At 53.3% G+C, this 67,906-nt stretch overlaps 3 protein-coding genes across 3 annotated transcripts; all 3 read left to right on the top strand.

Moving 5' to 3' along the window:
• The first annotated feature begins 9,805 nt into the window (after window positions 1–9,805).
• On the top strand, window positions 9,806–25,925 carry VEZF1 (vascular endothelial zinc finger 1). Its single transcript, XM_056506668.1, has 7 exons — window positions 9,806–10,088; window positions 15,402–16,099; window positions 16,823–16,886; window positions 17,878–18,061; window positions 19,529–19,753; window positions 23,045–23,089; window positions 23,444–25,925. The coding sequence occupies exons 1-7, from the start codon at window positions 10,056–10,058 to the stop codon at window positions 23,869–23,871; spliced, it is 1,677 nt and encodes a 558-aa protein (XP_056362643.1). The 5' UTR covers window positions 9,806–10,055; the 3' UTR covers window positions 23,872–25,925.
• A 4,146-nt stretch (window positions 25,926–30,071) lies between these two features.
• Window positions 30,072–50,862, top strand: CUEDC1 (CUE domain containing 1). Its single transcript, XM_056506830.1, has 11 exons — window positions 30,072–30,481; window positions 41,953–42,370; window positions 42,851–42,978; window positions 43,759–43,876; window positions 45,129–45,294; window positions 45,819–45,902; window positions 46,644–46,733; window positions 47,167–47,260; window positions 47,389–47,447; window positions 47,751–47,818; window positions 48,024–50,862. The coding sequence occupies exons 1-10, from the start codon at window positions 30,087–30,089 to the stop codon at window positions 47,813–47,815; spliced, it is 1,617 nt and encodes a 538-aa protein (XP_056362805.1). The 5' UTR covers window positions 30,072–30,086; the 3' UTR covers window positions 47,816–47,818; window positions 48,024–50,862.
• Window positions 50,863–52,225: 1,363 nt separating this feature from the next.
• MRPS23 (mitochondrial ribosomal protein S23) lies at window positions 52,226–55,062 on the top strand. Its single transcript, XM_056506797.1, has 5 exons — window positions 52,226–52,614; window positions 52,703–52,864; window positions 53,880–53,957; window positions 54,066–54,189; window positions 54,691–55,062. Exons 1-5 carry the CDS (start codon window positions 52,241–52,243, stop codon window positions 54,847–54,849), a joined length of 897 nt encoding a protein of 298 aa, XP_056362772.1. The 5' UTR covers window positions 52,226–52,240; the 3' UTR covers window positions 54,850–55,062.
• The last annotated feature ends 12,844 nt before the right edge of the window (window positions 55,063–67,906 follow it).

The following is a 67,906-nucleotide window of genomic DNA, read 5'->3' as shown; positions in this document are numbered from 1 at the left end:
TGTTGCCTGAGAAGTTTGTTAGGATGTGGGAAACAAGGTAGGGCTCCATAGCACAGGGGTGTGAGCTGGGGCAGCAAAGGCGAAGTTTGGCCCAAAAACCCCAAATTAGGAATTGATCTGCTACATCACCACCAGTGAAGGAAGCTGAAAGTGATTTTTTTAAAGGGTACAGGTGTGTTCAGGGTGTTTCACAAAGCAAAACCTAAGAGTTTGGTGTGCCAGGAGTGGAGTTTGGAGTTCCTCTCCAAAGGGCCCATGGGGAGGAGTGAAGGACCCCAGCACAGCCAGGGGGTCACTGTCTGCACTCTGAAATACAGGTGATAGTTCTGAGCCAGGCAGGGACTGCACCTGAGCTGGTGCCTCTAAGCAGATTCACCAGGAGCTCATGGACATGTGGAGCACCAATTTTGGGGGCAATTCAGCTGAGTCGTGGACTTGGAATTCCCTGTACATGTGTGTGCTGGAGCTGCAGGAAGGCTGTAACTTGGGATTACCTGTACAGGTGTGTGCTGGAGCTGCAGGAAAGCTGGAATTTAGGATTTACCTGTACCAGGTGTGTGCTGGAGCTGCAGGAAAGCTGTAATTTATCAAGCCTGCTCTTGGCACCAGGGAGCCAGTGGGTGCAGGATGTGCTGTAAATCTCACTGTGTGTGGATCAGTTACTGAAGTGGGAACTAGGTGAGGATTGTTTGCTCCTGAGATTATCTCAGTGGTTTGGATCACCCCGTGGATGCTCCAGGAGGGCACTGGCTCCCAGGAAGAGGAGGTGAGAACACAGTGTTCTCTGCTTTGGGGTTTGTGGAGTGTCACCTTCCTGGAAAGCTCCTGACGTGGACTCAGCACAGCTCTGCCAGAAGTGATCCTCCCCGCGGAGTGGAGAGCTGCCTTTCCATTTCCCCTGGGGAATGGGAGGGAGCAGAGCACTCCTGGGCTCTCTCTCGTTTTGGTTTTCCCCCTGCAAGGGGAGAGCTCAGAGCCAGGAGGAGCTGCTGGTCTGTTCCTGCCCCAGCAGCACCTGCTCACTTTGTTCTGTGTCCCAGCTGTGGTGTTTCTGAAGCACTTTGAGATCCGGTAATAAACTGTTCCCAGTGTGGAGCTCCCTTTTTTTCCCCTAAAATAGTTTCCATCACTGTACTGTGAACAACCAGCTGGAGCAGGGAAACCACAGGGTGAAGCAAGGCTTTCCCCCAGTGCCCTGTGTTTTAATTTCAGATTCTGATCCAGCGTGTTCTTCTGTCCTCAGGGGGAACATCATGTTCTCTGATTGACATAAAATAGAGGAATTAAATTAATATCTCAGAAATGTGCTATGAACCAGGTTTGACAGCATTAGGAGAAGTTAACTGGAGGAGGCTGTGCCTCCTGACACACTCTCAGTTTTTAATTATACCACGTTATGAGTTCATTAACATTGTGACAGGGATGGTGAGTTTTGGGAGCAACACTCGTGCCTGGCACAACCCGGGGAACCCGGTGCCATCCCTTTTGCCCTTCAGTTTCTCCGTGGGTGAAAGTGAATCTGAGTACTTGTTTGATATCCCCCGTGGGGAATTCCTGGGAGCCATCCACTCTCCCGGCTGGGGCTGGTGGGCAAAGCTGGCATTGATTTGAATATCCTCGTGCATTAGTGGGACCGGGCTGGCTGAGCCACCAGCACTCTTCCAGGAAGGTGTTTGCTAGGATTTCAACAGATGCCAACCGAGGCACCAGGTGTCTTCTTTCATGAACGTGTTCTTCCTGAAACTAAATGCTTTGAGAATCCATTCTCTCTGAAGAAGGTGGAAAGGGGTAGGGAAATGGAATTGCCTTTGTTAAAGCGGAGGGGACCCCCAAACGTGACCCCCCTCTCCCAAATCCTTTTTCCACCCAGAAACAGGCGGGTTTCTGCAGCGTTCCCTCCCCGCTGCTTCCACCCTTCAGCACTGCATGAGCCGCGCCATTCCCGCAGGGAATCCGCGTGTTCCGATGCTCCTGCGCTTCCGATAGTGCCGCTTTGTTGGTACAACTGAGGGCGATTGTGCGCCCGGGGCTGGGTGGCCCCTCCGTGCCGCCCTCGCCGCGCAGCTGCCCGGCAGCCCGGCCCGATACTGCCTTCTTTGTGCCAGCGCTCCGGGGAGCGCCTGCAGAGGCAGGAATCTCTCCTCCTTAATTGCACATCGTCCTGATAGCCCCGTGCTTAATAAACCCGACACTAGCTCCGAAATAGAAACGGTTAGAAAACTTGTGGTTTCTCCTAGAAACCACAGTTTGGGTTTTTTTTTTTCCTGTTGTTTGCTTGGGGGTTTTTTGTTGGTTTCTTTTTTTTTTTTTTTTAACAGAAACTTCTGCTTTAGAACAGGGGCTTCTTTCATTGATCTGTGTGCGCTGGTTGTGCAGTGAGGTTTCTTGCTCCTGATAACAGCAGAGTTTTTAGCTGTGCAGCAAAATCAGAGTAATTTCTAGACTGGCTTAAAGCAGCCCCAGCTTTGGTGAGAATCCCCCATGCCGAGTGCAGAATGATCCTCGCTGCACCTGCACGGGAAGAGCAGTTTATCTGGAATTGCAGTTGGAGCGGTTTCAAATAGAAAACTGAATTATTAGGGAAAACGAAGATTCCAGGCAGTTCCCTGTGTAATAAACCTTCCCTAAAACCCGTCTCCCGCACGGCTGAAGGTGAGTCAGGGATGCACCCACCCGCACTGCGCGGTCCTTGCGGTGCTTTGTACTCGGCGGAGCTGCGGGATGGGATGGGCACAGAGCCTGGCAGAGTCATGGGACAGAACGGGCACGGAGCCCGGCAGAGCCACGGGATGGGCACGGAGCCCGGCAGAGCTGCAGGACAGGACGGGCATGGAGCAGGGCAGAGCTGCGGGATGGGCACGGAGCCCGGCAGAGCTGCGGGATGGGATGGGCAGGGAACAGACAGAGCTGCGGGATGGGATGGGCACGGAGCAGAGCAGAAATGCGATATGGGATGGGCACAGAGCCTGGCAGAGCTGCGGGATGGGATGGGCACAGAGTGGCACGGAGCAGGGCAGAGCTGCAGGACAGGACGGGCATGGAGCAGAGCTGTGGGATGGGATAAGCATGGAGCAGGGCAGAGCTGCAGGATGGGATGGGCACGGAGCCTGGCAGAGCTGCAGGATGAGATGGGATGGGCACGGAGCAGAGTAGAAACGCGATATGGGATGGGCACAGAGCCTGGCAGAGCTGCAGGATGGTCCCGGAGCCCGGCAGAGTCGCAGGACAGGCACGGAGCCCAGCAGTGCCGTGGGATGGTCACCGGAGCTGGCAGAGCCGTGGGACGGGCACGGAGCCCGGCAGAGCCGCAGGATGAGCTGCAGCCTCTCCTGGCGCTGCCTCGCCTCGCCCCTGGGGCTGGGGGGACCTGGCTCACCTCTGCGTCCCCTCCCGCCGGCGGGCTGGGTGGAAGGGCCGTTTGCAGAGCCATTAACATAATTTTATGCACTAATTTGTGTAATCATTAAGGAGTCGAGCAGGGCATTGTTCACATGAGTAATTACCTCTATATTGTAATAGCTCTAATTCATCCCTTTAGTGAGTTTCGTGTTTCAGTGACTCAGCCACGATTCACGCTCCGGGTCCTGTATTTTTTTGAGAAATGCCCGTTTCCCGCATGACTTGGTTGCCCTCCGCGCAGCTGATGACGCGACAGATCCTGACGAGCTCAGACCACGCGGATGCCGACCTGGGGAGATCTGCCAGCGTGGATCCGGGGCTCTGGGGCTGGCTGCATCCCACGGGGCGTTGGACTGGCTGGGATGCTGCGGAGAGCAGCTGCCAGCGGAAATTTAAACACGAAAAACTTGGCAGTTTGCTGAACTCTGGGTATTTTCCTTCTGACAAAGGGCAGGGCTGTATTTTTGTAGTGATTTTTGATACAAGATGAAACACGGGGCGGGGGGAAATTCCGCTGTGCAGACTCTGGATCCGTTGATTCTCCATCCTCACACGTGCGTGTCTTTACAGGACACCTGGTGCAGGCAGGAGGGAAGGCATGGGCAGCATCATTTTCTGCCTGATTTGCAGGATGACACAGGATATTTTCCCGACGGCACCGAAATTAATTTGAGGCAGAGCCACCTGCTACCACCAAAGGTTTTGTTTCCCCCTTAGAAACATGGAGCAAAGTTGGTTCCTTAGCCTGTGAGAGCAGGGATGCTCTGCCCGAGGCTCCCTCCAGCACTGGATGCTCACCCCGTGGGATCAGCTGAGGGATGCAGATGAATGCACAAACATTGATTATTTTGGAGACAATCCATAACTGCCAAATGAGATTAAGCACCACCCAGGACCCAGAAAAAAAATAAAAGTAAATAGCAAAGAATAAAGAAAATGGGGCACGGCATTGGCAAATGGTCCTGGGGGACCATCCAGCCGAGTGTTAATCCCTGCCATCCCCATCCCTGAAGGATTTCGGAGCTCTCTGCTGCTATTAATCGCAGCAGCCCTGCAGGGAAGGTAATGCAGCATTATCCGTGTTTTCCAGCTGTGGCTGGGGAGGAGGGAAGCAGCCGGCTGGGCCGGGCTCTGCCGTGTGCCAGTGAAAGATCGGGGATTAGCCTTAGGATTTCCTCGCTGGCTCGGCTGCTCTAATTCAGTGGTGGTGTTTTTCCCTAAATGCACTGACCTGATGTGCCTGCTCTGTACATCCCGTGCCCGGGAGAAGCCGGGGCAGATGGTGGGAAGGGGAGCAAGGCAGGAGCGGATGTTTCCCTGCAGTCCTTGGCCCCGCAGGAATTATTACTAAAAATGGTCACTGGTGATTAACCAGAGCAGCGCGCTGCTAAGTAGTTGGTGAGAGCTCTGGCTCGGGAAGTTTTTAAATCGAACTGGGAAACAGTTTTCCTGGAGAGCAGCAGAGTTGAGCAGGTTCAAAGGCAGAGTGCTGAGGGCAGCGTGGGGCAGGGGGTGAGCAGGGCTGGGTGAGCACCTGCCAGGAGGGCTCTGAAATGTCCCAGACAGAAAAAGCTGCGACCTCCTCCTGTCTGTGCACACCACACCGGAGCTGGGGCTGCCTCATCCATCCCTGGAAGTGTTCAAGGATGGGCTTGGAGCAACCTGGTCTAGTGGAAGATGTCCCTGCCCAGGGCAGGGGGGTGGAACTGGATGATCTTCAACATCCTTTCCAGCCCAAACCATTCCACAGTTCTCGGGTTTGATATTGAGCATGGGCCATCCCCACCATGTGTCACCAGGGCACAGGGCTGGGCACAGAGACGAGCACAGCAGGGACCTGCAGGCCACACCAGCAGCATCCCCGGGGCCAGTGTGGCAACCGAGGGGCGACTCTTCCTCTGCATGGGGCACGGAGCACAGCGGCCGTTTTATGGGGAAAAAAAAAAAAAAAAAAAAAAAAAAGTTGTGACGGAGATGACTAAAATAACAACAAAAAGCCGCTGGGTGCTGGAGGCGTGGGGCAGCTGCGGCGCTCAAGGTGCCAAGCAGAGATTAGCCCAGGCACGGCCGGGGACAAGGAGGTGGGAAGAGATAAGGGCACTTCCCGGCGTGCGGCCGCAGGGCTAAACATAGCCCAGGGCTCAAGATAGCCCGGGGCTCGCTGGCCCTGGGAGCTCCGAGCGTGTCCTGCCCGTGTCCTGCCCGTGTGCTGGGCCCGGGGGACGGTCCCAGCCCTGGGGGGAGGCAGCAGCCCCGTCCCTGCCGGGGAAAGCAGGCTCATGCTGCAGGGAGAGGAGACAGTGATGGATCCACCGGGATTAGGGAGGATGAGGAAATCTCCTGAGGAAGTCTCAGGAAGGGTTTCCCGTGGCAGGTGCGTGGCTGGGCAGGGACAGGGGGTGCAGCAGGGAAGAAAGAGTGACTGCAGGGAAGGGAGTGAGCATTGCAGGGCAGTTTGCATGGGAGTGCTTTCCACCAGGGAATGCTTAAAGCATGGAGTAACCGTGAGGCTTTTCCTGCCTGGCATCGCCCGGCCCCGGGGGAGCCCAGAGATGGTGACAGTGTGGTGGGAGCTGGTCCCAGCTCCGTGTCCGGGGGTCTCCCTGCTGTCACAGCAGCCTGTGGCCCTGGCACCACAGCCCCACTGCTCTGGGCATCCCCCTGGCTTCTCCAGCTTCCCTCCCGCGCTGCAGCAATGCACCTCAGTGTTTGGGGCTAAACCCGGGAACCCCTCCCTGCTGAGTGCCAGTGACCACGCTCCTTCCCTGGGGCTGCTTCCCCCCGGAACGCTGTCCTGCCTCTCAGTGCTCCAGCCGAGCTGCCTGGCAATTTCCGGCATCCTATTCCCCTCTTTTGAACAGTGAAGCGATCTTTCAGATGTGCTGATTTCGAGGCAGCTCTGGGCTGGCTGGGCGGTGGCCCTGGCACGGCACGGGCAGGACAGGGCATCGCTGCCACCCCCCAGGGCAGAATGGAGCTGTGACTGTGGGCAGCCATCTGGCAAGAGCTTTTCCTTTTCCTTTTCCTTTTCCTTTTCCTTTTCCTTTTCCTTTTCCTTTTCCTTTTCCTTTTCCTTTTCCTTTCCCATTCCTTTTCCCTTTCTGTTCCCATTTCTATTCCTCTCTGCCCAGTAAATGGGTTGTCTGTCCCTGCAGCACCTTCCACCCTGGTTTTGCTGTGGGTCAGGGGTGCCCATCCGTGGGATGCTCTTGGGAGGATGCTGGATCATCCCACGGTTCCTCCCATCAGGCACACTCTCCTTCCACACCTGCTTCCCGCAGATGTAATTCACTGTCTCTGTTTAGTGTCCCTGGTCACTTTGAGAGGGAATCGAGGCTGCAGAGAGAGAAACCAGAGAAGACAGAACTTGGGAAGCAGCTGAAGGGAAATTGCCTGCGGGGAGCACATTCTCAGCACCATCAGCACAGCTCATTTACACACTCGAGGGCTCTCCGGCCCCACAGAGCTGCGAAATTCAAAGCCCGCTGTGGCACTCAGAGCATGAACAGAAAGGGGCTCCTCCACAGCTGAAATCTTTGCCCAGTTTGTGTTGTAAGTGATGCAAGCACACTCCGGGCCAGCAGAGACTGTCAGAGGAGCTGGGGATGCTGGACTGGGCACCGAGGGGCAGCTCTGTCCCTGGGAGGCTTCCCACAGCCAGCCTCTGGCAGGAGACACCCGGCAGCATTCCCTTCCTTCCTAACCGTGTGGGAAGTGCCAAGGGAGAAGGAGGGAAGATTTGAGTTTGAAAAGGCAGAAAAGCGCAGCCTCGGGATGGTGGTAAATGGGCCACAGGGTTCCCAGTGCCCTAGAAATTCCCTGTGCTTCACAGCGGGGTGGCTGCTGATGCTATCGCTGTCCCAGCTCCATGACTAAGGGAGCTGGAAGGTATAAATTAAATAACACAGCACTTCAAGCCGCCTGTTATGTGGGTTTGTCCTAAGCAGCGCTGTTTTAATTAAGATGGAGAGTTTACAAATCTAACCTTTGTTTATTCTGCTTTGGGGCATATATAATGTAAATATGTGTTTTCAAACACTGTGGCTTTTTAGACTTCCAGTTATAATTCTGGGTAAAGGAAAGTTCGTCAGGTTTGGCACAGACTTGCCCTTTCTAAATAGAGCTCCTGCGAGTCCTTCCCCCCGGGGGCTCTCAGTGCCTCAGCTCGCTGCTCCCAGCCCAGCCCTGGGATGTGCCGGGGTAAAAAAGGGGCTGGGAGGGCCCGGCAGGGCACTGCCAAGAGGGAAGTGGGTTCCAACTCCGTTTCCCTCTTGTCTGACCTAGCCGTGAGTCTCGCAGGTTTTGTTCCTCTCAAGTCCTTTAGCAGTGAAAACAAGAACGGAGTTTAGGCGGCTACGTGCTCGTCGGGATTTCTCCGATGAGTCAGTGATACGCTTGGGTAGTTTTCTTAGCCTTTAATTGAAGTGAGTGTGAGCCCTTAACAAAGAGCTCTCCCAAGTCTTCCTTAATAAGCGTTAACAAAAATAACCGAGCTACCGGGAGGGAAATAACCAGGAGCGGCAGTGGTGTCTCCTCTCCTGGAACGGGGGGTTCCTCCGGGGTCAGGACAGCGGGCAGGACAGGGACACGGGGTGCAGAGGGGGTGATCCCGCTGGGAAAAAAACATCTGGGATGAGCAGAGAGCATCTCCAAGCCGGACTGGTGGAGCTCTGCACTGGCAAACCCCTTTGGCTCCTTTTTTTTTGGTCTGTTTCTCTCAGTGAGGATCTTCTGCAGAGCAAGGGCAATATTTCACAGAGCATCAGCACTGAGCTCTACGTGGTGCAGACAGGAGGGTCAAAACCAAGGAGGCTCCAAACTGCCTGAGGCACACGGACCCTTGGAGCTGCAGGTGCTCCCGAGCAGGCTGGGCCACTCCAGGCAGCCAAGCCCCTGGGCACACAGTCACAAACTTCCCTCTGGGGTCACAAGGCTGAGAAACTTTTTTGTTTCAAATGCAAACACGTTTTGACATAACCACTTGACTCTGGCACTGGAGTTTCAAGGAAAAAAGCCTGAGAGGCGTGAAAGAACCGGAGGCATCTCTCAGAACAGACCAAGGACTGTTTTGCAACGCTCTGGGAAGGTGAAGAAACGCCTGGGGAGGGCTGGGGACCAGCGCTGCAGGAGCCAGGTGATCTGCCCAACGCTGCACAAAGGTGTCCCCTGGTCCCTGCTCTGTCCCCACTGTCCCTCCTCCCTGCTGCACCAGGGCTTCGCAGAGCTGCGGCTTCAGGACCAGCCTCTGCATTATCTGTAACAGGAGACAAGAAAAACCACCCGGGTGTCCCACACGGGAGGAAGTCACAGGGGCCAAATTTAGCCCTGCACGCTGCAGCCAGGGCGCCTCGGCCGCTTCTCCCCGCGCCACCGAGGCCTCGATGCTCAGCAGGGATCCAGCCTGAGCAAAGAGGATTGACCAGAGCCGGGGGAAAATAAATAATAAAGTGCTGTAAGCCTGTTCTCATCTCCCCAGCGCCAGTGAAGGCAGTGGGAGGTCAGGATTAATACCCCCCTCCCGTGACAGTGTTAAACCTGCCACACTCAGGTGTCCAAGAAAGGCTGGGTGTCCCCCAATGCCACCCGAGGCAGGGCACAGATGTCACCAGCATCCTTCCCTGTCCTGGGAGCAGCAGGGAGGTGCAAGGGGCCGTCCCTGGGCCCGGTCCTGCCGCCTGTCAGGGACGTGCTTGATGTATGTAAACACGTAATTAACGGTACGAACGCATTTAATTGCTCGTGGCTACGATTTGCATGCATGTGCTGCGCCGGAGATGCCTCAGGTACGGGCGAACGCTCTCCTGTGGAGCTGCGCGGGGTCACGGCCCGGCCCGAGCCCCCCGCGGGCCGCGGGACAGCGCCGGGCCCGGCCCTCCTGGAGCCCGGCCAGGCCGGCCCGGCCGGCGGCAGCAGCCCCGGGGGGCTGAGGCGAGCCCGGGTGGGCTGAGGGCGAGCCCGGGTGTGCCAAGGCGGCGGCGGCGCCGGGCGACCCCCGGGGCAGCCCCGAGTTCACCCTCCGCCCCCGGCGCTGCCGCCCGCCCGCACCCGCGGGCGAAGCCGCCCCCCGCCGCCCCCGCGGCTCCCTCCCTCCCTCCCTCCCTCCCGGCGCGGCGGGCGGGGGCGGCGGGCGGGGGCGGCGGGCGGGGAGGGGAGAAGGGGCGGGCGGGCGGCTCGGCGGCCCCGGGGCCGAGCCGGGGCGGGCGGCAGCGGCGGCCCCGGACACCTCGGCCGCTCCTCCATCTTCTCTCTCGCCACAGCTCGGCTTCCCCAGCCCGGGACCGGCCCATTGCCAGCCCCGCGGGGGGGGCGGCCGGCCCGCCGCGCCGCCCCGGCCCCGCCGCCCGCGCCGCCGCCCCGCCGCGCCGCCCCGGGCCCGCCGCCCGCCCCGCGGCGAGGGGAGCGGCGGGGGCGGCGCCGCGGCCGCCCGGGCCATCGCCGCCCCGCCGGGGCGCCGCGCCGCCGCCTCCCCCCTCTGGGCCGCAGTGGTGCAGCCCGAGGTTAGCGGAAGCGGCCGCTCGGCGCTGCCATGTTGAGCCGCCGCCGCCGCCGCCGCTTTGTTGTCGGCTCCATGTAGCTGCGGCCCGGGGGAGGGAGCGACGGGGGGACCGCCCGCCGCAGCCGCCGCCGCCGCCGCCCGGGGCCGCGCCGCCCCCGCCATGGAGGCCAACTGGACCGCGTTCCTCTTTCAGGTGAGGCCCCGCGGCGGCGGCGGCGCTGCCCGCGCCCCCCCTCTCTCCCTCCCTCCCTCACGGCCGCGGCCCCGCCGGTCCCCGCCGGGCCGGGCTGTCACTCAGCGCGCCCGCCCGGCCCCCGCCCGCCCCCGGCCCGGCCCGGCCCGGCCCGGCCCGGCCCGCCGGCCAGCGCCTCACGGGCTCCGCGGCTCCGCTTCTCCCTCCTTCCCTCCTGCACTTTCTCCCTCCGCCGCCGCCCCGCAGCGCGCTCCTTCCCGCTTTCATTACAAACCACCGATATTCATATTGGTATTTTATTTTTATTTTTTTCCCCCGCAAAACATGAGATCGCGCTTTGTTTTATTTTTTTTTTTGATGTTTGCTTGTTTTTCTCTCCCCCCCCCCCCCCCCCGCCCAAATACAAAAACAACAACAACAGAAAAAAAAAAAACAACCCCACGAACAACAAAAAAAAAACCAAAAACAACCCCTAGCTTCCACCGGGCTCCAACAAAACCCCGATGGAACAAACGCCGTGTCTGGGAGAATAAATTAATCCCTCTTTAAACAGCCTGACTCAGGGCCGGCTGACGAGGGAGCTTGTTTTCTTTTAAAATAGGACGCGAGCGGGCCGGATTTCTGTAAAAACTGGCGAAATCCTAACGGGAATGGGGAGGAATAGGGACGGTGGAGCGTGCAACCCCTCCCTTTGCCAACTGAGTCACAATTTTCCCCCTTTCTGTCGGTGAAAGACCGACTTAAAAACACCGCTGTTTATGTAATTCCAAAGAAAATCCAATGTACCAGGAAAAAAAAAAGTAAAAAGAAAAAAAATCCTCGCCTGGCTTTTGTGAGCCTCGCGAGCCCTTTCGCACCAGATTGTTTTCTCCTCTTTTTTTTTTTTTCGGTTTTTTTTTTTTTTTTTTTTGAGCTGGAAAACATAAAATGTGTGATTGCAGCAGCAGCAGCGGGGAAAAAAAAAAAAAAAAAAAAAAAAAAAAAGCGCCCAGCACATCACCTTTCTCAAGGTAAAATAATCCTCTTTGCACGTTCCCGGTGGCGGCCGCTCGCTTCCTCACTGTCCTCGGAATTAAACCCAAAACCCAACCCGTGACACGAGTTTGAAAACCTGAGTTGAATGAATAAATCCGCCAAGAGCGAGCACCATTCCTTTAGGGAGGAAAAATCCGTCCCTTGCAAGTACCAAGGGATGAGTCACTCGCTCGGGTTCTCTGCCTCCGAAAACACGCCGGGAATGTTCCGGGGAGCCGGTACCGGGAGCTGGGCGCTGGGTTTTCCGCCTTTCCGTGATGGATGCGGGTGATGCCATCGAGTTTGGCTGAGGTCTGGTGAATTATTTCTCACTCTAGCGGGCAGTTGTGATTCGCACGTAGGAAACTTCACGCTAAGAAGTTAATCTCCTTAGTTTAGGGCCATCACCCTCCGAGCCGGGGCTGCTTTAGTGCCTTGCTGCCTCCCAGCTGAGCGTTTTCCAGGGGAAAAATTTTTCTGGGATGGCAGGACTGTATTGCAGCAGGCTGAGAAATGCCAAGTAATGCTTTCAAGTACGTGTCCAGCCCCTCGCTGCTCGTCCGTGTTTTTTTGAAGGTGCTGAGTTTTGAGGTAGTGATGTCACACGCTGATTTAGGAGTCAGCTTTGCTGCTTTTAATTAAGGAGTCAGCAGTTCACTTTCCGAACGTGCGACTCGGAAGCATCTCCATAAAACTGTGACGTGGAAATTTTCCTCTGATTTTTTTTCCCCTCTCTCTAAATAATAAAGCTTTCAGAGCTCATAATAAATGCTGGGTATTGTTCCTTGAGTGGTTTTGTTAAAATCGAGGATTTGGGGTGCGAGCATGCCAATGCACCCAGCAGAAAGCAGCACTGAGGTAGTCCTGATGGGACTTCCATTTTTCTTCTTCCCATTCTCACAGCAGCATATCAGCCCTGATCCAGCTGATTAGTTAAAACTAGTTTAAAAACGTGGATTTAAAAGCCTCTCCCCACTGTCAGTTAAATAACAAATGGAAGTGACTGAATATTCACACTTGTTCTTCCTGGGGGGAGTGTTAAACCAAGTGTGTGTTCCAGCTGGGACAGGATTCCTAAGGGACAGCTTAATACGTGGAATATAAAGTTGTAATTTTTAGCCAAATGTTTTTAGAGGAGGTTTCCACGTCTTAATTTTAGTCCTGTAGCAGTGGGCTGTGCGACTGTAAATCGCTCCTTCCAAATAAAGTTGTTTGATTGTTTTTAGGTGGCATTTTGATGAATTGTATCCCTTTCTAAAGAAACAATCGTGCTACTGAATAAGCAGTTCTTGTTTGGATCTTCTCAGGCCCCAAAATGCATAGTTTGAAAACCACTTTTAGGATGTGCTCAGGAAGCGAAAGTTGTATCTGTTAATGTGAGGAGGATTCATCCATCAGATGGAGTGTTCAAGATATGACTCATGCTAATTTGTTGCTCTCACATTAAGGCTGGAGCACAAAAATATTTAAGCCTCTGGCATTGGAAGTTCACAATGCCACATCCTACACTCTGGGTCACGAATTGCAGGGTTTTTTTCTTTGCTGCCCCCCCAGGAGAGAAGGAATTAGTGACAGAACAAGGGGATTTTGCAGAGAGCCTGTCCCAGGCCATCAAAATATCTCCAAAATGTTGACTTGATGTTAATGCTGGGTCAAGTAAAACCGTGATCGGAGCCTGCATAACTGAGCCTGCCAGAGGCGTGCAGCAGGTGCTGGCTTCCCTTCTCCAACAGGCAGTTAAAAAAAAATGCTGCCTGATCCTTTTTTAAAAGGCTTTAAGGGCCCCTGGAAACTGAGGAGCACAGCTCGTGGCAGAGGGGCTGCGAGGATCACGGGGCTGCGAGTAACGCCGGCTCCCTGGGAACCAACATGAGCAGACTTATATAAGCAGCAGCTCCAGAGCCTGTAGCTTGATGAATATACATTGTTTTATGTCCACTGACTCCATCGGATCTGTAGGAATAAGTGCATCATTACCTTGAAGTGCTGACGATTCTTTGAGGCTTAAAAATATCCATAAACTGCCTAAGTTTGAACCTTGTCCAAAGGATTTGGGCTCTCCATTATCCGATCTGCTAGCTCTGCCTTTGAAACTGTATCTCTGGAGCTATCATTAGGTGCTCTGCAGTGTCTTCTGGTGCAGTTTAACAACATTGTTCAAGGCTGATTTGAAGTTGTAAAACATTTCAGATTTTTTTAAAGTTAAAATTGTGTTGAAGTGCACAACTTGCTCAGTATTGTTCTGTCAGTGCGGATCGTGCAAACTCTTACTTTCCTGCAATGTAGGAGTGTCAAAACCTTTTTAAAAAACGTGGAAAATAAATGGTTGAAAATCCAGAATTGTCACTGAAGTCAGGGAAAAGTTTAATGGAGCTGCTGGAGCTTGTGCCGTGCCCTGATTTAGCAGTGTCGCCTCCAGGAGAGTTCTGGATCCAGCTCTGCAGTCGCTCCCTGAAATAAAGCAGCCCCTGGGGCTGTTGTTTGAGGTGGCTGCTGTGGCCAGGCAGGTGTGCTAATACCCAGCCTACCTGTTGCATCCTGAGCTTTGGATCTAAAAAGCAGATAAACGTGGACAGCCTGGCCTGCCTCCTAATGATTCCCACAGGTTTTGTCTCCTGTTAACGGCCGGAGTCCAGGCTTTCTCCTGTGAACTGTTTTCCTGTCAGATAGGCTTGGAGTGTTTGGGAGCTTGTATTCCTTCCCACATGGGTTAGTGTTCGTATCCACCCATGGCTTCCATCCAAAGATCACCAGCACCACGCTCCCAAAAAGTGAGATTGGAGTGATGCAGGAGCTGCCCTACAGCAAGGGAGAGATGCTCTGGGGGGGCTGTAGCTCCTGCTGCCATCCAGAGAGAAAAAGCACCCAGGATACAACTAGGAAAAAGGCCCAAAGTGAGCTTCTAGAAGTACTGGCTTGTCCAAAGGACGTGTTGAAATGGATTCCCATGGGAAGAGCATTATCCTGAGTGTGCTTCCTAGTACTGTCCACCCCAGCAGATGTAAAAGTAGACAGGTCAGGGTCGTGCACTGGCACAGTGTTTTATTCAGCTCTCACGGCTTTGAGTCATGTTATTTTGTGAGGAAAATCATTGGACAGGAGTCCTGGAAGGATGCAGTACTGATCTAATGGGAATGCAAGTTTCCCCAAACTCAGCTTAAAGCCTGGCACACTGTGTTAATAACGAGCCTGATTTAAAACTGGTCTGATGAGACCAAGGCACATCTTGAATACAGATGCACTTAAACTGGCTTAAGGTGCTGGAGTGATTTATTTTAATGCTCCATTAGGCTGAATTGGTCTGTGTGGTTTCTAAACCACATTAAAATTATATCTGTCAGGGTTTTGTCCCAGTCTGACTGGATGAGTTTTAATAACGGTGTTTCTGCCTCGGAATAACCACGCGTGGTGCAGCACAGCCTGTGGCAGGCAGGCTGCAGCTCACCCAGCAGCGCTGGCTTCCCTTCCCTGGAGCTTCTGCCACGCTTTCTGTGTTCAGAGTTAGTTGGTACTGGCTGCTTTCAAACAGCTTTCAGGGTGTATTCCCAACACCCCCAAACCATGTTCTCCAGCATCTCTAGATGTCTCCCAGTGTGTATTGATCAGTTTCTCTTCCCAGCACAAAGTAGCTGCTGACGAAGAGAAAAAGGCCATGCCTCTATTCTTGTTAGTTCCAGACACAGAGAGCACAGTGGTCAGTGGATAAATGCATCAGGAACCTGCTAAATATAGAGATGTGGCTTTAGACAGCTCCCGATTCCAGTTGCTTTGGTTTCAGTGCTGGCACAGGGGTATGAACACACTGTTTAAATAAGACGCCTTATCGCATCCTGGCTCTCTGTGGCTGCAGTTCAATTCTCAGTGTGCACTGAGCTTGGCTTAAAGGTGGGGCCTGATTTTGCAACTCCTGTCAGTACCTTCATCCTCTGCAGAGATAGTCCTGAGGTGCCATCTGATACCATCATTAGCAGAATGAGTTATCTGTTATGTAAAGATGAAATGCTCTTACTAAAACATCTGACAAGCACCTAGTTGTCTTCCATAAAAAGTTGCCCTCCAGAAACTTAGTAACTCCTTGGTTGTTGTGCTGTGTTCTACAGTTACCACAGGATCTGCGCAGCCAGGGCATTTACAGCACCAGCCGTTTATCTTGTCCAAAACCAGCATTATGTAACCTTCCCCTGTTGTTCCCTCCATGGCTTTTGGTCTAGAATGTGCTTCCCTGTCGTTTGTAAATGTTCTCACCGTGCCAGAGCGAGCACCCATCCAGAGAATTTAAGTGTGACTGTTTGGTTTTAGGCACACGAAGCCTCCCATCACCAACAGCAGGCAGCACAGAACAGTTTGTTGCCTCTCCTGAGCTCTGCTGTTGAGCCGCCCGATCAGAAGCCGATTCTGCCCTTACCAATAACGCAGAAACCTCAGCCTGCACCAGAAACATTAAAGGATGCTATTGTTGGGATTAAAAAGGAAAAACCTAAAACCTCCTTTGTGTGCACTTACTGCAGCAAAGCTTTCAGGGACAGCTACCATTTGAGGCGTCACGAGTCCTGCCACACAGGGATAAAGTTAGTGTCACGGCCAAAGAAAACTCCCACCACAATGGTGCCCCTTATCTCGACCATCGCTGGTGACAACAGCCGGAGTTCACTGGTTTCGACTATCGCAGGCATCCTGTCCACAGTCACTACGTCTTCCTCTGCCACCAACCCCAGCAGCAGCGCCGGCGCCACGGCCATGGCGGTGACGCAGACGGTGAAGAAGCCCAGCAAGCCCGTGAAGAAGAACCACGCTTGTGAGATGTGTGGAAAGGCCTTCAGGGACGTCTACCACCTCAACCGGCACAAGCTGTCCCACTCGGACGAGAAACCCTTCGAATGTCCCATTTGCAATCAGCGCTTCAAGAGAAAGGATCGCATGACCTACCACGTGAGGTCTCACGAAGGTGGCATCACGAAACCCTACACCTGCGGTGTTTGTGGAAAAGGCTTCTCAAGGTACCATGTAGCAAATCCCAGGCATGCTCCGCTAGTGGCTTTCTGTGAGCAAGAAGGGTTAAGCTGTGGTAGTGAGGAGCTGGGAGAAGCAAACTTCTGAGGAGATTGCTGAGGGGATAAAGAGCCTTGTCTGCCTTTAGGGTGGGGGAGTCTCCATCTGAGCGAGGTTAGCAGTGGTCAGAAGTGGTCACTGTTTTAGGACAGTGGTTTGAAATGGTTTCTTGACCTCATGCAGGTCCCACAAGGTGTGTGTCTGTGTCACTGAGGGTGGGCAGTGAGCCCCTTTACCAGCCTTTGCCATGGTCTGTGACCACGTGGGGCAGGGCAGGGAAACTCTCACCTCTTCTTATGGCAGGGTGGAGGGCACTGACAGCAGAGGGGAACTTGCATTGCTGCTGGCTTTGTTTGTAGCTGTGCTTGCAATAGACAAAACTTCAACCTTTAGAGCTGTTGTGCTCTCGTCTTTACACAAGGTGTGACCAAACGTGCCATTTTCAGGCATGTGAGGAGAAGAGAGTTAAGTTTTAAACCACAGGTTGGTTTTAAGCTGTGAAGTGTTGCAGGTGAACCCCTGGTAGGTGAAGGGAAGGGATTTGTCCTGGCTGGCAGAGGGATGGGGGCTGCAGGGAGTGACCAGCGTGGTGTCAGCACCGCTAGCCAAGGTGTCCCGACTCTGTGTTTGTAACAGTGTGCACTTTTCTCCTGTTCCTCTCTTTCTTGCAGGCCTGATCATTTAAGCTGTCACGTAAAACATGTTCACTCAACAGAGAGACCCTTCAAATGCCAAGTAAGGGCTAAAATGGTTTATTAAGAACAATACCTTATTGTGTCAGTAGTACGCAGGTGAATCTTTCCAGAACTGTATTCACTCCTTTTGATTTTAAAAAGCAAGTTTAGGAATAAAGCCACATCTGCCACCGCACCACAGTGCTGGAGTTCTGGTGGAACTTTAAAAAGATGCCGTGGCTGTTTTTTTTAGGAAGATTAGAGGCTTTTTGCTTTCTTGGAGAACAGCGTAGTTGCTGTGTTTTACCATATGCTTAACTTAGCAGTAGGATTGTAGCAGCATCCTCAGCTCAGTGCTCATTTCTGGGGTAATGTGTGCAGTGTGTTTCTCAGCATGTTCAAAATCAAATATCTTTCTCAGCATATCTATTTAAAATGGGTGGGAATGGTTGATTCTGGATCTCTCTATTTTGTTGGAAGGGGAAAGCAAGTTGTCATAAGTTGATGACTGAGTCTAGAAGAAATAATTTGATTGCCCTTGAACAACTAACTGTTTTGCTTGGAATATCCATGCTTATTCCAACCTGTGTTTTAGTGACTTATCTTCTTAAGTAAAAGCCTTGGGCAAAAAACAATAGTGTTAGGAAAAGGTTTTGTTTCCTTGTGGTGGATGGGAACAGAAGTAATTGAGCAGTGTAAGGTACCAAGTTCATATTTGTACAGTAAAATTACATTAGAAACCAACTTTGCCTGTTGCAGGTGTTTTTATAAGCTTCTCTTGCATTGGTGGGTAAGGCAACCCACTGTTTTAAGAAAGTTCAAGCAGTATAGAGTATGATTTTTGTCCTGCTTGTCTCAGAAGCAAATTCCATTCTCAGTCTCTGCTGTGTAGTTTGATTTTTGTTTCTCCATAAATACAGGTAAAAACTCAAAGTTGTCAGTACCCTTAGGATACTGTTAGGACCTGCAAGGTATCAGGGGCTCCCAGTGTGCCTGTAGTGAGGCTGTACTGCTCTGTCTGCACCTCAAGTGTAACTTTGTCCTTCATCTAGACGTGCACTGCTGCCTTTGCCACCAAAGACAGACTGCGGACACACATGGTGCGCCATGAAGGAAAGGTATCGTGTAATATCTGTGGTAAACTTCTGAGTGCAGCATATATCACCAGCCACTTAAAGACACACGGGCAGAGCCAAAGTATCAACTGTAATACCTGTAAACAAGGCATCAATAAAAGTAGGTGAACGTTTTACAAACATTTCTAATAACAATGTGTTTGCGAAGGGAATTGCCTTTGATGACGTTTAAATTCAGCTGCCTGTTTTGTCAGTCTGGGTGGTCACACCTCTTAAAAGTAGATATTTAGTAACAGAATCTGCTTCAGTTTAAGAATTGGAGTGTGTGGAGTTGGTTTGCTGCGAGACTGCTCTTATCCCTGTTCTTATCCCTGTTCTTATCCCTTGGGAATGCCCTTCAGTTCATGACAGTGTCCCATCTCTTGAAGCAAAGAGTTCCCAGGTTTTCTCACCTTTAAGTTCTGCTTCCTGAACTGTGCAGGCCTAAAAGTCCAACAGATATTTTGGAGATTTCAGACTATTTAAGAGATGCTAACTTCTGCCAGGTTTCAGGTCTGAAGCCTCATCTAAAGCTCGTCAAAATCAGGAGAAAGATTCCTCTGCTTTCTCTGAGCTTTGACTTTGGAGCTCAGTGTTTCCTCCCTCAGGCAGTAGCTGACAAGAAAAGGATTTAAATCCAGCCCTGATATGTTTGGGGCATTAATGGCATCTGACTGGTGTTGTGCAGGAGGTCAGACGAGATGTTTGTAATAGCTCCTTCTAGACTTAAACCCTGTGGAAGTGCTGCAGTCTGGACCTGGAATGCCTAGCAAGCAAATGAAGACTTGACTTTCAAATTTTCCCGATTAAAATACCTGTAACTTAAGTTAGCCCACATGGTTAGTAATATTAAACGGGTTTTCAGAGGAATAAAGAGGCAGAAGTAAGGAATGTCTTTGGAAACTTTGTCCTTAAAGCCTTTTAAACTGTATTAATTTACAACATCTTTGCAGTTCCTGTTGCTCCTGGATAATTTGAAGGTACTGGGAATCTCTGAAATGCCTGATTGTTGAGCTTAGTAGGAAATTTGGATGTCAAGTATTTTTCAAGGTATAGGGTTACAACTCTGGCTTCCCAAGCCAGTTTGGTGGTGCTAAGCCAGTTCACATGAGGCATTTAGAACAGTTGTTAGAAGTGGAAATGATGAGCTGTACTGTGGCCAGAGAGTAGTGACAGGCTGTTCTCTGATGTAAACTGAAATTTTTAAGTCATACTTGAAATAAAAAGTAAAGAGGCTTTTTTATTTTTCATTTTTAAGAGATAAAGTTTAGAAAAAATTGAATCAGTTTGAGTTCTAGAGATTCATTGACGTCTTTAATTTAATTCTTCCTAAATACAAACTAAATAATGACAAGTCCATTTTTGGCAGTTAAAATAGATGTTCTTGACTTATATTTTGGGTTTTAACTTTTGCAAAAGTAGTTTTATGAAGCACAGAATTAATGATATTGTTTTAAACACCTGTGTGATTTTGTTCTTGGAATCCTGTGAGATTCCACATGCTCTTTGTAGAAGTTGCCTTTGCGATCTCAGCAGAAAGCAGAGTAACTTTTCAAGGTGAATTTGTGTTCTTACTTGATTGGCATAGCATGCATGAGTGAAGAGACCAGCAACCAGAAACAGCAACAGCAGCAGCAACAACAGCAGCAACAACAGCAGCAGCAGCAGCAGCAGCAGCAACAACAACAGCAACAACAGCAGCAGCAGCAGCAGCAGCAACAGCAGCAGCAGCAACAACACGTAACAAGTTGGCCTGGGAAGCAGGTAGAGACCCTGAGGTTGTGGGAAGAGGCCGTCAAAGCCAGGAAGAAAGGTAAAACAAACCAATACTGACGTGCTTGGGTTTGTGGGGTAGTGGAGCTCACAGTCATACAGGGAGTTGAAGGTGTCAGGAAGGATGTCTGACATGGCAGTTTCATTCTTAGAAGTCATAGCTGAGAGAACAGGACAAACAGGCCCCAGGTTAGGCTGTGTTAAATGGTTTTATGCTCATGGCTTGCTGCCTTGGGTCTCTGTGCTTGCCTGTGTCCTTAGAGCCATCAGTGTGACTGCTCCAAGGTAGGAGTGTGGGCTTTGACTTGCATGTGGCTTTTAGCTGTGTTTGTGCTTATTTACCTGTACCTGCACACACACACACCCTGCACTTACATCTGCACCAGGGTGGTGCACATGTGTGCTGTGTCCTGCTCATCTTGTCTCTCCCAATTTATTCCATCTGCTCTATCATCATGTAACTGTATTTGCATGAAGCTTTCTAGACCTCAGAGAACTTTCTCTCTCTCTCTCTCTCTCTCTCTGTTGCTTTTTTTTGTCATTACAAAATGAGGTAATCAGTGATCCTGTTTCTCATCAGTGCTGGCTCACAGCTTACCTATGCTGCTGTAATTGAAGTGGAATTGCTGGTGTTGGTCATTGTGTCAGTTTGTAGAGAACAGATTGCTTCAGTTTAGTGGTTTTAAGATACAGTAGTTTAAATTCTCCCATTACTGCTGCTTATTTGTTTCACAACAGTTTGATTATTAATGCCCATCATGTGACTTCATGGATTACATGTTTTAGAAGTTCTTAATCACTACTGCTTACTGTTTCTCACTGGCTGTTTTTAGGAATGCTTTTGACTCACCTTATTTTTTCCTTTTCTCTCAACCTTCTTTTCAGTTCTTCAATCTGTTTTTGTTTTCTAGGTTCTTTTTTGTGTTTTAGGCTGCTTGCTTCCTTTCCCCTTGTTATGTCAGTAATTGAATTCTGTGATCAGACAGTACAGAAACAGCTTATTCATGTTAAAATGTGATAACAGAAACAGTACATATCATTAGGCCACTAAATAGATAAAGCAAATGATGTCGGATTTAGAAAATCACTGAAATTTATTTTCTGCTTGTTCTTTCCTATGTCTTGTTTCCTTTTCCTTTCTTACTGAGAACATTGAATATGCTTTAACATAAAAGTGGTTTGGGGCAGGGTAGGGGGTGAGGGGGGGTGGGTGGGTAGCAGGGGGGTTGTACTGGTGCTTTTAGCTTAACTGGGGAAGGGGCTTGGGTGGGATGTGTCTGTGGGTGTGACTGTGCTTGAAGGTGAAGTTAGACCAGTCAGTGCCATGCCTGAGCTGCTCTTTCCATGCTGCTTCTCCTCTGCTAGTTCCATTTGTGGTGGCTTTACAACACTAGATGGGATTTTTTTTTTTTTTTTGGTCTAGTACAATTTATTTTCACAATTTTTTTTTTTTTTTTTTTTTTACTCTTTCCCTTCCTCTCCACCCCTCCTAGCTATGGACTTTGAAGAACCAACAGTAACCCTTGAATGGGGCTAATGTTGCTTTCAAAGTTACATTTGTATTGCCCTGGAGGCAAAGTGGACTCTTTGCTTCTGGCTTACCTCTGACACGTGGGTGTAACTGAGCTTGGGGTCCTGCCCTACTCGTGTGGAAGCAGACACGGCTCAGTAATGTTGCTGCAGAGTGTATTTCCCCAGGTTTCTCTAGGTTCCCTGTTCCCTGCTCCCTGTTCCCTGCTCCCTGTTCCCTGCTCCCTGTTCCCTGTTCCCTGCTCCCTGCTCCCTGCTCCCTGTTCCCTGCTCCCTGTTCCCTGTTCCCTGTTCCCTGTTCCCTGCTCCCTGCTCCCTGTTCCCTGTTCCCTGCTCCCTGTTCCCTGCTCCCTGTTCCCTGCTCCCTGTTCCCTGTTCCCTGTTCCCTGTTCCCTGCTCCCTGTTCCCTGCTCCCTGTTCCCTGCTCCCTGCTCCCTGTTCCCTGCTCCCTGTTCCCTGTTCCCTGCTCTCTGTTCCCTGCTCCCTGTTCCCTGCTCCCTGCTCCCTGCTCCCTGTTCCCTGTTCCCTGCTCCCTGCTCCCTGCTCCCTGTTCCCTGTTCCCTGTTCCCTGTTCCCTGTTCCCTGCTCCCTGCTCCCTGTTCCCTGCTCCCTGTTCCCTGCTCCCTGTTCCCTGCTCCCTGCTCCCTGTCCCGTTCCCTGTTCCCTGTCCCGTTCCCTGTTCCCTGTTCCCTGTTCCCTGTTCCCTGCTCCCTGTTCCCTGCTCCCTGTTCCCTGTTCCCTGTTCCCTGTTCCCTGCTCCCTGTTCCCTGCTCCCTGCTCCCTGTTCCCTGCTCCCTGTTCCCTGCTCCCTGTTCCCTGTTCCCTGTTCCCTGCTCCCTGTTCCCTGTTCCCTGTTCCCTGCTCCCTGTTCCCTGTTCCCTGTTCCCTGTTCCCTGTTCCCTGTTCCCTGTTCCCTGTTCCCTGCTCCCTGTTCCCTGCTCCCTGTTCCCTGCTCCCTGTTCCCTGTTCCCTGTTCCCTGCTCCCTGTTCCCTGTTCCCTGTTCCCTGTTCCCTGTTCCCTGTTCCCTGCTCCCTGTTCCCTGTTCCCTGCTCCCTGTTCCCTGTTCCCTGCTCCCTGTTCCCTGTTCCCTGTTCCCTGCTCCCTGTTCCCTGTTCCCTGTTCCCTGTTCCCTGTTCCCTGTTCCCTGTTCCCTGCTCCCTGCTCCCTGTTCCCTGCTCCCTGCTCCCTGCTCCCTGCTCCCTGTTCCCTGCTCCCTGTTCCCTGCTCCCTGTTCCCTGCTCCCTGCTCCCTGTTCCCTGTTCCCTGCTCCCTGTTCCCTGTTCCCTGTTCCCTGTTCCCTGCTCCCTGTTCCCTGCTCCCTGTTCCCTGCTCCCTGTTCCCTGCTCCCTGTTCCCTGTTCCCTGTTCCCTGTTCCCTGCTCCCTGTTCCCTGTTCCCTGTTCCCTGTTCCGTTCCCTGCTCCCTGTTCCCTGTTCCCTGTCCCGTTCCCGAGCTCCCGGTGTGGGCAGCCGGCAGGTGGTGCTGATGGATGTGCAGTGATTCCCGTCCCCCCCTGCTCCCCAGCCCAGCCTCCTGGCTCTCCCTTGCTCTGCACTTCAGTCCTGCTTGCTGCAAACCCCCCCAAAACCCCCCAAACCAACCTGGTGTGGAGCTGTAGCTCGTGTGAAAGCTGAGGAGCTGATGGGGGTTGAGGGGTGTGCTGCTGGGGTGGCCTTGAAGTAGAGGTACTGTGAGCAGTGGAGCAGTTTAGCAGCAATAATTAAGACTGAAATAAGCAGGTAAATATTGAAACGAGCTTTGCTTATCAGTCCCTAATAATGACTTTTTAAAACCTTCACAGAATGTCAGTTCACCTTTGAGAAGGCTATAGAGTACGTACCATTCGGTATGTACACACTCTCCTCTATTTCTACTGTTCCTCTTGGGAGGATATTTTGATTGTACAATACTGTTTTTATGAACATGGAAACCCTCTTGCTAAGACAACCTCACTTGACTTCTCAGGAAAAAAAAAAAATATTCAATTGAAATGACCTGCATGAGAGTTTGTATTTCCTGTAGGCTATAGAATGTTAACAGTTTTAACTTACTAATAATACCTAAAGAAAACGATTCCAGAATTTGTACCTGTTCTTGTTTGGTTTTTTGGGTTTTTTGTTTTGTTATGTTCTGTTTAAATCTTGTCCATGGTTTTTTTATGTGTTAAAAACTTTTTGTCTTTTTTATGTCTCATTTTTAGAAGCTGCTAACTTGTGCCAAACCTCCACTGCTGCTACTACGCCTGTGACTCTTACTACTCCATTCAATATAACGTCCTCTGTGGCTTCTGGGACTATCACAAACCCAGTCACAGTGGCAGCTGCAATGAGCATGAGAAGTCCAGTAAATGTATCAAGTGCAGTTAATATATCCAGTCCGATGAACTTAGGGCATCCTGTAACTATAACCAGTCCTCTGTCCATGACCTCTCCATTAACGCTCACCACCCCGGTGAACCTGCCCACCCCGGTAACCGCTCCAGTGAACATAGCGCACCCCGTCACCATCACGTCCCCCATGAACCTGCCCACCCCCATGACGCTGGCTGGCCCCCTCAACATAGCCATGAGACCAGTGGAGAGCATGCCTTTCCTGCCCCAGGCCTTGCCCACCTCTCCTCCCTGGTAAACAAGCTCTAAACAGTATTAAAAAGGATTAAAATGGAATCCTTACCAGCAGTTCTTTTTTGGGTTTTGTTTGGTTGGGTTTTTTGTTTTTGTTTTTGTTTTTTTTTGGTTTTGTTTTGTTTTGTTCTGTTGGGTTTTTTGTTTTGTTTTGTTTTAGTTTTATAATAAATTCAGACTAAGACACTGGGGCAACGTCATCAAAGACCACAGTAGCATCTTCCCCTTGATTTGGCTCACATGGTTCAGGCTTGAGTTTCACTGGAGCACTTCATTTAAAGTAAGTTTTACCTTGTAGCTGACTGATGTTGAATTAGAGCAGATACTTATTTGCCAGAGTTTAAAAAAAAAAAAAAGAAAAAAAAACAAAAAAAAAGGTAATTGAAAAAAACAGTTTTATGTTTTGTCCCCTCAAATTATAACTTAGAAAATTATTTTAATCTAAACACTAGCAAAGACCCCTCTGTATCTGTGACAGGGTGGATGGCTCATTTTAACCTGCCAGGCAAGTCCACTGTTTCTGAGCTAGTGTAGAACCTTTGTCTGTGTTGATGTTTTTGGTTTTTGTTTTTTTTCTTTTTTTAATGAGTAAATGCATTACAATGTTGTCATTTAAAAAAAAAAAAAATGCATTTTTGGAGAAAATATGCATTTTACCTTTGGGAATATGGTAATTTCAGGCAGCATTCCCTATGGGAAAGGTGATACCAGCTCTGATATGCAAAGCATATGATAACTTATCATTCTAACTTCAACATATAATAGGGATTGTGACCTGATATTTGGAGATGTAAATATTACCCAACATATTACCCTAAGGGAATAGAGCATTGTAGTCAACATTTTTTTAAAAAAAACTGTTATTGTTTGGTGAGAAACAGCCATGGCTGACAGAAGAGGAGTCGAAATGTATGTAAACATGGTCTCTGAACAGTCAGACCCCCATGGGACTCTTATCTAGGAGCAAAAGGAGTGCTTGGAAACTTAAGGAAAATTGCTTTAAGCTGGAAGATTCTGGAGGCCCTGGGTGTGATTTTTATGCCCTCTGCCTCCCAGTCAGAGCCTGCTGGTGTTTCAGCAGGGGACAGACGTGTTAGTTGTTCACTAGAAGTTTTGTCTTATATTAAATTGTATACAGTTTTTATTCTAACCACTAACTAGGTAGGATGCCCCTCCAGGACAAGCAGAGAGCGTCTTTTAATTTCTCCCCTATTTCTTAATCAAGTGTTGTGCAAATCTGTTCAACTTTGTAAATATTTGCAAACATCATCATTTTTACGTTATTCTTCTATTGTGTTAACACATTTCTATCAATTTGTGGGAGTTCTGGGGTGCTGAGCTGTCCAGCCCAGAACTGCTCATAAATGGTCACACATGTTTAAGCTACATGTGCTTTTTTTTCTTAACCTGTTTATCTGTACATAAAGTAGAAAGCAAAGTCTAGGGAAACAGATATACTTTTTAGACTATCATGTCACATATTCACATTTTTAAAACTTTGTTTAAAAAAAAACAAACCACCCTAAACCCAACCTCTACATTAAATTAAAAAAAAAAAAAAAAAAAAGAGGAAAAAATAAAAAAAAAATTACAGTTGAGATGTTTTTATCTTTAATGAAGTTGAGAGCTCTGGAGATTAGCGTGTGCATTTTCACAGAGTGCTAGCAGGACTGACCAGTCACACTGGACTGCTTCCGTTCCTCCCCGGCCGTGTCCGTGCGAGCAGTGATTGCCAGGCTGCTGGCTCAGGTGACAGGTATCTGTATCCTTACGTGAAACTGTTCTAGGGGCTTGGACTACATAGTAAAAACAAAAACAAACAAAAAAAAATAATAGAGCTTAGTGTAAAATAATTTTATAAATGATCTTTTGTACTTTAGGACATCAAATTGTACAACTTTTGTATATATAAAAGCTTAGGAACTTTCTGTTTAGCAGAAAGGAAACACATTCCTACACTTTTAATGTATATGTTTGTTATAATGTCCATGTAAACATATGCCCTATGTTTGTGCCTTTTAATTAGTTTGTCTCAATAAACAAAAATGTAGAGAAGAATATGTAGCTATGACTTTGTTGCCACTGTTCTTACTCCAGGTGTGTAGAGGTTTTTGTTTTGGCCCTGTGCACGGCCAGCCCGTCAGCGCATGTCCCCAAGCAACCCTGGCCCCGCTGCCACCTCCACACTGTCCTGCATGTTGGGACCTGTAGCTCCCCAGCCATCTCTGTCATCCCTGGCCACCACACCACCTTGCACCAGTTTCCCAAAGTAGGTATAGCCTTCTGGGTCTGGGTAACCACAGTGATGACCCTTAGATGAAATTTGGGTATCCCCGAGCTTAAAGAAAAAAAAAAAAAAGAGAACAAAAGCATTAAAGGCCAATATGAAAATGTGTACTAGAAGTGGTTATCTATGAATTACTTACAATAAACAGGTGTGAGACTTAATTGTATGTTGTCAATTACTGCAGTATTGACAGTGGGTCCCTTGGACAGCCAGCTCTTATTTTTATCCCAGCAGTGTAGCAGTAGAATAAACACATTAAACACCGGCAAGGAAATTTTTCACCGTGACAGAGGCTTCCCAAACCACTAACCACGGTGCTCTTAGCGTGGCATAGGAAAAGGGCTGTTTCCTTTTTATTTTATGTTGGTTCTGCTCAACTGTACCTGGTTTATGTCCACAAAGCTGCATTAGCTAATTGTCGACCTGTTTCATTTGTACTTGGGTAAACATTTGCTTTGTACCGTGTATTAATGGGTCCGAGGTGTGCTCCTCCGCTGTCTCAGTGCGGGCATTGACTTCGCTCTGTAATGCCATCCTTGCAAATACATTAAGCTGTTTTTCTGACAAACAAAAGCTACCTGGTGCAGTAGTTTATATGACATGCATGTCCCTGCTAACCCACGTCGGTGCCCGTGTGCCGGCGCGGCCGGGGATCCGCTGGCACCTCGCGCCGCTGAGTTCAGGCTCTGAGAAAATGGTGGCCGAGAAGAACAGATGCTCCTGTTACACCGAGTTAGTTTCTATGCAGCTGATGCGCTTAGCCTAGTTTATTTCATGGAAACTTTTAAGCTGGATCGAATCCAACATCCAGGGAAGCCTATTGCTGCTGCTGGTTCGAGTGGGGTTTATGTCGAGCCCATTCAGGTCTCCGATTGCAAGGAGTTCAATAGGGGGTTTATTTTTTTCCTTCTGAAGTTTCCGTAAGCATTCAGCGTGAGGCGAATGGCTTAGCACCGGCTGAGAGTTTGAGAGTTGAATTTTGCCTCGGAAGGATGCTGTGGAAAGTCAGAGCAGTCAGATGGAGGGCACGGAAAGGTGTCCTCCGGGCAAGGAGAGCCGCGGGGAAGCGGCCACGGGGACGTAAGTACTGCAGCACGGCCAGCCACGCTGCCAGAAGTGTGCACAGGCCACAAAGGGGCTGCTCTGCTCTTGGAGCACCCCAACACTTCAGAGAGTGTTTGGGGTGAAGACAAATTTGGGATTTAACCTTTTTTTAGGAAGAGTTACAGTAAATTGAGTTTTGTAAATTGGGAAAGTTCTATTCAGTCGTGATGGATCAGAGAGAAACACATTTTAGTCTTGGCATACAAGTTTAATTCTTTTAGCTTTTGATACAAATAAAACATTTTTTTCCCCCTCTTACAACAATTTTTTTCCTTAGAGAGGCCGAAGAAAGAAGTATTTAATGTGTTTGCATTTGTCCACGAGAGGTTTAAAGAAAACCACCCAGACCCCAGTAAGCTGTTGAGCTGCAGCAATCCCAGGTTACATAAAGGGGCCGGGGCTGCCGAGGATTAGCCGGGGCATTCCGGGTGCTGATAAGCCTCCAAGTTCTGCTCGCTCTTCCCTCACTTTTATTTTAGAAACACCACTCTGAGCCTATCCTGAACCCTGCCTGGGCTTCATTTTCAAGGCTGTGGGGGTTAGATTCCCACCAAAGAGAGAAAATTGGAATTTAAAGGACACTCAGGTTTTTAAAGCATCAAGCACTGTGGTAGTTTTTATCTCAGGGTCCCTGTACAGGAGCTGAGTTGTTGAGAAATGAATGACAGTTTCTCACTGCTGGGCCCTTCCAAAAAAGTCCTGCCCTGCTTCATTGGTAGCTTAGTTTGTCCATCTCAAAAATAGATTTAATAGTATTTTCAAAAAGCAGCTATTAAAAGCACTTCAAGTTTTTAAATGCCATTGGAGTTTCAGTACTTAAGTGGACCTTTTAACCAGTGCTTTTTAGGAGAAAAAGTATAGAAATAAATCTCTTTGTCTCCTAACTGTCAGAGAATAAAACAAATTAAACCTGATCCCCTTCTACATATTTGTGTAACTCAGCACGTTTATACTTCTTGCTTATCTTTGGATTGTTCCCTCACAGCTCCCAGCGCAGCAGCCGAGGGATGACAGAGGAACTACGTGCTAATTTTTATGTCAAAAATAGCTTTCACCTTTAAAGGCACACGGCTCAGTGGCTGTTTTCTAATTACAAAAGGAATGCCAAAGCTTCTGCAGCGAATCCATTTTACAGCTGTGTTCAGATTGGACTGTCAGCCCCTGGTTAAAATTGAGTGCTGAGGTCCTGACCTAGAAACAAACCTTTTTTGGTATTGCTTTGGAAAGAGTATTTCAGTGCTGGAGGAGCTGAGCCAGGCTGTGCAGGCAGCTCCCTCCACACGCCTGGCGACAGCCACAGCCTCACGTCCTTTCATTGGACTCTGCATCGCCCTGAAGCCCAAAGCAGGACCACTGGGCAAGCCAGGCTTATGATTCTTAAAAATAATAGGTTTTGTGTTGTTGTTCTTCAGGTTTCTGGGATAGTCTAGTGGAATGTGTCCCTGCTCTTGGTGGGGGCTTGGAGTGAGATGAGCTTTGAGTTTCCCTTCCAGCCCAAACCATTCCAGGTTTTTATGATTTTTAGAAGTCCCAGCTTTTCCTTTAGGGAAGCATCAGTGCTTTCTGAAAACCACACATTTGGCATCTGCAGTCACTGGTTGTGTCAGAGCACAGAGCTGGGCTTTCCTTGCAGAGCATTTACAATCACTGCCTCCCAAAACCAACCCGTTTAAAAAATAGGGCATTTTCAGGATGTGTGAAACCTTTTGTTTATCAGAGAAGTCAGAAATACTCCATTCACCTTTTCACCCAGTTACTCTCACCAGCTGTCAAGATGAAACCATTTCTGTTCTGTGTTTTCTGTGCAAGGTTTGTTTTTCAGGGAACTACCGATTTTGTTGGAATTGGCTGAATTAAATTCACTATTTTAATTCTTCATAGTTGTGTATTTCTATGCCCATTTCTTTTTACTTCCTAGCATCATTAGCAGCTCAGACCCATATCAAAGGGATATAAAATTGCCTATTTTCCCTGAAACAAGCCTGGATTAGGAGGAGATTGCAGCCACTGAAGCTCACTGCCTCGGAAGAGTCTCGTCTGCGCTAACTTGGGGAAGAGAATGATGAGGCACATGTTCAGTAGGCGCTGAAAACTGAAGGTTTGCCTCCAGTATTTCCACTCCTACTCTGTGTTCCCTGTCAGAGCCTTCCACATCTTTACCCAGGACTGCTCAGCTCCCAGACGCAGATGAAACGATGGAGTGGGACAAGTGTCAGCACGAAGAGCTGTCCTGGGAGGGCTCTGGACCATCCCACACACATGCTAGAGCTGCAGCACCCACAGCTGTGCACCGAGCAGTGTCTGCCTGTGGCAGGGTGCTGCGGGAGGCCGTGGTGCCCAGAGGTGTGGAGTGCTTCCCACAGCATGTCTGGAAGGTTTGGAGAGCCACGAGGGAAGTGGAGGCTCTGAGCTGCTGCTGTTCGTGGTCCCGCTCTGGTCTCTGTGGAACGGGAAGTGTTTGCCCTGTGTAAACGGGCTCCTGTAATTTGTAAGAGGAGATCGCTTCCCGTCCGGAGCTGTCAGCCAGAGCACGCAATACGGGGACGGCTGTTTTCTGTCTGCTCCCAGCGATGCTTGGTTATAAACCCATCTGGGATGTTCAGCTGTGGGGCAGCAGTGCTGTCTCACCTTCCGAACCACCAAACTGGAGGTCCAGGCATCCAAAGATGTTGAAGAGGCTGAGCCAGCCTGGAAATCTGGGATGGATCCATCCATCCATCCATCCATCCATCCATCCATCCATCCATCCATCCATCCATCCATCCATCCACCCTCGGGATGCTGCTCCCTCCACACACAGGCCACTCAGGCCCGGAGGTGCCGACCCCATGGCTGGAGGCGCTGGGGAAGCCTGGGGACATCGGGGGGCCCCGAGATGCCCAGGACCCCCTCGGGGCTGTCTCCCCGCGGGGAGCGGCGGTGCCGCCCCGCGATGCCGCGGCCGGGCCGGATCGGGCTCCGCGCTCCCCACAGGGGTGACTCCGGTCCCGAGGGCCCCTCACGCCCCCCGCCCCCGCAGCCTCTCGGCGCGGCCCCGCTCCCCGCTCCCCCCGGCCCGGCCCGGCCCGGCCCCGGCCCCGGCCCCGCCGCGCCGCCCCCCGCTGCCGGGCACGGCCGCCCCCGCCCGCCCGCCACGTACGTCTCCCGTCCCGGCTCCTTTCCATGGTTCCCGGCGTGACTGGAGCCGCCCGCCGCCGCCCCCGCAGCGCGGCGCCGACCGCCGGTAAGGGGGGGCGGGCCGGGGCTCTTTGTGCGCCGGGCCGGGCCGGGCCGGGCCGGGCTGGGGCGGGCGGTGCCGCTCGGCCTGCGCGGGTCGGGCCCGGAGCCGCGCGGGCCCCGCCGGGGCTGAGGGGGAGCGGGGGCGCCGCCGGCTCGGCCTCTACCGGGGCCCGGGCGGAGCGGCGCCGGGGCCGGGGCCGGGAACGGGAACGGGGCCGCGCGTGTTGCGGCCGCTCGGCCGCCCCTCCGGAGCCCGGCCGGACCGAGCGCTGAGGGCCGCGGCCCCGGCACGGCCCCGCCGCTGCTCCGGCTCTGCCGCGGGCCTGCGCGGGGCCCCGCGCCCGCCGGGCTCGGCAGGTCCGGCGTGAGGAGCCCGCGGGGCGGCGGGGCCGGCCGAGCCCCCGGCCCGGTGCGGGACCGGGAGTGCCGTGCCCGCGGGACCGAGGGTTCCATCCCCGCCCGGGACCGAGGGTGCCATCCCCGCGGGACCGGGAGTACCATCCCCGCGGGATCAAGAGTGCCATGCCCGCCCGGGACCGAGGGTGCCATCTCTGCGGGGACCAAAGGTCCCATCCCCGCGGGATCGAGGGTACCATCCCCTCTCGGGAATCAAGGGTGCCATCCCCGCGTGGGCTGGGCCACGCTCGGCCCTGGGGCAGGACCCGCATCCCGCAGCATCGCCGGTCCCCGAGTATGACCCCTCCGTGCACCGGGGTTTTGGATTTTTTTTGGCTTCCTGCTGCTGGACATCGTCCCTGTCCCCTGTGCCGCGTTCATGGAGCAGCACACCTCACCCCTGCCGGGTGGGTGATGGCTTGGTGCAGGAATTGCCGGGGCTCTGTGCCACAGCGGTTGTGGTCACCTCCTGGGTGACCAGGGTCATTTGTGAGCCCCTGACCGGGTGCCCAGCTCAGCCACATGTGTCATCCTCCCTCAGGATGGAGGGCACCATCCTGCCAGGCTGATCCTCACCTGGGGCTCCTGTCCAGCGCTGGAATTGCTGCCAGGGGGTTGTGTGCAGGCAGCGATGGAGGAATCAAGTGCGAGTCACCGCTCAAAGCAGCGCTCTCCTGCACCGTCTGTCTCTCAGGCGGGTTGGAAAGCCTCTTTTTTATTATTTTCTTAAAAAGCAGTGGAGTCGCACCTCCTCCTCACACCTCCTCCTTCTGCTGCCGCTGACAACAAACACGGGGGCTGGAGCTGTAAGGATTTCCACGGGAGAACCACCATCCTGGGCTGACCCCTGAGGCTGCTGCTGGGGCTTTGCTGCCCCGCGGCTGGGGAAGCTGTGGCTTTCCTCACATCCTCCTCGTCCTCCTCCATCTCTAAGAACACAGACTGAAGCGGCATCTGCTTCGCTGAGAAGCTTTTTGTGGTTTTCACAGAGGTTTTCCTGTGGAAGTGCTCTGCGGGAGGGCAGCACTGGGGCAATGGGACCCCAGGGGAGCCCTGTGGGGGTGGAGATTGGCTGGTGGGGGTTGTGGGGAGCTTTTGGTGGTCCTCATGGCAGAGGAAACGCTGCCTCACCTCCTGGTAGCTGTGCACCTGTGGCATTTCCCACCACGTTGTTAAATAACCCTGTGGTGAGGATGTGCCTGATGCTGGCAGAGCTTTGTGCACCAATCCCTGGCTGTCCACAGCCCATTCCTGGTGTCAGAGCATCTGACAGCCAAAATTATTTCTGTCAAAGGTGCCCATCCTCTTCCCAGCCACAGAGCTCCTGGGAAAGTTTGGATTTTTCCAGCATTTTATTACAGAAGAGCTTTCAAGTAAGAAAAAAATGAACAAAGCATGTTGACACCTGACTTGGTGGCGTGGGTGAGTGGACTGTGGCATCAGTGCTGTGGTTCCCTGAGCCCTGGGGAGCAGCAGCAGCAGGACAGTGGTGCTGGTGCTTATCTGCCTGCAGCAGCACCCTGTGCAGGGGCACAAGTAATGGGGTGTGCTGGATATCCCCGGGAGGGACATGTAGGAAGGGGGCTGTGCCCTAACCCTGTGGTGGACTCGCCTCTGGGGTGCTTGTGGTCAGAGCTGGGAGGCTTTGGGGCAGCACAAGGTGATGGTGATGATAATTGATAGCTATAAAACCAGAAAAAACCTTGAAATAATAGCACAGAGCCTTTCACGGGTGTGCAAGGCAGAGATGGGTTCCTCTCTTGTTGTGGTGGCAACATCTCCGTCACCATGGCCAGGGTGGTGGAGGGACATTGGCTGGAGCCTTACCTGCTCAGTGGCACTGGGCTTGCAGCAGCAGTGTGGGGACCAGGTTTTTCCAGGTCCCTGACCTGGCTGTTCTGCCGCTTCCCTGGGAGCTGGACGGGCACAGCAGCGAGCGAGATGGGGATGGAAGAATGGAGAGGGAAGCTGGAAGGAGAAAGCAGCTCACCCAGCTGGGTGGAAAGCTGTCTGAAAACAACAGGAAATGAGAGCAGGGGGAACATCTGGGTCCAGCTCTTGCACCACTTCCGACGGGCGCGGAGCAGCTGCTGCCTCTGGACGACAGCGGGGGTGACTCCGCTCCTCCCTCAAGCATGGCTGGAACCGCGGCTGTCCCGGCACACCGGCCACCAGCCAGCCTCTCCCCCTGGCCCGGGGGTCCCCCGGTGCTGGGGGTGCCGGGGGGGACGGGCTGCGCTGCCCCCGGCCCGCCCCGCCGGCCGCCTTTGATGCGGGTGAGTGGCAGCTCCATTGTGGCCTCTTTGTGCCTCCCTCGGTTCTGCAGGTCTGCACAAAACCTGCCATGGAAACCAGAGCCAGCCGCTGCCCCAGGAAACCCGCAGGCGCAATTAGGAAATGCAAATAGGAATGCAAATTCCTGCCTCGCCTTCCAGGGCTCAGAAAGTTGTCCCCGGGCCACCGATGTGCCCAGTCCCCATCTGTGGGATGGGGAAGGTGTCAGAGCAGGGCCAGACAGGCAGAGAGAGCTGCAGTGAGCTGCTTTTGGGGTGCCTCAGGCCCTCTTCTGGTCTCCCCACGCTCGGTGGTGGCAGGACTGGGGCATCTCGACCCGTGCTGAGTGGTGACTCATAGGTGACAATATGACATTGACATTTTTTCCATCCTCTCTGTTGCCCAGCGACAAACAAACAAACAAGTGTGTCTTAAAACCTAGAGTTACTGCCTTGCAGGAGCTGTCCCCTGGCATGGCCCAGTCCCTGGGGTCTGCCTGGATCTCTGGGGGTTGTTCTGGGCAGGTAGAGCTGTCTCACAACCCTGCTTGGAGGCAGAGGGAAGGCAGGCTGCCCACTCAGCAGTGAGGACCCTCCTCACCAAAGCACACCGAGAGTAGATGGGAAAGGAGATAAAATCCACCCACAAATAACTCCAGGAAGCACAAACTCTTCAGGTCTGCCTTTCTAGGTGGCATTTACGAGCCCTGGAGGCACTGGCTCTTCCTGGGGTCCCCAGAGCCATGTGGGTGGGTGGAGTGGGGATAATGGGGCTGAGGAGGATGGAGAGTGGAGCAGTTAAGGGCGGATGCTGATCTGAGCCCTTCCCCTCCCTGGAAGGAAGCAGTAAGGTTTTCTTTTCCATCTGCTGGAGGAACTATAACTCAGAGCCAGGAGCCTGGCTCATGGAAGGCATCATCCACAGCAATAATCCATGTGGGGAATGGCAGATACTTTATGCTCTGATCTGGGCCTAATCTACAGCTATGCTACTTAAAACCAAGCCTTGTTGATGGCTTTTATTTTTCCAAGCTACAGCCCCTGGGTACTTTCCTATTGGGTGCTGGAGTGGTGTAGGATGTACATCCCCATTAGTGGTACTTTTTTCCAACCCCAGCCTGCTTTTATTGCTGGGAAATGAGCTCTGACTCCTGGAAGTGGTATTTCTTCCTTGTGCCTGACAGCTGGTCGATCCCTGCCCTGGCTCTCACTTCCCCAGGGAAGGCACACACTGATGGGCACACCAGCACTGCGGGATGGAGCCTGGCCGCTGTCCTTGGCGCAGGAAAGCAGGGCTGAGAGGGGAAAATAGGGAAATCCTCTCCAGAAAATGGAGAGAACCGTGGCTGGAGCTCACCAGGAGCACGTGCTGGGGCTGTAAGGCAGGGGTGGGAATAGGGGACAGTCTTTGGGGAGGATTCCCAACTCCTGGAGCCTAAACTGTTCCTTCTCAGATCCTTGTGGCTTTTAACCTCAGTGATTGCCATAATCAGTGCAAATCAGCTGGAATGGGATGTACCTGAATTAGTCATGCAAACTTAAAAATAATAATAGAGAAGCAAGATGGGATTTTGAAGAAGAATGTGACCTGTTGTGGTGGCTGGGCCCACATGTGGCTGTTGGCAAAGAGGGCAACAGGCAGAGCCACTGCTGGGGGTGAGGGTCCCTTTGCCACCCAGAACTGGGCTGTGCTGGCACAGGAATGACTCTGCTGCTGAGGACACTGAGAGTTTCTCTGAGCCTTGGCCTGGCTTCAGATCCAGGTTAGCGTCCCGTGTAACTTCTGTGGTGGAGCAAACTCAGCATTCCTCCTTCCAGGGCTTTTCTCCGCCCCACAATCCGGGTTGTGCCGGGACGGAGCAGCCTGTGCTGGTTGGCAGGAGGGCCCTGACGTGGGGCCTTAATTAAATACCTGTCCCTGGTGAGGTGTAGCCTTTCAAGCAGGTTCTCCTCTGCTGAGCAATATCACCCAGCACAAGGGAGGACAGAAGCCAGTTGCAGTGTGACACTGTGTCCCAGGACAGCGAGGCTGCGGCAGCGCTGGATTGTTGGCTCGGCACTTTCCCGGGATAGTGCATCCGCCATATGGCTCAGTGACTCACAAAAACCCCTCCTCTGCTTGTGACTTCATTAGTCCCTTTCTTCCCTTGGCTTGCAGCAGTGAGTGAGTGCTGAGAGGCTCTGTGGATGAGCCAGGCTGTGGCTGGTGCTGCCCTCACAGGCTCATCCTGGCTGCCAGGGGTGGCTGACCACAGGGTGGCCGGTGCATGGCAGGAGGACATCAGGCAGTGACACTTTGTGCCAGGTATCACTGCCCTGCTGTGGTGCAAGGAGCTGGGGGAGGCGAGGGGGAAGCTCTCCCTGGGGACCCTGGAGGATGTGGATGTGGTGAGGGAGGTGCAGGACCTTCCCACCACACACATGGCGTGGATACCCAGGGCTTTTCATCCTCCCTGGCTGTGGTTTGGTCCCCGAGGGAAGGGGGATCACAGCAGCCGCTCTGTGATCACCTTTAAATCTTCTCAGCAGCCCCTCTGGCCAGGGGCCTGTCCTGGTGAATAATTCACCATGTGCTGGCAGGGAGAGTTTTTACTCCACTAATTTTGTTTCCATAGAAACTCGTGCGGGCTGTGCTCCAGAGCTTCGGGTGAATCAATACGGGATTTTTCCTTTGCACAGTGAGCCACGGCCCTTAAACCCTGACAGCAGGAGAGCAGCCACCCGAGATGCTGGAGGCTGGGCCTGCTCTGCCTGGCCTGTCCCTGCCTTTGTGGGATGCCCAGCACCAAATCATGCAGAGATGCTCTGCACCAGCCTGGGGCAGGGTCAACCCAGCCTAATCCCAGTCCATTCCAGTATGTTCCTGCTGTGCAGAGAGATGGAGGGGAAGGGACTGCCTCTGCTCGGGCTCTTTCTCCCTTTTCCCTCCCATCCTTTAATTTCTGTGACCCTTGACCAATAATGGCGAATTAGCAATCAGAATCAGCCACACTAATTATCCAGGGAGCCGGGTTGGCCCTTCCCCCAGCTGGGCTCATGTTCCCCCACTCCCCTTTATCCCTCACTGCCCAAACCTAACCCAAAAATTGCCCAGCGTTGAGTCTGGCCTGTCCCTGGGGAGCACCACACACCTTTGTGTCCGCAGGAATTTTTGTTTTCTTTCATTCCCAGCTGCTTCCCAGCGCTTTTGTGCCGGGCTGGGAGCACAAAGGGAGGAGAGGGATAAGCAGTTCAAGATGGGTTTGTGTGACATATGGTGTGAGAGATTTGCGTGGTGGCACCAGGGGGACAACAGCAGGCACAGGGGTGCCTGGGCTCCCCTCCTGCCAGCCTTGGGATGGGTAAACTGAGGCAGGGAGCTCGGGATGGGCACTGGAGGCAGAACTGTGTGGTTCCAAAGCTCCGAGCTGAGGTTCAGCTGGGCCCTGGCTGTTTGATGTCGGTGGTGAAAGCCAGGGGAGGAAAGGTCACCGACACCAGCCACCTCCTACAATAATCTTATATCGGCCTCTGTGCTTTGGGCAACCTCTTGGATCTAATTTATTACACGTTGCTGCAAGATAGAGTTGAAGAGAGTCGCAGTTACAGCATACAAAGGGAGGCCGGGTCACTTTAATCGCTCACACTTGCTTGACCTATTTTTTTTTTTTTTAATCCCTTCCTGGAAACCTTATTTCATGTTTGAATTCCCTCAACTATTTTAGGAATGTCGTCCTACCAAGATCAAATTACCTTCAATGAAACCAGTGCAAGGCAGCCTCGAAAGGCAGGCGACTTTGGGATAAGGATCTGGTGCTGCCTCATTAATGTGGGCTTAGTTTGGGGCGGGGGCTGCGGTCCTGCCGTGGAAAACGTGTGAAAGCCGGGGATTAGCGCTGCACAATGTCGGGGGGCAGGGGGCTGGCTCTGCCTGGCTTGGCACGGAGGGCTGGGACCCCCTGGCAGCCCTGCAGATCCTGCTGCATCCCAGCACTGGCAGGGGAAGGTGGGTGCTGTGGGAGGGTACCTGGTGCAGCCCTGCCTGGCTCTCCCATCCCAGCTGAGCGTGTCCCCCCAGGTTTTATCAGGGTGGTGGTGGTTTAGGAGCCAGCTGGGTGCTGTGGAGGGCCAGCATTTGGTCAGCTCATCAATCTGTTTGGGTATTGAGTGTTCAGAGTGCTGCAGTGCCCGTGGGCTCCCCAGTAAAGCAGCTGGGTGACACCACCTGGGCAGGAATGCTGATGCTGCTGTGTTGGGATTGGGATCACTCCATGGCTCTCCCGGTTCCTCTGCACTCGCCCTCGGAGCCCAGAGGGGAATTTTGAATTTCCTGTAGCAGAGAGGTAGGTGCTGCACAGGTTCCCAAGCAGGGCTTACTCGTGCTTGCCTTCCTGATTGCTTTTGCTTTTGAAAAGGGCTTAAACCCAGCCATTTTAATACTCAGTAGAGCAAGTATTAAAGGAGATCCTCAGGTGCTTATTTGTTTCCATGAAAAAGGATTTGCTCAGAGCAATTTTCCCAGGCTGTGGGCCCAGGAGGGGTGCACAGCATCCCCTGAGGCAGAGAGGAAGGTGACGAGGGGATTTAGGAGAGACTGGTTGGGGCCCATCCTGCACATCCTTGGAATGTTTGGTGGTAGAGAATAGCATAATTTTTGTTCCTGATCATTTACTTTTCATCCCAATTTCAGTCCTATTATAGTCACACCTGCAGCTGCTGAGCAGTCACATTCCCAGACTTCTCGTTCCCACACTGAGCAATCCCTTTGCAGGGGCCTGGCTGCAGCAGAACTCAGCACATCTGCTCTGGACAGAGCCATTATTTCTACCTCAACATCCTTGAGTTTTGAGACTTCTTCCAAGAGTCTTCTCTCCAGGAACTGGGGGAGCTGTCAGCTTTTTTTTCCAAATAATCCTGTGCATGGAAATGCTTCTGCACGTCTGTTGTGCATCCCCATTGAGGCACCACAGGCCTGGGCTTGCAGCCACCATGGGATGAGTGCCCTGAGGGCTGGGGGGACCCAGCACTGGCTGGTGTCACCCCCATCCTGGCTGCAGAGGGGGGTCCCAGCTCCAGCACGTTTTCAGGGGTGATCCATGAACACAGTGTGGCAGTAGCAGGGGAGAAGGGGCTGGGCAGTGTTTGAGCAATCCCATCTGCTGTCTGAGCCGCAGCAGACACTGGGGAGGGGAATATTCTCGTTTGCACTCGGTGCCAAGGCTCTTCCCTGAGCAGAGAGGGCTGTGAGAGATCAGTCCCAGTGCTGTTCCAGCTGCTGGCTCCTCCATCGGGCTGTGTTCCTCACGGAGCCGAGCAACTGCTGCTTCCAGCACGACATTCCCTGTCTGACCGACCCCTGGGATTATCCAGCTGCTCTTCCCGGGCAGCTGAGGGCCAGCAGCCTCCCCTTCACTCTGTGCCTGTTCCAGAGCTTCCCCTCGGGCCCCTCCATGGGAAGAGCCCATTTTTGGGAGGTACTGAGTGCCTGCTGCCGGCGCTGGGTCAGAGCAGCCGTGCCCAGGCAGGATGCTGGGGGCACAGGAGGATGTTTCTCCCAGGCTGTGAGCATTATCCCTCCCCAGGAGCCTGACTGAGCTGTTCTCCTGGCTCTGGTCTCGTCCTTGGCTGTGGCAAGGGTGGCTCTGAGCTTGGGTGGGAGAAGAGCAGGGTGAACCCCTGGGCTGGCAGGGAGGAGCTGCCCCCCAAGGCCAGCTTGTGTTGGTTGTATTTTATGGTTTTGAGTGGTGAGCTAAGGGCAGGGGCTGCACCAAAGGTGTGCCAGTGCCTGAGCACAGTGAGACAGCAGTCGTGCAGGTGTCCTGTGCTGTCCTGACACCAAAACACATCTCAGAATGTGGAGGCACTTGGATAGAAACTGGTGTGGATGTGACATCGTGGCTGCCCTTCCTAACCCCTGGCACTGAGGTGTCACCTGGCACTTTCTCCGTGGCACAGGTCAGTGCCAGGACAGCCACCACTGCTGGATGCTGAGGTGAGCCAGGACCAGGCACTGCCAGGACAGGAGGATTTATCCTGTGCTTCCAGTGCCAGCCACACCAGTGTCCCTTGCTCTCTGTGACCTGTGGGATGGGGACACACGGACTAGGAGCTTGCAAAGCCTTTAAGCTCCTCCTGTGATGGGCAGAAGGACGAAGGATTATGTGTGTGCCGGGGCTTGGTGGATGAATAACAGCATCCATCCTGAGCGGGATAACAGGGCAGGAGCTGCTGTCTGGCAGGGAGAAAGTCCATCAGGCAGCAGCCAAATGGGTCCTGTGAGCCCTGTCCTGCACATGGGGCAGGAGGGAAGGGGAGCCCTGCCCGTGCCCGGGCTCCTTCTTTCCTTCTTGGGAAATCCGAGGGATCTTGCTTTTCCTGGCATCTTCCCAGCCCCTCACTGACATCACAGAAATAAGGGCCAGAAAGATGTTGAGCCCCTTCCCCATCTGCCAGCGGGGTCCTGCTGCCCTCCCCACTGCTCACCTGAGCACACAGGAATTGGGGAGGATGCTTGGAATACCTGTGGATCTTTTAAATCTACTCCTGCCAAAAGGGCCATTTGCTTTTCCCTGGATTTTAACTCATGCTGATGTAGTGATTTGCATTTCTTTGGATTAGCAGCAGGACTTTGAAAAATAGGTTTAAAAGCCTTTAAGGCATGTGAACTGCTCTGGTCTGTGCCCTGCCAGCCCCGAATTCCTGGGGTGTATCTCAGGGCAGGGAAGGTCCCAACACATTCCCCTGGGACTTTTCGAAGCCAGATGTGCAGCAGAACCTTTCTGGTGTAAAATATCTTGTCCCCATCCCTAGTTTTGTTCATCTTCTGACCAGATGATTTCCCTGGCTCAGCACGTTTGCTGTGCTCAGTCACAGCATCCAGCACCTGCAGGGAGCTGTCCCAGACTCTCGTGCAGTGTAACTAACACCTCCCCAGAGCTGGGGCTGGCAACAGGAGCCCGGAGGGCTGGCAGGGGCATTGCCAGTGCCTGGCACAGCCCTGGCCCTCATGGTTACAGGGAAGCTTTAAATACACACTGAAAGGTCAAATGCTGGGAGACAAAGATTCCCCAGGCACAAGTACTTTGGTTACTTTATGGAGATCTGGGGATTTCCAGCCTGGTTTTGGGGGTTATTTTGCTATTTGAGGTTAATGGGCTGGCACAGCATTGCTGAGCTGATGGTTCTCCACAGAAACTCTCATCTCCATCTGTGGATTGTGTCTGTGTGTATCCAGTATAAACTGTGTTCCCGTGGGTGTCCAGGCTCGTTCCCCATCCTCCTGGAGTAGCCAAATCTTGTAAGGAGGTGTGTACCCTGTGAATGTGTTACAACTCAATTTAATACGTGACTAAACCAGCCATGCAATATTGCAATTAAAGTATAATTCCAGAGGTGTGAACAGTGCGGGCTCTTTGCTGGGAATGAGTCAGGGGAGCGGAGGAGGAACTGAGCAGCAGTGTTTTATTAATTGACTCCAGCGGATTTATTTGTCCTCAGTGAATAGAGCCGGGCAGAGCTGTCGGAATTGTTCCTGCTCGGCTCGCACAGCGCTGCTCCAAGCCTGGCTCCCGCCAAGCTGATCCTGGGGACTCAGAATTACTGGGATGGAGACAGCTCCTGGCTGAGTGACCAGTTAAATGGATATTATTAGTGAGCAGGAGCAAGCTGGGGGCTCCTGGTGCTGTTTGGAAATGGCCCCTTGTGCCTCACAGTAATTGTCCTGCTGCTTTTCCCTGGGTCCTGCCCTGCCTGGGAGCAAGTTCCACAGGAAGGTGGCACTGGATGCCCCCTGGCACCGTGCTCAGCCCAGGGACCTGTGTGGGACTGGTTGGGTGCTGTTGTGGTGCATCCAAATGCAAATGCTTCCCGGATGGCAAAAAAACCAGGGAAGGAGAGCAGAGCGTGCCTGGAGCAGGAATCATCCCCGTGATTCCTCTGGTACCGAGCCAGAGCAGCGCTGTCCTGGGGATGAAGGTAAAGCAATGTGGCAAAAAGTGAGTTCTCCCCTAGTTCCCGCTGAGTTCCCCATGTGTTGCAAGTGTGTTTTGTTCTCAGCAGCCCCTGGAAGCCCCGGGAACCCCTTGGAGCTGTGGGCTGGCACAGGGGCTGAGCACTGGGGACAGGGCTGTCACACACGGTCCTGCTGGGCAGGGGAGAGCCCAGGTGACCTTCAGAGGTGACTGCTCCTCTTAATGGCTTGGAATCTGATTATACCATTTCGCTAAGAAATGTGCTTGGCACGTTCTTCTGCATTAAATACCATTTAGGGACAGTTATCCTGAACTCTCTGCCTGCCGCTTAGGAAAAAGCCTTTGAAAATGATATTATGGATCAAAAGTGTTCCTGGGGTAATTCCGTTTCAAACAGTGGAGTTAATCCAGAACTGAATTTGGCCCTGCATTTTCAAACGAGAAGCAGTAGCTGTATAATCTGTTTATGGTTTTAAAGTGAATGTTAATCTTGGATTTGGTGGCTTTTCCAAAGGGTCGATTTGCCGTGCTGCAGAGCATTTTAGCCCCCTGCCCTGACACTCTGTGAGCCGACCCCATGTTTCATTTTAAGGAGTGATTTTCCTGTGTTTATAAATACATGTCAAACCTGGAAACGTTCAATCTGGGCAGCCCTCAGCACTGGAAGTAATGCCATTTTTCTTGCCTTGCATTTTGTTGGTACAGCTCCTGGCACGGCACATCCACGCTCAAGGGCTGGCTCAGTCCCACCAGGATGTGGTGGGACGGGTGGGATGGGAACCAAATGTCCCCTGCCGACACAGGGGGACCCTCTGGGTGCTGTCCCGTGGGTGACTCTGCCCCGTGTCACTCCGCAGGTGGGAGGATGCAGCCGCGCGCCGGGGGCTGAGGCGCGGAGCCGTGGGGAGCGGGACCCCCGGCGCCCACCCATGGTCCCGGCTGGCAGCCCCCCGTGAGGAGGGGCCCGGGCACAGCGCCGAGCCCCCGCCGCCCCCCGCCATGACCAGCCTGTTCCGCCGCAGCAGCAGCGGCGGCTCCTCCGCCCAGGAGCTCAACAACAGCCGCCCTGCCAGGCAGGTGCGGCGCCTGGAGTTCAACCAGGCCATGGAGGACTTCAAGACCATGTTCCCCAGCATGGACTACGACATCATCGAGTGCGTGCTGAGAGCCAACAACGGCGCCGTGGACGCCACCATCGACCAGCTGCTGCAGATGAACCTGGACGGCAGCGGCTGCGACGACAGCTCGGACTCGGAGGACAGCATCCCCCCCGAGGTAACCCCCCGGGGGTCTCCTCTTTGGGCCATGGCTTCCACAGCGTGGCCACTTCAGTCTCATCCTGCCTCCTCCTGCCTGGGCACGGTGCTACTCAGCTGCTGCCGGCTGGCAGTGGTTTGAGTGCCCGGATCAGCTGGGCTGCTGTGCCAGAGATTATCTTGGGCAGTGCTTTAGGCTCGAGGAAAGTGCTCTCCCCTCTCTCCCTCACCCCAAAACCCAGCAGACACCGTTCTGCTGCTGTCAGAGAGACTCCCCAAGGCTGTGTGCACCCAAGGAGAGGCTCACCCACCCTCTTCCCTTGAAAGCAATACCTCCAAACTCCACCCAAACCCCCGTGGGTGCAGGAGGTCAGGGCCAGCAGGTTTCCCCACCCTCCCTGCAGCAGCATTCAGCCCGTGCCATCCCTGTTTTGCTGCTGCACGTGGAGCCCTGGCTCTCTGGGCAGCATTTCCCTCACCCCATCCTCTCACCCTGCAGATCTTGGAGCGGACCCTGGAGCCGGACAGCTCGGACGAGGAGCCCCCTCCCGTGTACTCCCCTCCTGCCTACGAGAGCCAGGCCCTGGGCAGCCGCTACCCCCGTGCCCCTCCCACGCCCCCGCCCAGGTGAGCCCAGCCCTGCGCAGCTCCCGCTCCTGGGGCACCCTGGCCAGCACACGGGGCTCGGGCTGGCCCTGCCACGGCCACCTGGCCCTGCTCCTTATAGGGTGGAGTGAGACAAAGCCGAGGGAGGTGAATGAAGCTCACAGCTGGCTCAGGAATCCCTGTGAGGGTCTGACACACGAACAGCTGAGGGGCCGGAAAGCTGCTCTGGCAGCAGCGTGTGGAATGGCAAGAATCAGCTCCTGGGGGCGGGGAGCGCTTGGCTCTGCTGGAAAACACCAGGTGCTGGGCAGCCAGGCCCTGTGCTGGCTCCTCAGCTCTCACCTGTCCCCTGGCAGCACCCTCTGCCTGCAGGTGTGGGACAGCAAGGGTGAGCCCTGGGCACCTCTGTGCCAGCCCCTGCCCCTGTGCAGGCTGAGTGTGACATCTGGTGAGAGACGTTTGTCAGCTTCGTTGGCAAATCCCTGCAGTGCTGGGGCTCCACCAGGCTGGTTTTGGGAGTCTGAGTGAAACAGGGAGGAGAAGGAAAATTCAGCATGCAGAGTTACAGGGCACGGCTTGAAATGCAGCTCCCAGAGATTCCAAACAGTCTAGGAAATCCTTTCATTCTCCAGAGCTGATGCTAATGCTGCAGGTTTGGGGATGTGCTGGGGTTTTGTGGTTTCCAGCACTGCTGGTGGAGCTGGGCAGGCCCTGCTGTGCCAGGCCCTGCTGTGCCAGGCCCTGTGCCACGCTGCCATGGCAGGTGTGCTGGGTTTCTCCTCACCTGTGCTTGCCCTGCAGGACGGACGTGCCCGGCCCTGGCAGCACTGGGCACTACAGGAACTGGAACCCGCCGCTCCTGGGCAACCTCCCCGAGGATTTCCTGCGCATCCTGCCCCAGCAGACAGCCAGCACACAGGTGAGCCTTGTGCCTGTGCCCTGCCAGCCCGTGGAGCACCATCCCAGTCCTCAGCCACCCTGAGCTTGCAGCATCAGCACGCTGGAAGCATCTGGGTACCAGTGTGCACTAAACTGAAAGTTTTGGAGCATGTCCTGTTCAAGACTGAAGTGGGCAAGGTGTGAAAGAGCTCTCAGCAAAGCTTTGATATTTTTCCTGCCATTATCCCAGTGATTAGTGTCAGAAATGCCACTTGCTGTAAGCACATAATATTTTCAATTCTTTGAAAACCTTGCCTGCTGCTCTGGTGAGGAACAGCAGATCCAGTAATGCTCCTAAGGAGAGCAGCACTGCCAGGGCACTTGAGTGCTGCTGCAGTGGAATTTGGGTGGGAAACCTAGTGCAAGCCAGAGGATTTGCCCCTGGGAAATTAGAGTCCATGTGTGCTCCGTGGTTGTTTTAAGCCACAAGGTTTGGGTGCCAGCAGCAGGGCAGGCAATGGGCAGCATCTCATGGGGAATAAGCAGCCCCAACACGTGCTGGGCATCCAGCTCAGCTCCAGGCACACCACAATTTGGGGCATCCCTTGGCCCTTTGCTAACATGGATCCAGCACCTTCCTGGCATGGTGAGGGACTGGGGGCTGCAGGCACCCTGCTCCTCCCTCCTGTTTCATCTCCAAAGGCAGCCACGTTTTCATGAATGATTGCCCTGCAAGTTGAGCTCCACGGGCTCTGTTACCTTTCTGGGAATAGAAGCATGCCAATTCATTTGGGCTCAGGGGGAGGAGAGGAGCAGCTGCCCTTTTCTTTCCCCAGTAATTGTGTGCTTTTGCTTTTTATGGCTCTCTGGGAGCAGCTACAAATCAGATAAATATTGCAGGCAGGGATGAGGCTGTGCTGCAGCGTATCTGTGCTGCTCCCCAGGTGTGAGGTGTGACTGCCTCCTGCAGGGACATTGTCAGCAGGACATGGCAGACTGCTCTCTAGAGATGGGACAGAGACCCTTCTCGTGCCTCCACACCACATTTTGCTATGGCACAACCCTATGGTTTAAAGTTAAAAATCTGTGCCAGCCTGCAAAAGGTTCCCATGTGGGATATCCGTCCCCTCTGCCCTGTCCCCCTTTGTCCCTTTTGCCCTGGGCTGTTGGGTAGAGGAGGGAGGGACCTCTCTGGGTTCAGCAGTCCCACCGGGGCTGGGGGACTAACCGAGGGACAAGAGGCTGAGCTCAGCCCGAGGTGACCCAGCCCGTGGCTCGTTTTCCTGCGGCAGGGCTCGCAGGGCTGCCGGCAGTCCGTGCGGGGGCAGGGCTCCCTGGAGCAGGAGCGGCGCTGGAAGCAGTACCTGGAGGACGAGCGCATCGCCCTCTTCCTGCAGAACGAGGAGTTCATGAAGGAGCTCCAGAGGAACCGGGATTTCCTTCTCGCCCTGGAGAGAGGTGAAAAGGGCCTTCAGAAAGTTCTGCTTTTTTGGGTGTGTGCCCTGCTGTGGCACTGGCTGCTGGCAGCATTGCCCTGCCCGTGGGGTCAGGGCTTGTGCCAGTGCAGGACGTGGCCAGGCTGCAGGCTGGTGGTCTGAGCTGCCCCCTGGACTCCTGCTCTCCTCCCCCCTGCCCGCCCCTCTGCAGCATCTCTGGCAGAATCCATACCAAGGAGCTTTGGAAATGCCCCCTGTCCCCTCCCCAGCCATGTCCCTGGTGCTTTGCAGGGTCCTGGCAGCACTGTCACTGCAGGTGGCAGGAAAACCACGGGTGTGCTCAGGGTGTGCTTGTGGTGGGTGGGCAGTTCCTCTGCTGCTGTGGGCTCCCATCAAAGTGCTTGTGGCCTCTGTGCTGAAGCAAAGCCCCAGCTGCCTCCCTTGCCACCAGCCTGTCGCTGGGGGCTGTGAGGGGAGAGGGGAGCACAGCCATGTGCTCTGCCTCGAGGCTCTGATCGAGCTGGCACTGCGCTTTTTGTTTTTCAGATCGATTGAAATATGAGTCAAAAAAATCCAAGTCGACCAGTGTTGCTGTCAGCAACGACTTTGGTTTCTCCTCCGTGTTATCAGGTAACTTCCAAGACACCTGTGAGCATTGTTCCCCCACAGCAGGATCCCCCACAGCCCCTGCATTCCCAAACCTCTGCCCAGCTGCCCCCAGAGTGTCTGTGGAGGGAGGAAACTGGCTGATCCTTCCCTTGCTGCCCTCCCAGCAAGGGAGAGGAGCTGGTGGGTCATGGGGATGGCTGCTCCTGCCCTTTCCACATGGAGGTGTTCCTGCATCCTGCCTCCATCCAGCCCTGCCCTCCCGTGCCAGGGCTGGAGCAGAGGATTGTGCCTGGAGGCATAATGACTGTTTGAGTAATCCTGATTAACCTCGGAGCAGAGCAGCTGCCCAGAGTCAGAATTAGAGCTGGTGTCTGTCGATGGCCCCGTGTGGGGCTGGGCAGCCTGGGCAGCCTGGCAGGGCTCCAGCTGGGCTCACAGACCTGGGGAACAGGGACATGGCTCTGGGGGGTCTCTGCTTCCCTGAGCGAGCTGGCCTTGCCCCTGATCCACAGTGTAGCAGGATCCAACACCCAGAGCACAGTCAGAGCCCGGGGGAATTTGGGGCTGCTGACCCTGCAGGGTCTGAGCACAGTGAGGATGTGCTGCCAGCCCACGGCTCTGGAGCTGTGGCTGCCCATCCTGAGCCAGCACCCTCATCCCACCCCCTTTTGCCCAGCTCTGCCCTTTGCTGGAGCTGGAATGGGGTGGTGGAAGTGGTTTGTGCCCTCAGCAGGCCCAGGTGAGCAGGTGTTTGCCTTGCAGGTGACGTGGCTGCCTCTGTCCCCAGCGAGGCCGGCGGGGCCGTGTCTGATGATGCCTTATTCAGAGACAAACTCAAACACATGGGAAAATGTGAGTGCAGTGCAGCCTGGCAGGGCTGGAGGGCAGCTGGGACTGGGGTGGGCAGGGGGAGATGGTACCTGGCACTCTCCCAAACTCATCTTTTCTCTGAGAAGTCACCACAAACTTTTCCCACCACAAACTGGACCTTGGGTGGCCTCAGCTGTGCTGCAGGCACTGGGGACACTGGGAGGGGTCAGTCTGGGTAAGGAAGGTCATGAACATCCCAGCAAAAGGATAAAAACATCAGCACCTCCCACCAGGGACCCACAGTGTTCCTGTCTCCCTCTCTGAGTCTGGCAAGCCCAGGGTTTGCCACAAACCACAGGGTGTTGGGGTGTGGGTGGCTCTCACACCCCTGGCCCTGCCCCTCTCCTTCCCACCTCCCATGGCAGCTTTGGGAAGGGTTTTGGGGTGAGCCCCTCACCCAGCTGCTTCCTTCCAGCCACACGCAAGAAGCTGTTTGAACTCGCCAGAGCCTTCTCCGAGAAGACAAAGATGAGGAAATCAAAAAGAAAACACTTGTTGAAGCACCAGGTGTATCCTGAAAGGGGCTGTGGGGCAGGGGGGGCCTCACTCAGGTGTTCCTGGGGCTGGAGGGAGGGCTGGGGATGGTGACTGGTGCCATTCTGGCCCCAAAACTGGTTTTCCTTAGCGGAGGGCACAGGATGGGGACAGCGGCTTCCACGGCAAATCTTCTGGATGACGTGGAAGGACATGCATATGGTAAGGAATGCTGTGCCAGGCTGTGCTGGCTGTGCTGTGCTTGGCATGGCCATGGTGCCTGCCACATCACCCCAGGGCTGCCTCAGATGCGAGCAGAAATACCCCTGTGGGCCAAAATCCTCCATCCAGTGTTCTCAGCTGTGTTCTGCTAGAACCTCCCCAGGTCCCACTGGGAATTCTGCCTCAGAGCAAGGAAATCCTGCCCTGGGAAAAGCTGGGCTGCCTCCCCTGGAGCTGGGGCAGTGGTGCAGCAGTGCCCTGGTGTGGAGCTGGCCACAGCCCCCACCTGCCTCTGCCTTTCAGATGAAGATTTCCAAGCACGGCGGCAGCAGCTGCGGGAGGAGGAGGAGCCGAAGGAAGGGCAATAAACGGTGAGAGGCACCTGGGGATGGATGATCACTTCAGTGTGCCTGGCCCAGCCTGGCTGCAGGTGGAGCCACCTGCTTTAGGCTGGGCCCAGAGTGTGCCCAGGTGGGGACAAGCCCCATCAGTGGCCGCAGGTGCCATGGCAGGGACAGCCCCCTGTGCTGGCACTGTGTGGCTGAGGCTGAGCTGTTCTCTTTCCCCTCCCTGCAGGTCCCAGCTCTGGGGTTTCTTGCTGGCACAGGACGTGCACGAGGCTTCATCAGGAGATGGCTGAAAAAGGAGAAACCCACCCAACAAATCACCCAGATTTTGGCTGTTCCCCCTCTGCTGCTGTACTCCTCTGAAGTACAAGTATCGAAGTGAGGCACAATGTTTTCTTACCAGTGGTTTGAAAACAACTTTTCCTATCCAGCAAATCAGCCAAAAAGGAAAAAACAAAAAGGAAAAAACAAAAGTGGGCAGCTGCTGCGAGCAGAGCCAGCGAGCTCAGGCTGGGGAGGAGCAGCCCCACCTGAGGAGGAGGGATGATTCAGTGGTACTAACGAGGATCCATTCACACGTGGGGTCTGCTTGGCCAGAGCACTCCTGAACATATCTGTAGTGGTCTGATGTAACTTCACTCTGCGCACACCGGGACAAAAACCACGTGAGAAAGGGAAGCTAACAGCTGTTGTCTATTATTGCTAGGAGTAACGAGCAGAGATTCAGATCAGGTAATAGTCAAATAATATAAATTGTTTATAAAGGAAAGGCCTTCTTTTCCTAGGCATTTCACTTTGAATTAAACCTTTGCCTTCGGCATTGCTACAACTGCCTTGAAGTTGGGAAGCTTTGTGCTGCTGCAGGGCAGCACCAAGGGCTGGATTTCACACCAGTTTAACCCTCACTGATGGAGCAGGACACATCCCACCAGGTGTGTGGGGTGCTGGGGGTGGTCTTGGAGTCTGGGAGCTGCAGGGATGCCCCTGCTGTAGGTAAGAGGCAAAGCCCAAGCCAGGGCTTGGCAGGGCTGGGGAGTTTGTGCCAGGGCTTGGGGGCACTGCTGGGTTTGAGGGGCAGGAGCAGAACCCCTTCCTCGTGCCCACAGCACCGGAATCCTGCAGCTCTCGGAGATGCTGTCAGGCTAAAAATAATTACACAAACAAATTCCTTCGCTGTGTAAGTACCGAGTGACGAGCGTGAAGTCAGAATTCCCTCCCGCCAGCACATTTTCTTCTCTCCTCTCGGCACAGCGCTCCCTGCCAAATGCAGGAGGTGGCTTAGACGTGCCTGTTCCACTCTCCGGCTCCCGCCAAGCAGCACAAATGTTGCAGGATTGGAGCTGTGAAGGCGGCAGACGCAGAAGCCTCAGCCATCAAACACTCCCGCAAGTGTTTGCCCTGCCTCTCCCCGCAGGGTTTGGTAACAAAAGTCCCCGTTGCAGGCGCTGCCTCCCGGCAGGCTCCTCTCCAATCCCAACGGAGCCCCAGTGCCTTTGAAGTGGACGCCAAGATTTCCTCCCCCGCCAGCCCTGCAGCTGCTGCACCTGTTGAGCGCTGCTGTGGCCCCTCCAGCCGTGGTGGGGAGCGGGGGCATCCCCTGAGCTTCACTTTCTCCTGGTTCCTGGCCAGGGCAGGGCTGCTTCCAGGTGTCTGGGGCTCTGCCTGGTGTCTCCATAGCACACAGCTCTCCCCCAGCACCAGCGCTCAGACAAGTTCTGGGGTGCCAGGGCAGGATGCAGTGGGCTGGGAGCACCCTGGGGTGCCAGCGAGCTTTGAGTTCCTAAAATCAAAGCAGCAGAATTCCCACCCCACCCAGCCCATACCAGTTTTGGTGTCCTCTCCTTTGCTTTTGAAGGATTGAAGAGCATGTCCTGAGTCGTGGCAGCACAGTGGCTGGTCAGGGTCACCCCAAGGCACACGCAGCCCTGCTCCTGGTGGTGTCAGGAGCTGCTGCAAGGGCACAGGATGCCCCAGGCTCTGCCCTGCCCAGGATAGGATGTGGGTCTGGAGGAGCACCTGGCTCAGCGAGCAAGGGTGAATCAGGGAACGGAAAATCCTTTAGTCCCTGGGTGGGACTTCCATTGTGAGAGTGCTGGAGAGAAGGAGGGGCAGCTTCCCTGCCCTGTGCTGGCCCTGGGGGCCATAGGAGGCTGCTGTTACTCCTTCCCAGTCCAAAGCAGCTCTGCATATTTGGAAGAAAATCAAACTTGGAAGTGGATCAGCTTGTCACCGTTCCAGCACCTCTTGGCTACTCAGTCGCAGCGAAGTTTCCATGAGCGCAGGAAGCACCAACGGGTGGGAAGGGAATTCTGCTCTCCCAGAGCTGGAGGTGCTGGCAGGAGGGCTGGGCTGGCCCTGCAGGGTTTGGGGACGGGCTGGGGCTGCAGGGATGGCTTCAGCTTTCCTGGGGAGGCTGGCACAAGGCCACGGGTCACTGCTGGCCCCAGCAGCATCCAGGGCGAAGGGGGGACACTGTCCCTCCCCTCAGGCTGCTCCTAAAGTGACATGTCACCTCTGAAACCCAGCCAAGACGTGCTGGAGGAGCAGTCCTGAGCCAGCAAGGAAGGGTGGCCAGGGGCTGTGAATGGGACAGGGGACAGGTGGGTGCCAGTGCCCAGCACCAAAAGCACTGTGGCCACCACAGGGCCCTGGGCACGGCTTGGCCACCAGCACCACCCCACAAGTTGCCCTTAAACACCCCAGGCCAGGCACAGCCTCTGGGTGATGTCACTCTGCAGCCGTGTCAAAATACCTTGGGGGCACAAAGCATCATTTTAATGGAGATGGAGAGGGGTTGTTTCTGTGTCCTGTAAAAAATAGAAAGTCAGGTCTAAGGAGTGGAAAGGCCACAAACCCGGCTTGGGAGCCAAAATGCATTTCTTACATAAAAATGTACAATTCTCAGTGATGTTTGTATCATTTCTCTACAAAAAGGTTTCAAAAGAACAAAAACAAACTGATCTGTGATGTTTGTGAGTGTGGCTATTTTAGAATTTATTTCCATAAGTGATTTTTTCTTAAAGATGTTTAATAGTAATTCCTATAATAAAGTCCTGTTGTACTCTTAACACTATATTTTTAAAACACTCTGTATTTTTCCACTCTTTACAGGGGGAAGAAGAAAGAAAGGGGGCTGGGGAGGGAAGGGGCAGCTTGCAGGGGTAGCACAGAATCCACCTGTCCTGCCCAGCTATCCTGGAGCAGTTCCATTTCCTGGCAGGGTCGGAGCTTCCCAGCCTCACGTGTGGCTCAGAAACCTTCCCTGAGAAAGAAAAGCCTGGAAAAAGTCAAGGAGTTCTTGCCTTAAATGTCAAAAGCACCAAAAGGCTGGAGAAAGCCCGGCTGCTGCCTTGGGAATTGCAGAGCCCAGAGCCTGCCCAAGCCCTGGAGCAGCTCCAGCAGCTCCGTTTGGAATCCCTCCCCTCCGCAGGGACACGGGATTTGCTTTCTGAGCGTTTTAAGGAAAGCAGCAGCTGAGAGCAGCGCGGGGCTGGCTGGGATGGGGCTGGAGGTGTCCGAGCCCGGGAGAGCCGCTGGAAATGCACGGAAATTCACTGCTCCCTTCCTTCTGCAGCTGCGACACGGAGCCGGGACGAGCTTTGCCTGCTCGCAGCTCATTGCCGAGCGAAGGGCTGCCCCTAGTGACCGGGAGAGGCTGCACGGGCCTGGCTGGATTTCACAAAAATCCCGTTTAGAAACCGAGGTTAAAAGCACACAGAGCGATCCTGGGCGGTCAGTCTGACTGCTGGGGCTGCCCGGGGCGGGATCACCGATCCCGGTGGCCACTGCTGCTGATCCCACTGTCCTCTTGTGCTGATCCCACTGCTGCTGATCCCACTGTCCTCTTGTGCTGATCCCACTGCTGCTGATCCCACTGTCCTCTTGTGCTGATCCCACTGCTGCTGATCCCACTGATGCTGATCCCACTGGAGCTGATCCCACTGATGCTGATCCCACTGACCACTGGAGCTGATCCCACTACTGCTGATCCCACTGACCACTGGAGCTGATCCCACTGTCCCCTGGTGCTGATCCCACTGGTGCTGATCCCACCGATGCTGATCCCACTGCTGCTGATCCCACTGTCCCCTGGCGCTGATCCCACTGTCCCCTGGTGCTGATCCCACTGGTGCTGATCCCACCGATGCTGATCCAACCGATGCTGATCCCACTGTCCCCTGGCGCTGATCCCTCTCCGTCCAGACAAGACCCAGCGCCAAAAGACGCGGGATTTGATGAACCTGGAGGTCTTTTCCAACCCTAATGGTTCTGTGACAAGAAGCACCGAGGCTGCCGGGGCTCCAGGAGCTGTCGGGATGGACTGTCGGGATGCGACTGTCGGGGCGGAATTGTCGGGATGGGACTGTCGGGATGGGACTGTCGCGATGGGATTGTCGCGGTGGGAGTGTTGCGGTGTCTGTGCAGAGACACGAGCGAGACTCGATCATGGCTGCGGCTCCACTCGGGACATCCCGCGAGTCTGTCACACGGCACCAGCAGGACACGAGGCTCCCACGAGCCCCGGGACTGCTGGTGCCGCCGGGGCTGATACTGCTCTCGTCTGTCGCGACAGCGCCGGGGGCGACCGCGACACTGACGGTGCGCTCCGCTGGGCGCTGGGCTGCGCTCCCTGCGCGCTCCCGCCGCTCCCTGCGCGCTCCCGCCGCTCGGCGCTCCCTGCGCGCTCCCGCCCGCCGCGGCCGCGGTCACTTCCGGCGCCGGTTCCGGTTCCGGTTCCGGTTGCCGTGTGGGGAGCCCCGGGCCGCCATGGCGGCCACGGCCGGGAGCCGCACGCAGAAGATCGGCAGCGTGTTCAGCCGGTGCGGCGGGGCTCGGCCGGGCTGGGGCGGGCGGTCCCGGTTCCCCGGTGAGCGCGCTGAGCCCGCCGCCGCCGCTTGTCTCCCGCAGGACGCGGAGCCTGGTGCGCATCGGGCTGCTGCGGAAGCCGCTGTGGCTGGACGTGTACGCGGCCTTCCCGCCGCTGCGGGAGCCGCTGTACCGAGTGCCGCGCCCGCGCCGCGGCCCGGACCCCATCGCGCCCGTCTTCTACCGGGAGGACACCGTGCGAGCGTGAGTGCGGCCGGGCGGGCGCGGCGCTGCTTCCCGGGCACCGGGAGCGCTGTGCCCGCCGTGTCCCTCCGGGACCGCTCCTACAGCAGCCTTTGCTGCTCGGTTTGCCCTTTTTGGAATAAATAAGGGTGGTTTTTATTAATAAATTAGAGTGATTTTATGAATAAATTAGGGTGGATTTTATTAATAAACTGGGCTGGTTTTTATTAATACATAGGGGTGCTCTTTATTAATAAATATAAGTACTTTTATGAATAAATCGGGATGGTTTTTATTAATCGGGGTGGTATTTATTAATAAATCGAAGTAGGTTTTATGAATAAATCAGGGTGGGTTTTAAGTATAAATAGGGGTGCTTTTTATGACTAAATTTTTTTTTTTTTAATAAATAGCAGTGCTTTTATAAATAAATAGGGGTGATTTTTATTAATAAATGGGGGTGCTTTTTGTGAATAAATCAGGGTGGTTTTTATTAATAAATCGAGATGATTTTTATTAATAAATTGGGGTGTTTTTATAAATAAATTGGGATGTTTCTTATTAATATATAGGGGTACTTTTATGACTAAATTGGGGGGGCTTTTTTAATAAATAGGGGTGTTTTTATAAATAAATTGGGGTGGTTTTTATGAATAAATAGGGGTGGGGTTTATGCTCTTCCCCATGTTTATAACTCTGGTGAAGGCTGCTGTGCAGTGGGAAGGGCAGGTCCCTGCCCAGCCCAGAGCTCCAGACCTGCTCTGACCCATGGCTGGTGGTGATTAAATTGGATTTATTAACACAATTTAAAAGCTGGAGCAAACCTCTGTAGAATCTCTGGTTTGGGTTAGAAGGGACCCTAAAACTCATCCAGTGCCAATGTCCAGCCTGGCCTGGGACACTTCATAAAAGCTCATGTGAGAAGAATAAATAATTATTTCCACACTCTTATTGCACCCTGAATGAACTGACTCTGCTGTTGTCTGTGTGCTCCTGATTTAGCTGCAGAATCTGAACTGTTTCCTTTCCTGAGCAGGAGGTTTTACCAAGTTTATGGCAATGGCCCCAAACCTTTTGACCTGACACAGTTAAACTTCAAATCTACTTGCCAGAGGTGAGGTGGTGATGGAACCAAGAATATTTCTGAGTCTGCCCCTTTTTCCCCTTCACTCAGTGAACCAGAACCTTATTTGTGAGTTAAAAAAGCAACTTTGCAATCCAGGTTTGTTGAGAAATACAATGAGCTGAAGGAAGAAGGGAAAATTGAAGAGGAGAAGTTGTTTGAAGAAACAGGAAAAGCTCTTTTAGCCAGTGGGATCCTTTTACAGAGAAGAGGAGTAGATAAAGTGAGTATTAAATATTCACAGAGTTACTTGGCTGGTGGATTGAGAAGACTCCACTCCCAGGCCCTTAGTGCTGAGTTGGTCTGAACTAAATCCTCAGCTAAGCAGTCACACACCTGATGGTCTTAAAATGTCTGTGTTGTGCAGAGAAAACTTTCCTCTTGGCCATGAACGTGTCTGGCCAAGGTGAAGGGACTTGTGGGCCAGAAAAGATGTTTTTGTGGTGATGAAATTGAATAATCATTCAAACAATCCATGGTGTGTCTGTGTAAAGCATTTGGAACTCTGTGTATTTGTTGTATCTTGAATTTTTCCTTTTTTTAGCTGGAGGTCAGCAGCTGTCTGGGGATGTCCTGCCCTGGTGACACCATGTTGTGCCTCCACAATAATCTCAGCATGAATTAAACTATTTTTGGACACACAGAGGGCTGTTGCTCTCCTCAGTTACCTTTCAGGAGCTTTTTCCACTCTGTTTCATGTGATTTTTCCTGTCCTTCCCTGCAGGTGGCCCAGCAGGAGCAGCAGAGTGCTGGATCCAGGGATCCTGCCTTGCAGCTGCAGCTGCAGAGTGTGCTGGAGGAGCTGCAGGAGAAGAGGAAGGACAGGCAGGAGCAGCCACCAGAGCTGGCAGGGCCACAGAAGGAGAATCCCCATCCCTCCTGACAGCCCTGCTGAGCTGTGTCACCTCCAGCCTTTTGGGACATTTCATCCTGGTGCCCTCCATGTGACACATGCTCCTCTCTGTCCAGCTCCACACTGATAAAGACACAGATAACTTTATTTTTTTTTTAGGGTTCATGACTGTTTTCTGAAATCAAGTTGGAAAATACTGAGTGTAAAAGTGGAAAATTAAAACATTTTCTTTAAAAACTGGAAGTTCTGCCTGTTGAAGTGTCTCTTTTGCAGTAGTGAAGATGTTTCCTGCTGGGGAGTGGCAGATCCTGTTTGATGTGTTCCAGCAGCTGTCTGAAGTGTCATCTTTTTATAGCTGATTGAGGAAAGTGCTATTTATAGAGTGGTATAATATGCTCTTCCCATTCCATCATTTGCTTAAATCCAGAGCAGGATGAGGTGTAGCAGTACCAGAAAATTGGGAGCTTTGGAGCTTTTTAGTGACTCCTGATGGAACTGGTCACCTTTGAGGTGTGAAAATGGGATGTTCCAGCTGAGAGAAAGGTGATGCTGCTTAGGAAACACTGGGAATCTGGCATGGAAAAAAATGACAACCAATCTTCCTGCAAATCCAGTGCATTAAACATTTTGGCTTGGGCTGTGTGAAAAACAAATAGTTTGTCTCTTTCATTTTTCGTTGTGATTTTTGTTGTGTTTTTCTTTTGTTTGTCATTCTTTAAAATCTCAGACTGCCACCACCCCCCACTAAATGTTGTGGATGATATTTAACCTCTCCCTCTGCCCAGTTCAGTGCTGCAGGAAAGCTCAGGGGCAGTGAAAGGCAGGCTGTAAAAATACCCATGGTTTGGTTTCTTTGTGCCTTGGATCACTCCTGGTGGTGATGTGATTGCAGCAGAATTACTCAGTTACTCTTGGAAGATCAAACTTTATTCCCAGTTCTCCTCTTGTAGCTCCAGAGGATTGCAGGGTTTTGTTAAAAAGAACAAAAATTCTTCAGTTTTAGCACTGATCCATGTCCAGATTGAGCAATAAACATGAAATTTAGAGCCCTCCCAGAGCCTTGGGGTGTGCCCTGAACAAGTTGCTGTGCAGAGCAGGTGAGCAGAAAGTTGGAATTGGTTTTATTTTGTGTTGGAAAAAAGTCAGAGGGTGGCTCTGGGGGCAGATCCCTCCCAGCTGGACCCACCTTCCTAAGTGGGCTGACCTTGGGTTTGCCCTGGGCACACCTGGGGAGCGCTGAGAGACCCTCAGGGGTTTTTCCCTGAACACCTGGGAAGTTGTTCATTATCTGTGGAAATCTGTGCGGGACCCTCTGCTTCAGTGGTGGGGAGACAGGGGGAGTCTGGCCGTGGTGTAAATGTGAATTCCCTGCTGGAAGCGGCCGGGGCAGGGGCAGGGGCAGGCTGTGGTGATGGAACGTTCTTTGGAACGTGGGTTTGCTGTGTCTGTGACGGGGTAAGGGATGCGGGCCGCGGCGTTTGGTGCAATTCAGATAAAACCAGCGAGTTCGAGCAGCGTTTGCCGGGCTGGGAGGGCGATGCTGAAGCTCGGGACGTGCTGTAAGTGCGGGAATTTAACGCAGCAGCAGCCGGGGGGTGTTTGTCCCGCAGCCCCCGGTGCCCGGCGCTCCCCGCTAGGTGGGAGCCGCGCTCCGCGCTCGGTACCGGAGCCCTGCCCGGGCTGGGACTCCGAACTTCCCCAGAAAATCCCTGAGAAGCATCGCGGCTCCCCGGGTGGGAGCGGGGATTGCGGTGATGGAGCGGGGGAGGCACCGGGGGTTGCGGGGATTGCACGGGGGATTGCGGTGATGGAGAGCCCCGGGGATTCCTGCCCTGGAGAAGGGAAAAGCTGCTCCCGGCATTTCCAGGGCTCTGACCCTGTCCCAAGGACAGGTCCGGTGCTGTCCCCGCTGCCTCGCCATCCCTTTCCCGGGATAAATCGCTGCCCTTCCTCCGGCGGGGCGAGCTCCTGTCGCTGATCGCCAGCCCAAGTGACAGCAAAAGCCCCAGGGCCGGCTACACGGAGCCGAAATCCCTGCGGCTCCAAAGGCGAGACAGGCTCGGGCAGTGACGCCTTCCCCAGCTCCGCCTGCCGGGCTCAAGGTTTTCCAAGGTTTTCCAAGGCCAGTTCCTATAAATGCGGGTTCACCTGAGAGTTTCGGGGTGCAGAGCTGCCCTGTGGCAGAGCACAGGTACGGTAGAGACTGGAGCAGTCTCTAGGGATGCTGCAGCGTTGCTCAGACCGATGTTTTCCCAAACTGTCCTGCAGGAACAAACACCTCCAGGGCTGCAGAGCCGGGCTCTGAGCTCAGGCGCTGGTTTAACCCACGGGCAGCTGCTCCCAGAGCCCTGCTCAGCCCCTTCACGTGTTCCTGGGCCCTGGATTATCCACTGGTATGTGTTGAGGGCAGGGGAGCTAAGGATTTAATAGGATCAGGTCTAATGTCTGGAGCAGCCAAAATAATTCATCAGCTTTGCTGGAAAAACAGGTGATCTGACCTTGCCAATGCCAAGCTTCACCGAGGCAGATAATAAAGGGTTTAATGTTTAAAGAGCATGGCTCCAAATAAGATATAAAATTGTTGGTCTTGACACTCTGTGGAATCCTCTGGGATTTGCCTCTGCCCAGCCCTGCCTGCAGACACACACTTGGTGTTCAAACCTGGCTTGTTTTGAGCTTTGGAATATTGCAGAAATCTGTATCTGTTAGGAAATGAATGTGCAGTCAGAGCAGGGTGCTGCCTCAGAGGCTCCACACTGGAGAGGGGACGGCACAGAGGTGGCTCCTGCTTTGCAAGTCCTGGGCAGTGTCAGTTCTGCCGCCTGCCTGGTTCTGGTTCTACATTGGGGCTTTTTATCTTTTGGGTTTGGTGCTCTTTGCAGTGTTCTGGTTCTGCAGCAGCAGCAATGTCCATGGCACAGCAACTCCTGAGGGCTCTGGGATGTGCAGGTGCAGGGCAGGAGGGTCAGAGCAACCCAGGGAGAGCAGCAGGCTGAGCTCAGCAGTGGCTGCAGAAGCTGCTGCTGTTTCACCAGTAAATGTTCAGTCCTTGTTGGTCAGTTGTGACCCAGTGACAGCAGCCACGGCCAGGTCAGCTGGTGGGGCTGAGGGACCCCGGCTGTGGGGTGAGCTCACTCCTGGGCACAGCAGAGTGTTTAATGAACATTTTGATAATTACTGCAGGAGGGCCGGGCTGTGTGTGTCCCACAGCTCAGCCTGGCAGAAAGCAGAGTGCTGCCCCAGGAACCCCTGTGGCCCCGGGGCTTGCAGCGGGGCTGCTCCCCGGGCCAGTGCCGCTCCCTGGGAGCTGGTCCCTCCCCCGGGGCAGGGATTTGGGATGTCTGTCCCCGCAGCAGCCCCGTGCTCGGTGCCCTTGGCTCTGTCTGTCCCTGTGCTGCTGCTGCCTCCCTGCATATTGCCAGCTCATTCTGATGTGAGCTAATGCTATTATCCTGCAGAAATTGAAATCAAGTCTGAACCTATAATGTTTCACTGGGAGGGAATTGGGGTTATATATTCCTGTGTACAGCAGCATTCTATTTCAGTCATAGCATTTAATTATGATTGGTGTGTTAGTGCCCACCAGAGCATAACAAATTGTCATTATGTTATTCTGCTGAGTCTAATTTAATTGGCAAGTTGTCACAAAAGCAATTATCCATCATTTATTTTGTTGCCATAACCACATCTTGGAGAGCACCTGCTGTCTGAAGTGGAAGGGCTCTGCAGTCTCCTGGTCCTGGATTTCCTCCACTCGCCTGACACAAAGACACCATTTCCTCCTCTTATTCAGAAATATGTTGCTGGTTTGGCAGCGCGGGCTGGGGATGCCGGAGGGAATGCTGTGAGCAGGTGGAGCCCTGCTGGGACATCCCGGGGCTGCTGGGACCCTCTGAGACCTTGGGCCAGCCCAGGGCAGTGTCTGGGGGAGGCTCAGGTGTGGGAGCCTCTCCTCACTTCTGGAGAGCCGGGATGAGCCAAGGAAAGCTTGAAATGAGACATTTTCTGTTTGGAGGAAATAACACTCCTGGCTTCTTGCAAGTAGTTTTTGGGGGGAATGGGAAGGGAAGGAAGCCCCTGGACTGCTGGTGGTTTATTTTGGTGTGCAAACACACAGAGGTGGGCTGAGCGTGCCCAGAGGTGTTTGGAGGAGCAGAAGGGCTGCAGGGGCTCAGCCCTGGCACTCAGAGCCCGGCTGGCTCTGGAGCTGCCCAGTTAAGGAGCAAACACCCAAGTCTGACATTGAAGTTTGGCATCGGGGCTGCTCCGGAGGGCAGGGACAGCTCAGGGCACCTGGGGCACCTCAGCTGCCTCTCCCTGGCTCCCGGAGCTGCTGGAGCCGCCCCAGCCCCAGCAGCCTGGGCTGCTCTGCGCCGAGCGAGCTCCAGATAAAGCATCTGGGCTCCCGGGGAGATTAGGAGGCTGCCGAGGGGAGATTAGAGCTTTTCACAATCCAACAGGCAGAGCAGTATCAGCCTTCCCCAGCCCAGCCCCAAACTGCCGATTTCTCCTTCCTGAGGTGCCACGTGGCTGTGACCTGTTCACTTGTGAGATTTTTGGAGATTTCATCCCAAAATCCTGCAAGGCTAATGCGGACTCATGAACTCAAAGGCTGTGACTCACTGTGATAAATGAGTAAATAAACGAAAATCTGTTCTGATGTCTGTATTTCTGTGAGTTACTCCCCTCTCCGCCCTGTCTGTAATCTCTTCCCCTCTGGTAGTTCTGATTAGCTGCTAATGAGGAAAGATGATTTTGTAGTTAAAGCACAGAGAGAGGGTTTTGTTCCCAGTTCTGCTTTTTTTTTTTTTTTTCAAATTTTCCCTTCCGTGCCTTGATTTCCTAATCTGTGGGCCCAGATACTGTTGATTTAAGACGGATGGTGTGAAGTTAAATTAATCCATATTTGCAAACCAATTTGTTTGGAAGGGAGGGGTACAGTGACTTGGAAAGGAGGAATCATAAATTTTCCCTCTCGGTGCTCCTGCTGAAGATGAGCACTGTCCTCATTTCCCAGCAGTGACAACCTGGTGCTGGCCAAGCTCCTTGCTCCCATTTCATCCCCTGGGAGCTGCTGGGTGCAGGCTGGAACCTGCAGTGAAGCCAGCAGATATTTGTGTGCCTGATTTATGGGTGAAATTCCCCGGGATGGAGGAGGCATCATGAAACGGCTGAGTGTGATAAATAACTCATTGTAATGTATTATTTAGCAAATTATAATGAAAAGCAGAAAATACACAGAGGGGAGCAGACAAATGCATTCCCCAGCTGGCAACTTACTGATGGTTTAGAGCCAGGAAACTGATATTTGAGAGGGTTTGGGAATTTCCATGGCTTCCCCTAGAGATAAATCACCTTTCTGCAGATGCATTTATGGGGTGCCCTGCTGCTGGGTTTGATCCTGGGGAGGAAATCACCCCAAGAGCTGGGGACAGGAGGGAACCTGAGCTCCAGGACAGAGGCACCACCAGAGCTGCTACCCAGGAGGGAAATCCCCTGGATTCCTTGATCCTGGAGATCCTGCATGAAGATTTCCTGTTTCTCCAGATTCCTGAGCAGAGCTTTCCCTGCTCTCCAGATTCCCGAGCAGAGCTTTCCCTGCTCTCCAGATTTCTGAGCAGAGCTTTCCCTGCTCTCCAGATTCCTGAGCAGAGCTTTCCCTGCTCTCCAGATTTCTGAGCAGAGCTTTCCCTGCTCTCCAGATTCCTGAGCAGAGCTTTCCATTCTCTCCAGATTCCCCAGCAGAGCTTTCCCTGCTCTCCAGATTTCTGAGCAGAGCTTTCTCTGCTCTCCAGATTCCTGAGCAGAGCTTTCCTGGCTCTCCAGATTCCTGAGCAGAGCTTTCCCTGCTCTCCAGATTCCTGAGCAGAGCTTTCCCTGCTCTCCAGATTTCTGAGCAGAGCTTTCCCTGCTCTCCAGATTCCTGAGCAGAGCTTTCCATTCTCTCCAGATTCCCCAGCAGAGCTTTCCCTGCTCTCCAGATTTCTGAGCAGAGCTTTCTCTGCTCTCCAGATTCCTGAGCAGAGCTTTCCTGGCTCTCCAGGTTCCCCAGCAGATTTTTCTCCGCTCTCCAGATTCCCCAGCAGAGTTTTCCTGGCTCTCCAAATTCCCGAGCAGAGCTTTCCCTGCTCTCCAGATTCCCCAGCAGAGTTTTCCCTGCTCTCCAGATTCCCGAGCAGAGCTTTCCATTCTCTCCAGATTTCTGAGCAGAGCTTTCCATTCTCTCCAGATTCCTGAACAGAGCTTTCCCTGCTCTCCAGGTTCCCCAACAGAGCTTTCCCTGCTCTCCAGATTCCCCAGCAGAGCTTTCCTGGCTCTCCAAATTCCCGAGCAGAGCTTTCCCTGCTCTCCAGATTCCCGAGCAGAGCTTTCCCTGCTCTCCAGGTTCCCCAGCAGAGTTTTCCCCGTCTCCATCCCGGTGCAGCGGTGGCACCAGGGGGTGCTGCCTGATCGCGCTCGGCGCTGCCACCGCCGGAGCAGCGACAAGGTGACTGTGCTCTACCTGCGACTGTGCTCTACCTGTGACTGTGCTCTACCTGTGACTGCTCTACCTGTGACTGCTCTACCTGTGACTGCTCTACCTGTGACTGCTCTACCTGTGACTGTGCTCTACCTGTGACTGTGCTCTACCTGTGACTGTGCTCTACCTGTGACTGTTCTACCTGTGACTGTGCTCTGTGACTGTGCTCTACCTGTGACTGCTCTACCTGTGACTGTGCTCTACCTGTGACTGTGCTCTATCTGTGACTGTGCTCTATCTGTGACTCTGCTCTACCTGTGACTGTGCTCTACCTGTGACTGTGCTCTACCTGTGACTGTGCTCTACCTGTGACTGTGCTCTATCTGTGACTGTGCTCTATCTGTGACTCTGCTCTACCTGTGACTGTGCTCTATCTGTGACTGTGCTCTACCTGTGACTGTGCTCTATCTGCGACTGTGCTCTACCTGTGACTGTGCTCTATCTGTGACTGCTCTACCTGTGACTGTGCTCTATCTGTGACTCTGCTTTACCTGTGACTCTGCTCTACCTGTGACTCTGCTCTACCTGTGACTGCTCTACCTGTGACTGTGCTCTACCTGTGACTGTGCTCTACCTGTGACTCTGCTTTACCTGTGACTGCTCTACCTGCGACTGTGCTCTACCTGTGACTCTGCTTTACCTGTGACTGTGCTCTACCTGTGACTCTGCTTTACCTGTGACTGCTCTACCTGTGACTGCTCTACCTGTGACTCTGCTCTACCTGTGACTCTGCTCTACCTGTGACTCTGCTTTACCTGCCACTCGGCTTTACCTGTTGGCTGATATTTTTTTATTATCTCAGTTTGATTGCTCCCATCCCTCGGGTTTTTTGGGGTGCGTTTCCTGCGGCAGCATCTCCCTGCTCCTCGCTGTTGAGATATTTAAAAAATCTGTTAAAAAACACATCTCAGTGTGGATAACCTGGGATGGCACAGCCCCCTTCCCCGGGGCCATCTCCCCAAAATTCTCTGGGTTTTCTCGCCGGGAGCCGCTGCCCTCGGCCCCGCTGTCCCTTGGGTCTGTCCCAGCCCAGCTGGAGATGCCCGGGCAGGGGTTTGGCCACTGAACTTGCAGCTGTGGCCACCGTGGGGCTTCCAAGGTCTCCTTTGTGCCGGAGCCGTCCCTGGATTGCCAGGTCCGGCTTTATCGGCAGCGCTGATAGCGCAGGGGCTGTACGGAGAGGAGCAGATAAGAGACGCGCAGAGGACTTGACTGGGTGACTAAGATAAATTTACTGTACTACAGGAAATCGAAATGTGAAATAAAGATCTCAAACAACTGAAATATTTAAAAAGATACAGAAGTTGTGCGCCGTTCCGAGCTCCCGCCGGGACCGGCCCTTATCAATCCATCACCGGCCCGGCGGATTTTACAAAAGATAATAGGGCGGAGGGAGAATTGAAATAGAAACTATCCATTACCGGCGCCTGAATGACAGCTTCTCTCTGCAAAGTAAGATCATAATTAACAGCTGAGAGAATGAAAGTTTTCTGCTCTCTGCTGTGTTTGTTTTCCTTCCTGGCGCTGTGTGGGGCAGGGTGGGCACATGGGGAGCCCTGGGGGGATTTCTGTAGTGCACAGCCCCTTCTCCAGGTATTTCCCGTGTGCCTTTATTGAGGGGCTCTCAAAACAGCGGCTTTTAAAAAACTGTGCTTGATTTTGCAATTCCTTGGGTTGAAAAGCTCCACCTTTTGCTGCTGAGGGCTCTTTATTTTCTCAGACCCCTAAAAAACAGCCAGGATGAGCAGCATCTGTGGGCTGGAAAAGTAAGTGACATCTTCTTAACCCCTTTCTTCGCTCTGCTCCAACCCCCGTTTGCATTTTCTCGTGATTAAATCCTCACGAGCATCCGCAGGGGCCAGGTTATGTTCCCTGTCTTTAAAACGTCCTTCAAAGCACAAACACTCGGCTGAAAACGTTTCCCGATGTTTTTCCTCCTGGCTCATTTAATTTGGAAGCAGCGGCAGGAGCGCTGCTGCCATTACACCCAACGTTCGGGAATGTGGAATTGCAGCACGAGAGGAATTAGCGGAGCACTCGGAGCTGCAATAAGCGTGGATGGGTGGATTGGAATGCTGGGGAGCTGCGAGCAGGCTTGGGAAGCCTGGCAGGGAAATCGTCTGTAAAGGCTAATGCAAGGGAGAGGAAGGGAATAGCGAACCTCAGGCTCGTGGTGCTGGGAAGGAAATCATCCCAATTTGCTGGTGTTTAGTAACCCAGGGCATAATTAATGGCATGGGAAGGGGCATTGGAAGAAATGTGGCTTGTGGTGTTTTGCAAGGATCCCTCTCTGCACATCCTACAGCTGGAGCCTGGGCTCGGTCAGCGCCCAGAGCAAACCCCGGGTTTGCATCTTCCCGGGGCTCTGCCTCCCCTCTGGGTCACAGCAGCTCCGAGGTGTCAGCGGGAGAAAGCTGGGGCAGCCTGTGACCTTCGCTCCCTTCCAGGGAGGGATCCAGGCGGCTCCGGGGGGCTGGAGCCGGGTGATCCTTGGTGTCCCAGTGCTGAACTGGGGAGGAGGTTTTTGGGGAGGGCAGGGCAGGGACAGCTCCATTCCCCCAGTATAGAATTAGGGCTGAGGTTTTTGGGGAGGGCAGGGACAGCTCCATTCCCCCAGTATAGAATTAGGGCTGAGGTTTTTGGGGTGGGCAGGGACAGCCCCATTCCCTCAGTGCTGAATTGGGGCTGGGGTTTCTGGGGTGGGCAGGGACAGCCCCATTCCCCCAGTGCTGAATTAGGGCTGAGGGTTTTGGGGTGGGCAGGGACAGTCCCGTTCCCCCATGCTGAACTGGGGAGGAGGCTTTTGGTTCGGGGAGGGCAGAGTTTGGATTTCCCAGCCCGCAGCCCCGGGTGCAGCCCTGGAATCAATCCCAGCGCCGCCAGATTGCCTTGTCCGTTCCAATGATCTTTAACTCCGCTTTTCCCCGAGCAATCAGAAGCATTTTCTCTTCGTCCAGGTGGTCTCTTCCCATTTCGCTCTCTCCGGTCCCAGCACCCAGGGCAGTCACATCTCATCACGCCTTTTCTCAAGCCATTTGTACCTCCAGCTTTTCCTGTTGACATCAATTTGGGGGCAGCCTCTCCCCGGGCTCTGCTCCCCCCGCGGCTTCTGGGGGATGAAACTCAACCTGCAGAGCCTCAGCAGGAGCAAAAGGCAAATCCCTGCAGCCCCTGCCCACCTGCAGGTGGGAGGGTGGCTCCCCAGTTTATTTTGAGAGTCAGTCCCTTAAAAAAAAAAAAAAAAAAAAAAAAAAAAAAGTTTATTAGTAGAGAGACTTAGAAAGCAGAGGGAAATGTGGATTTTTAGGAGGGACTTGGTGGATGCTGAGGAGGTAAAGACTGAAAACCTGCAGTGATACTGCTTTCCCAAAGGCTGAAAATAATAGCAATAAATGGGTATTAGGAAGGGATTCTCCCTGTGAGGGTGGGGAGCTCTGGCACGGAGCCCCTGGATTCCTGGCAGTGCCCAAGCCAGGCTGGACATTGAGTCTGGAGCAATCTGGGCTGTGGAAGGTGTTCCTGCCATGGCAGGGGTGGCACTGGACGGGCTTTAGGGTCCCTTTTGACCCGAACCATTTCATGATTCTGTGATAACAATAATGCTAATATATATATATAATAATGATAATATATAATATAATATAATATATCAGGCAACATTCCTTGGCCACCTCTCCAGCTCCTCTGCCCTGCAAACTCCCTCCTGCTCCCCTAGCAAGGTGTCCCTGCTCATCCCTGTGTGCTGAAGGTGATTTCTGCCCCATCCCAGCCCAGACACCCCAGAGCCCCTCTGCTCCCAGCCCATCTTCATTGAAACAGCAGCTTTTTTTTTAGCCCTCAGCTTGCCCAGGCTGCACCCTGGACTAGAAATCACTGAGCAGCAGATTGCAAAGCACAGGATTGTCTGTGCCGTGTATCAATAAAAAAGAAAGATACAAGGATATGGGAATAAAAGATCACTTAATTGGAGTGCATCCTGTCTCCCCTGCACTGAGCAACAACTCAGCAAAAAGCCTTAAGTGTGTGATTAAATATAAACTCTCTGCTCAGCCCCTTGCTGTTCAGTGGAGCAGTTTAGTGAGTGCTGAGGTGTTTGCTGAGCAGGGCTTTGTTGTCTCCCTGTTTTTCCTTGGGCAGAAGAATTAAACCCACGTTGCTCTCACCTATTAACAAGGCAGCAAGTAGCCACAGCAGCCCTTGTGCAGAGCAATCGAGCTCATCATTTTTCTATAGAGGAGCAATTAAGCTGCACCAGGAGGTGCCTTTATATCATCACCTAATGGCAGTGCAGGAGAATTCCAGGGAACGAGAGAGGGGGGAAAAATCGCATCCATATTTAATTGGTAAAGTTATCACCTCCGCTTCAGAGCCCCAGCTCGCAGCCCTTCTGGCCCAGGTCCAAGTCAGATCTATTTCCCCTGGCTGGGAAGTGTCCTTATATTGTTCTTCTGCAACAAAATACCATTTGGGAGCTCGTGAATGTGCTCCCAACTGCAGTAAATAACTGATGGGCTCTGCTCTTTGCAGCAAATGGAGATGTCTTTGAGCTGTTAGATTCCTTTCGGGTTTTTTTAAGGGAATTATTTGTCTTATTATTATTCTCCAGCCCCACACTTGCCTGTCAGATTAAATTTTTTATTGCACTAAACTGCAGAGCCATCTGGAGCCCCTCAGATCCCGGAGTGTGGCAGCCTGGCCCTTCCCTTCCAGCCTTCTGATTCCTCCCAACTCTTATTTCTGTGGTGAACCCTCTCCAGCCCTGTTTCCATGCAGTGTCCCCCTGGGGTGGCCCTGGGGCTGTTCTGTCACACCCTGCTTAGGCAGGGACTGTTTGTCCTTGGCCCAATCCCTCATTTTCCAGTGTCTCCATTTCTCCCTGCCCAGGGATGCTCAGAGCCCCCTCTGAGTGCCAGCAGTGTCTGTGTCCCTGTCCTGTCCCTGTCCTGTGCTGGGATGAGCTCCAGCAGGGACAGTGACAAACCCAGAGCACGTGGCAGGGCAGCTCTGGCCCTTGTTGGCTGAATTTGGGAGTTAATTGTGGAAAAATATCACCAGGAAAGAGTGACCACCCAGCCCTCCAGCTCTGCAGTGCCCTGTGGCAGGGGGTGCTGCCTCCCTGTGCTCTGAAGAGACAAAGAGAAAAAGAGAAAAAGGAGAGGAGAAATATCGATAACTTCCATCTCCTCAAGCCCATAACTAGTTTTTGACACTTCTCTGCCACTCCAGCTTCACAAAGCCCCAGCTCTCTGAAGATTAATTGATGTAGGCCACTCAACCTATTTTCAAATCCCTTTCAGTTACCATTTAAAACCTTCTGATTTATTTTTTTTGATAAAGTCACCGAGGCTTTTTATGGATTCTCAAATGATTGTCCAGCTTGACAAATTGGATTCTTAGAGCTGGTTCTTTCAAGAAAAGGATGTGGTTTGACAAGACAAGAAACAGCTCATCTTTGAGACAGGGGGATAAATAAAAAAAATAAAATAAAATCCCATTCTTCCAGTCAGGTGTTGCTCAATGGGTGTCTTGCTAGTCACTGATAATCTTATCTGGCTGTGATGGGAAGGGACCCACACAAAGGGGCCTGGCTGGGCTGCAGGGCTGATATCTGCTGATTAATAGGTCTGTCCAGGCGTGCAGAGCCTCAGGAAAGGTGATTAATGCCCTGTGAGAGGAACTCTGACCCCCTCCCCTCCCAGGCACCTCCTGAGCTGGTGATGGATCAGCCCCTGCCCCTGCTCCTGCTCCTGCTCCTGCAGGGCACAGGGCACGGGGCTGGCACCCACTGGGCTGAGCTTTGTGGGGCTGAGCTTTGTGGGGCTGGGCTTTGTGGGGCTGAGCTTTGTGGGGCTGTGCTACTCCTTGGGCTGGGCTTTGTGGGGCTGGGCTTTGTGGGGCTGGGCTTTGTGGGGCTGTGCCATTCCCCTGCTGGGCTTTTGGAGTTTTTGCTGTCCTGGGTGTGCAGGACTTGTGGTGTCACACCAGGCTCTGTGGAGAGCAGGACAGGGCTGGGGCAGTGCAGGGGATCAGGGTGTTCTGGTTCTGACCCCAAACAGGGATGGGATCAGGGTGTTCTGTGTTCTGACCCCAAACAGGGATGGGATCAGGGTGTTCTGGTTCTGTGACCCCAAACAGGGATGGGATCAGGGTGTTCTTGTTCTGTGACCCCAAACAGGGATGGGATCAGGGTGTTCTGGGTGACCCCAAACAGGGATGGGATCAGGGTGTTCTGGTTCTGTGACCTGCAGTCCCACCAAGAGCAGACCAGCAGGATCAGGCACAGCCCCTCTCTGTTGAAGTGATGCTCTTCATTTTTAATTGACTGCCTCCACTTTGAACATTTCCCACCTGGCAGTGACTCTGAATAATGGAAATTCATCCCAACTCCTGCCCACTCTGTGCACTGAACAGCTCTGGGTGATACTTTATATCTTATTATGGTTATTTATTATGGTGTCCAGTTGGGTTCTGTAGCAGAGGGAGATCATTAACCTCTCCTGCAGTAAAGAGAACTCTCCGTGTTGTTTTCAAAGCCATTAAAGCTTTGAAAACGCCTCTTTTTAATGT

The sequence above is a fragment of the Oenanthe melanoleuca genome, chromosome 19 (assembly GCF_029582105.1).
Source record: "Oenanthe melanoleuca isolate GR-GAL-2019-014 chromosome 19, OMel1.0, whole genome shotgun sequence".
In the NCBI taxonomy this organism is placed as follows: domain Eukaryota; kingdom Metazoa; phylum Chordata; class Aves; order Passeriformes; family Muscicapidae; genus Oenanthe; species Oenanthe melanoleuca.
Note: the sequence above shows the minus strand (reverse complement) of the source record. Positions and strands in the feature narration are given on the sequence as shown.

Coding starts and splice junctions, on each gene's coding strand:
- VEZF1 (XM_056506668.1), top strand. CDS start 10,056: ATGGAGGCCAACTGGACCGCGTTCCTCTTTCAG. Junction 19,754..23,044: donor CGTCAAAGCCAGGAAGAAAG/GTAAAACAAACC, acceptor AAACCTTCACAG/AATGTCAGTTCACCTTTGAG. Junction 23,090..23,443: donor TATAGAGTACGTACCATTCG/GTATGTACACAC, acceptor TCTCATTTTTAG/AAGCTGCTAACTTGTGCCAA.
- CUEDC1 (XM_056506830.1), top strand. CDS start 30,087: ATGGCTGGAGGCGCTGGGGAAGCCTGGGGACATCGGGGGGCCCCGAGA. Junction 42,979..43,758: donor CCTCCCACGCCCCCGCCCAG/GTGAGCCCAGCC, acceptor CTTGCCCTGCAG/GACGGACGTGCCCGGCCCTG. Junction 47,448..47,750: donor CGTGGAAGGACATGCATATG/GTAAGGAATGCT, acceptor TCTGCCTTTCAG/ATGAAGATTTCCAAGCACGG.
- MRPS23 (XM_056506797.1), top strand. CDS start 52,241: ATGGCTGCGGCTCCACTCGGGACATCCCGCGAGTCTGTCACACGGCAC. Junction 52,615..52,702: donor ATCGGCAGCGTGTTCAGCCG/GTGCGGCGGGGC, acceptor TGTCTCCCGCAG/GACGCGGAGCCTGGTGCGCA. Junction 52,865..53,879: donor CGGGAGGACACCGTGCGAGC/GTGAGTGCGGCC, acceptor TTTCCTGAGCAG/GAGGTTTTACCAAGTTTATG.